The 72,089-nt window shown below is 35.4% G+C and overlaps 3 protein-coding genes and 1 long non-coding RNA gene across 5 annotated transcripts; 3 read left to right on the top strand and 1 right to left on the bottom strand.

The window, feature by feature from the left end:
• Positions 1-36,517: 36,517 nt before the first annotated feature.
• Positions 36,518-39,915, top strand: LOC146929288 (uncharacterized). Its single transcript, XR_015008253.1, has 3 exons — positions 36,518-36,724; positions 37,573-37,632; positions 39,172-39,915. It is a non-coding gene; the product is annotated as an uncharacterized LOC146929288 (long non-coding RNA).
• A 10,803-nt stretch (positions 39,916-50,718) lies between these two features.
• Positions 50,719-59,996, top strand: NOA1 (P-loop containing nucleoside triphosphate hydrolases superfamily protein). Its single transcript, XM_085701258.1, has 13 exons — positions 50,719-51,145; positions 51,495-51,680; positions 53,290-53,376; positions 53,465-53,544; positions 53,838-53,919; positions 54,508-54,528; positions 55,127-55,172; positions 56,615-56,733; positions 56,821-56,934; positions 57,022-57,129; positions 58,063-58,152; positions 58,752-58,861; positions 59,531-59,996. The coding sequence occupies exons 1-13, from the start codon at positions 50,792-50,794 to the stop codon at positions 59,778-59,780; spliced, it is 1,647 nt and encodes a 548-aa protein (XP_085557384.1). The 5' UTR covers positions 50,719-50,791; the 3' UTR covers positions 59,781-59,996.
• A 3,844-nt stretch (positions 59,997-63,840) lies between these two features.
• On the top strand, positions 63,841-65,889 carry TIP5;1 (tonoplast intrinsic protein 5;1). 2 transcript variants are annotated; one of them, XM_085701256.1, is made up of 3 exons: positions 63,841-64,023; positions 64,901-65,151; positions 65,281-65,889. In XM_085701256.1, the coding sequence occupies exons 1-3, from the start codon at positions 63,897-63,899 to the stop codon at positions 65,665-65,667; spliced, it is 765 nt and encodes a 254-aa protein (XP_085557382.1). In that variant the 5' UTR covers positions 63,841-63,896; the 3' UTR covers positions 65,668-65,889. The 2 variants fall into 2 exon arrangements, with proteins under 2 accessions (XP_085557382.1, XP_085557383.1); XM_085701257.1 differs by lacking the exon at positions 63,841-64,023 and having other exon boundaries at positions 64,894-65,151.
• A 675-nt stretch (positions 65,890-66,564) lies between these two features.
• Positions 66,565-69,935, bottom strand: LOC146929285 (polygalacturonase-like). Its single transcript, XM_085701251.1, has 8 exons — positions 69,586-69,935; positions 69,341-69,466; positions 68,836-69,006; positions 68,600-68,626; positions 68,303-68,510; positions 68,102-68,183; positions 67,546-67,654; positions 66,565-67,059 (listed from the first exon to the last, which is right to left on the bottom strand). The coding sequence occupies exons 1-8, from the start codon at positions 69,853-69,855 to the stop codon at positions 66,718-66,720; spliced, it is 1,335 nt and encodes a 444-aa protein (XP_085557377.1). The 5' UTR covers positions 69,856-69,935; the 3' UTR covers positions 66,565-66,717.
• Between the last annotated feature and the right edge of the window lie 2,154 nt (positions 69,936-72,089).

Below are 72,089 nucleotides of genomic sequence, written 5' to 3'. Positions count from 1 at the left end.
TATAAATAGAGTAGCTCTCCAATAAACATTCACCTTTGAATTGAGAATTTATTTAGTTACTATTATTTCAATAAAAGTCTTTATTTTCTTTACTTTCTTTCTCGCAATTTTACTTTACTGTTATTTTCTCTCTTCTTCCCCCATGTCTACGATGAACATGAGTGAGTAGACTTCTTCGTCTTAGGATTGTTGGGGAGTCTAATGACATAATCCTAAACAAACCAAGCTTAAACCCTGATTTCTATGTAACCCTAATTTCTAATCTAGATTCACCGTCTTAACGTGGATTAACAATTATCAAACTGTGGAAGCGAAAGCGGAGGGTTTGATAATCGTTAAACCATCATCCCAAACATCAATTCATAAAGCGAGAGCGAAGTCTTGATGTTGGAACAAGTGAATCTAGACAATAATTGCAAAACAGTGAAATAGTCTTTGCAATCATTGAGACAAAGAGTAGTTTCAATCCTCTATGCATCTTCTAGTAATCAAGTCAGCGAAATAGGCTTGGTTACTAGAAGTAAACTCTCATAGGACTTTCATCGGAAATGTGAGGGGCTAAGGGAAACCGGTCTTTAGAAATTAGTGTGTAAACCATGAAATTAGATGTTTAAGTCTTGTCTAGTGAAGGGTTTGTTATTATTACAAACCAATAATCCTAAGGCTCTTTATTAATATTGTTATTTACCTTCAGCAATCAAACTCCTTTTTACTAAACTTTCTCTCCTCTAATCATTCTTAAAAAGTTAATTAAGTTGAACAACTCCCTAGCAGAATGATACTCTTTCTTACTACTATTACTTCGATAGGCCGTGCACTTGCGGTTTGGCCCTGTCAGCCTCCTTCTCAAAAATCTCAACATTGGGTTTGACAACAGCAGCAACGACTGGACTTAATTGGTCAACCACACTCAAGGTAGTTTCAGGTGTTCCCACCATTGATTTAACAAGTTTCTTCTTCTTTGAACTAGATTTGGTGGATGATTCTCTTTTAACCTTTCTGGGCGGAACAGTGGTGATTGGTTCGACCATCTTAGGAACTGAAGTGCTGGTTACTCGGTGTTTAGAATCCATGGTTTGTTTGAGCACAGGACGCGTGTTTTTGCTGGTCTGACAAACCAAACAAGCATACACAAACTCTGCAATCTCCTTCTTCATTCCAGGCCACCAGAACAACCTCTTCAAATCCTGATACATCATAGTCGCTCCTGGATGAATACTCAAACTACTCCGATGACCTTCTTCCAAAATCCTTCTCTTAAGCTCAAGAACATCTGGTACACAAACACGATCGCAAAACATCAAAACATTGTTCTCACCCAATTTGAAGTCTCCATCCTTACCTTGATTAACCAACACCACACGATCTATAAGTTCCAAATCTTCCTTCTGACCATTCTTGATCTCTTCCAAAATATTACTCGTCAGCTTCAGCATTCCAAGTCTCACACCCTCCGGTGTCAACTCACTAACCAAACTCAAATCTCGGAACTGCTCAATCAACTCTAACTCTTTAACCATCAAAGCAGACATATGCAACGACTTCCTACTCAAAGCATCAGCAACAACATTCGCCTTCCCAGGGTGATAACTCAACTGAAAATCGAAATCTTTATGATACTCCAACCATCTTCTTTGCTTCAAATTTAACTCCTTCTGGTCAAACAAGTATTTCAAACTCTTGTGATCACTGAACACTTCAAACTTAGAACCATACAAATAATGCCTCCAAATCTTCAACACATACACAAAGGCCGCCAATTCCAAATCATGAGTCGGATAATTCTTCTCATGCACTTTCAACTGCCTTGAAGCATAAGCCACAACCTGACGATTCTGCATAAGCACACCACCAAGACCCATCTTAGAAGCATCACAATACACAACAAACGATTCCTTCGAATTCGGCAAAATCAACACTGGAGCTGAAGTCAACCTCTTCTTCAACTCTTGGAAACTCTTCTCACACTTAGCATCCCAAACATAAGCTTGCCCTTTCCGAGTCAACTGCGTCAATGGCAACGCCAACTTAGAGGATCCTTCAATGAACCTCCGATAATAACCTGCCAACCCAAGAAAGCTTCTAACTTCAAAAACAGACTTAGGTGATTCCCACTGCAACACTGCATCAACCTTAGACGGATCCACGACAATGCCACCTTTAGAAATCACATGACCAAGGAAACTCACTGCCCGCAACCAAAACTCACACTTCGACAACTTAGCAAACAACTTCTTCTCCTTCAAAACTCCTAACACAATCTTCAAATGCTCGGCATGCTCTTCTTCAGACTTCGAATACACCAAAATATCATCTATAAACACCACCACAAAACGGTCCAGAAAAGGATGAAATATTCTATTCATATATTCCATGAAGACACCTGGCGCATTAGATACTCCAAATGGCATCACAGAATACTCATAGTGTCCATACCTCATCCTGAACGCAGTTTTGGATATATCTTCCGCCTTTACTCTAATATTATGATATCCTAACCTCAAATCAATCTTGTTGAACACTTCCGCACCAACCAACTGATCCATCAAATCATCAATCCTCGGAAGCGGATACCGATTCTTAATCGTCACTTTATTCAACTGCCGATAATCCACACACAACCTCATGCTTCCATCCTTCTTCTTAACTAGCAACACAGGAGCACCCCACGGAGAAACACTCGGCCTGATAAACTGCTTCTCGAGCAACTCTTCCAACTGCTTCTTCAATTCACCCAACTCTGATGCAGACATCCGATACGGCGCAATCGAAATAGGACTTGTTCCCGGTACCAAATCAATTGCAAACTCAACTTCCCTCTCCGACGGTAACTCGGTAATGTCGTCCGGAAAAACTTCTGGAAACTCTTGCACTACCGGCAAATCACCAACTCCTTTCTCACTACTCTCCTTCAAGGAAGCAAACATCATGAGTATACTAGCTTCTCCATCCAAAGACTTCTTCACTTGCTCCGAAAACGTTACACTCTTGGTCAAACAATTAATGTTAACACCAAAAGTCAACATCCAATCCATAGCAAAAATCACATCCATATGCTTCAACGGAAGACACACAAGATCCAACTCAAAATCAATATTGCCAAAACTAACGGGACACTTAGCACACACTAAAGAAGTAGTCACCGAACCACTAGCTGGGGTATCGATAACCATCCCACGAGACAACAGAGTCACAACCAAACCCAAACGCTCAACACAACTAACCGCGATAAAAGAATGAGTAGCACCAGTATCAATAATTGCAATCAAAGGAGTACTATTGATAAAACACATACCTCGGATGAGATTATCCGGATGCTACACCTCTTCCGCATTCAATGCAAACACCTTTCCCGCTGCCTTCTTCGGCTTGGTACACTTAGTACTGATATGCCCCTTCTCACCACAATTGTAGCAAGTGCTCTCCTTCTTGCACTCAAACGTCTTATGACCTGCTTCCCCACACTTGTAGCATTTCTCACCACTCTTGCAATCATTAGCAAAATGACCCATCGTGCCACACTTGTAGCACCTCACCTCAGCAACATTCAACTTAGAGCCTCCACCAGATTCCTTCTTCTTTCCTTTGTCCTTGTTGTACGGCTTCCCAAATCCATGACTCTTTCCCTTCCTCTCATTCATCGCCTTGTAATGGTTCACCTTGACCTTCCCAGCTTCATCAAACATACGACACTTATGCACCAAAGTATCAAAATCACGGATCTCCTGAATACACATGTACTGGTAGATGTCGGGCCTCAAACCGCTTTCAAACTTCACACACTTGAAAACCATAGCATCCTCAGCATTGATGTACGGACAAAACCTTGAAAGCTCCTCAAACTTTGCCGCATACTCAGCCACCGAACGGTTCTCTTACTTCAAGTTCCAGAACTCCACTTCCTTCTTAGTCCTCAAATCCTCAGGAAAGTACTTCCCCAAAAACTCAGTCTTAAACCTAGCCCAAGTCACAGCTCCACCAGCCTCAAGCCTTCCCTTAACATTGGTCCACCAATACTCAGCCTCCTCAGCAAGCATGTGAGTAGCCAACCTTCTGATCCTCACTAGTCACCATAGCACGAAAGATCCTCTCCATGGCTTGCACCCATGTCTGAGCTCCATTCAGATCATACCTACCCTTGAACGTCGGCAGACTGTTTCTCAAGATACGATCAAGCCTCCGCTCTTCAGCCTCACCAGAATCACGATGACCAACCGCCGCCTGCTCGTTAGCCTGAACCAACACCTGAGCCATCGAAGCCAAAGCCTGCGCAATCGCCGCATCATCTCTACCACCAGCCATCTCAAGACTACACAAAACCAACCAACGGATAAGAACAACAGCACAACAACCAAGTATCGAAGGTAACTCATTACCATTCGCATACTAACAGGAAAAATCAACGAATGCTAGTCGACTAGTCCAATAGTCTGGACAATACTGACCACGGCTCTGATACCAACTTGTAACACCCTACTTCTATTAAGCGGTAAAACGCGCGAATATACAAATATATTCTAGAAATAGATGCTACGTCTTCCAAATTAAAACATACATGCATAAAGATCATGTTACATCACATAGCAGCGGAACATATATATACTCCATAACGACAACAAATCTCAGAATAAAGATACAAAAATAACATCCCCCAATCTCAGATACAATAATATCTCAAATCTCAACATAATAATGTCTCAACACAAAACTACACAATCAAATAGAAATCCAACATGCAAGAACTACCCTAGATCAGAGCCCTGATCTAGACACTGCACATAAAAAGAGGAACTCTGCTCCTCGGCAACATCAACACAAGTCTAAGCATCCTGCACTCCATCTACCCGTCCATACGGAAAGGTAGGTGGTAAACCACTGAGGGTTAGCATTACATCATCATAATCCAATTAAAATTAACAAGAAACTTTGAGAATGAAAGATATATTTAAGAACGATGAATAACAAACTATACACGTATTCACAAGTATTCTTAACATACACATCATTCAATATCATCATCTCAAGTTCATATCCACAAGTGTATCGTACACACATCACAAAATCAACCGTGTTAATCAACAATTAACAAATTCAATCATCATTCACAACTCAAATGCATTTCAATTCACCAACAAGGTCTGCAATGGCTCTAGACTCATCTAGATGCATGTGGTACCAAATCACCTCAAGGTCGTCACCTCCGATGCAACAAAAACATCGTAATCACCTCAATTGGATATAAAATCCACCACCATCAGTCATGAATGCATGAACATATGACTCAACTCCAAATGCATATGATCACACATACAATCACCTCAACATCACCAAGACTTAGTATATATGCAATCAACAACAATTCATCACCACATAACATATATACAATCACCAACAACATCCATATTCCAATTAACATGTAGTTGTCACATATATACACCATTAACCATCTTCACATAAGATATAACAACTATCCATAAAGGATTCACAATACAATTAGCTCTCAAAGTCATATTCAACAAGTTCGTCTCTCAAAGTCACAACATAAAATAATTAGAGGTTATGGACCAAAACCAATTCTACAAGCTCAATTGCCTATGCCATGTACCCTCACAAGTCACTTATACGTGCAGTAGAGGTTACATAAACATTTCATCGGCCACATATGGAGAATTATCAAAAATTTTGAACTTCGTCTCACTTGATCACTTTTCACAAAAATTCCCATTTTCATAGAAAAACAAGTAGGTTCACTACATCACAATTTAACTACCTTAGTTGAACTCATAAAAATAAAGTTTCAAAGATTAAAAACATTCCACGAGGATTGGGTCGACTTAGAACTAGTTATGCGGGATTTTTCGACAAAACTTTTCAAGAGTATTTTCCCCAAAACTTGAAAACCAAAAATCATATTCAAGTCAAACCAATGCCTTTGGAAAGCTAAAAATATTATCTACAATTTTCATGTTTGTACCAAAAACCAGTTCACGACAGAAACGAGGGAAAAAGGTGCAAGAATGCGAAACAGGGGGTTCTACCCTGTGCAACTCGCAACTGCGAGTAACTTCACTCGCCATTGCGAGTTGGCTCCAGGGAGCCCCTGTTGCTCGCATCCAACTCGCCATTGCGAGTATGGTTGCGAGTTATGACAGTAGTTTCGGGAAAAAGAGCCGTTTTCACCCCAAAACCCCAATTTTGACTCCCCAATGCCCAAATTTGATCCCAAAGTTTGTTTAAACATTTCCAAACATGAAAAGACACTCAAATCCATATAAAATTTGCCCCAAAACATTCTTTTAACAAAAATCATCACTTGACCCATTTCTCATCAAAACTTCTAAACCACACAAAGTCATAGCAAACTCCACAATTATGATTACCCAAGGTTTTAATCATCAACAACAACATCTCTCAACAACAACAGCAACTAACCATCATGAATTCATCAATAATTCATCACAACAACATCTCATATCATCATTTTTGGACAAAAATGCAAAGCATACATATAACCACAATTTAAGCATGTAATTTCATCATCAATAACTCAATTAACATTCAATTTACAGACCCAAACATTGCATCAAAACATGAGCACGAATTTACAATTAATTAGGTTCAATTCATCAATTTCACAAAATGGGTAGAAATGAAAAGTTAGGAATTATGGTTGAAACCTAACCCTCTTACCTCTAGCACCAAGAATCTCTAACTCAAGCTTCAATTTAGCTCCTAGATAATGAATCCCCTCTTGCCTCTAACCCTTGTTCTTGTTCTTCCCTCTAGCCTCTATCTCTTATCTTCTCAAATGAAAAATGTTTGTGAAAGAACCCTATTCCTCTACTAACATTAGTTTATATAGGCTCACTTAATTGGGCTTATCTCACAAACCTCAATGGGCCTAACCCATTTCTATTTTAACCTCAAAAATGTTACTACTCACTTAACGGTAAAACACAACACTAACGGTCACTTATCGGTAATAAAATAATTACTACACCCTCTAGTAACTTGGTAAAATAATAACTCTCTCACTAAGAACTAAAAATAACCTTCAGCAAATTACAAAATTACCACTACTCTCAAATGACCAAAATGCCCCTAAGTCCAAAATGACTAAAATACCCCTCTAATACCAAATTCTACGAATCCCAACCAAAAATACACACAAAGGCAATAATCACATAAGAGCACATATAACACACATAAATAAATAAATAAAATAAAACTAGCGAAAAATCGGGCTGTTATAACTCTCCCCCACTAAAAAGAATTTTCGCCCTCGAAAATTACCTGAAGGAAACAACTCCGGGTACGCAACCCTCATCCTACTCTCCGATTCCCAAGTGGCACTCTCACCAGTCGGTCCAACCCAAATCACTTTAACCAAAACGATCTCCTTGCCACGTAAACGCTTCACTTCACGATCCTCAATCCTAACTAGCCAAGTCTCAACGGTCAAATTATCCCTTACTTCCAAATCATCCATTTGGATCACATGAGACGCATCATACACATACTTTCGCAATTGAGACACATGAAACACGTCATGAAGATTCGACAAAGATGGCGGTAACGCAATCCGATACGCTACAACCCCAACCTTCTCCATAATCTCAAACAGTCCAACAAAATGAGGAGTCAACTTCCGACACTTCAAAGCACGACCCACACCGATTACAGGATTCACTCTCAAAAACACATGATCACCAACCTGAAACTCAATGTTCTTCCTCCTCTTATCATGATAACTCTTCTGCCTACTCTGAGACGCTCTCATCTTCTCTTAGATCATCTTAACCTTTTCCATAGTCTCTTGTACAACATCCGGTCCTAACAAAGCACTTTCACCTAACTCGTACCAACACAAAGGAGTCCTACACCTCCGAGCATACAAAGCTTTAAACGGTGTCATCCTGATACTAGAATGAAAACTGTTGTTGTAAGTGAACTCAATTGTAACAGCCCAATTTTTCGATTAGATTTATTTTTATTATTCTTAATTGTGTTATATGTGCTTCTATGTGATTATTTGCCTCTGTGTGTATTTTTGGTTAGGAATTGTAGAATTCGGTGTTAGAAGGGTATTTTAGTCATTTTGGACTTAGGGGCATTTTGGTCATTTTGAGAGCAGGGGTAATTTTGTAATTTTTGCTGAAGGTTATTTTTAGTGCTTAGTGAGGGTTATTATTTTACTAAGTGTTGGAGAGTGGGGTAATTATTTAGTTTACCGTTAACTGACCGTTAATGTTATATTTTTACCGTTAAGTGAGTAGTAACATTTTGGGGTTAGAATTGAAATGGGTTAGGCCCATTAAGAAATTGTGAGATGAGCACAATTGAGTAGAGTTTATATAAACACTAGATAGTAGTGAAATTGGGGCTTTACCAACATTTCATTTCATTTTCACATTGAGATAGAGATAGAGAGAAGATAAGGGTTCAAGAGGAAGAACAAGAGAAGGGTTGGAGGCTAGAGCTAGGAGAGGAATTCATCATCTAGGAGCTAAATTGAAGCTTGGGTTAGAGATTCTTGGTGCTAGAGGTAAGAGGGTTAGGCTTCACTCATAATTTCATAATTTTTCCTTTTTACCCATTTTGTGAAATTGATGAATTGAATCTAATTGTTGTAAATTCGTGCATGATTGTTGTTGTTATGTTTGAGAACATGAATTATATGATAATTGTATGTTAGTATGTGAATTAACATGTTGAAATGTATATTTGTGGGTACGTTGTGTTCTTGAGCAAATTTGATGGGTTTTGAGTGAATTTGTTAATGAATGAAGTTGTGGTTGTCAAATTGTGAATGATTTCATGATTAGATGTTGTTGTTGTTGTTGTTAGATGTGTTGTTGATGAATTGATGCATTGGGTATCATGAATTGGTGAATTATGATGAGATTTGTTGTTCAACTTTGTGAAGTTGTGTTAAGTTGTTCATGTGAAGGACCAAAATGAAGTTTTGATATATGAAGTTGTTGACTGAGTTTTTGATGTTGTTAGGTGAGTTAGACTTAGTAGAAATTCTGTTTTCATGTTGAGGTTGTATTGGTCGAGTCGTTTGGGAGAAATAGGGATTTTCATATGAAATTCGAGTGTTAACCGTTTTGAAAAATGAGTGTAATGTGAGGTTATGGAAAATGATTTTTGGGATGGTTGAAACTTGAATTTTTCTGTACATTATGATAGAGCTAAGTGTTAGGAGAATATAGGCGAAAACGGAATTGAATTTGGGTTAACGGTCGAGATTTTACGAACAAAACGGCGAACCGAAAAGCCAGGACTGCACTGAACTGCAGCACAGGCGTCAGGTTTCTGGCTGCTCACGCTTGAGCGCAGCACTCCTGCGCCTAGGCGCAAACAGGCAGACCCTTCAGGGCAACACTTTTGTTGTTCTTGAATGGGCGCTTCAGGACCACTTTCGGACTTCCAAAACCGATTCCTTTGATGTTTTTCGCTATTTTCTAGATCTTCTAAACCTTGGGAAACATCAAAAGAATTGGGTTGAACTTGACACCTTGGATTTAATCAAGCTTATTGTTGATTGTTCAAGAAATGTCCAAGAATGCTGATTTTTCCGAAACTGGTTTTCTCAAGAGAATGAAGTAGGGTTAAGTATGCATGATGTTTATATGACTTCTAAAAATGGTTGTGAATGGTTTCCCCAAGTTTTAACTTGTTTTGTTTCGAAAATGGAATTATTTTGTAAGAGTGATAAAGTGAGACGAACTTTGTGATTTTCATGAATTCATCGTATTTGGCCGATGAAATGCTTATGTAACCTCTACTGCACGTATATGTGACTTGTAAGAATACATGGCATAGGCAATTGAGCTTGTTTACTTGGTTTTGACTTAAATGCTCAATTATTTTAATGTTGTGATTTTGAGAGACGAACTTGATTGAAAATGAGTTTTTAAGAACCAACTGCTTATGAACCCTTTATGAATAGATTAATATGATTATGAGATGATGTATGAATGGTTGTTGAGTGATGAATATGATGTTTGTGATCATATGTTGTATTTGTTCCTTTATTTGGAATGTAAGAAATTATGTGGAAATGTGGCAACTATATGTTGATTTATGTGGAGATGATTGATGATGTATATATGTGACAACTATATGCTAATTAAATTGTGGATGTTATTGGTGATTGTATATATGTCAAGTGGTGGTGAATTGTTGTCGATGCATATATACTAATTGAATGGAGATGAACATGTTTATGTTATATTGTTTGTTAAACATGTTAAATGTTGATTGTTGGTGGTGAATTCATACATGCTAATATTGATGGTGATCTTGTTGGTGAATGCATGTATTCGAAATGATGGTGATGGTGAGGTGATTATTGTTTATGTGAACATATGCATTGAATCGAGTCATATGTTCATGCATTCATGACTGATGGTGGTGGATTTTATATCCAATTGAGGTGATTACGATGTTTTTGTTGCATCGAAGGTGACGACCTTGAGGTGATTTGGTACCACATGCATCCAGAAGAGTCTAGAGCATCATATGCATTTGATTAGTTGATGATTCGTGTCATAATTGAATATATGACTTGGTGAATTTGTGGATTGGTGAAATTTAGTGAATGTTGTGATTGTGTGGATTGGTGTATATGTACATTGGTGGATTTTGTTGATGGTTGTGAATAATTGAATTATGCTCTAATTGCATGTCTTATTTGTTTGTGCTTATACACTTGGTGAATCTATTTGATGATAATTAATTTGATAATAATGATGAAGTGAGAGTTGTATATGTATATGCATATGATGTGGTGATTTCCTTGATGATGATGATTACTTGCTTATAACTTTGAAATGTTGACTTGTACCTTTGAATTAAGTATGCTAAGTGGAGAATAAGGTGAGTAATCCTTTCTTTGATTGATAATTGATGAACTTATGTCGATGATTTGTTTAGAGATTGGATATACTTGTTATGCCATGTTAATAATGTGATAGCTTGAAATGTAAGTGATGGGGGATAATAATCATGTGATGCTAGTATTCTAGGAGGGATGTTTTTGTATATGTGATATGTATGATTCCTTGAATGCTAGGTTTTCATATGGATTATGATAATGTAATGCTAACCATCAGTGGTTTACCACCTAACTTTCCGTATGGACGGGTAGATGGAGTGTAGGATACTTAGATTGTGTGCTTGATGTTGCCAAGGAGCGGAGTTCCTCATTTTATGTACAAGTGTCTAGATTAGGGCTCTGATCTAGGATAGTGCTTGCATGTTGATTTTTGTTTTGACTATGTAGTTTGGAGTTGAGACATTGATTGTATATGAGAGATGTATTTATTGTCATGAGATTTGGAGATGTTATTCACATGGTTATCTATATGTTCCGCTGCTATGTTTATGATACTTGACAATTTATACATGTATGTTGTTTTTGTTTTGATGACGTAGCATCTATTTCTAGAATATATTTGTATATTCGCGCGTTTTACCGCTTATTAGAAGTAGGGTGTTACAAGTTGGTATCAGAGTCGTGGTCCGTCTTGTCCAGACCAAAACCCGTTGAATTTCCTGTTTGTATGTGACATGTACAGAAGTACTGTCGGTACTTGTGGTGTTGTTCCGTTCTTTTAGGTGGGTTTGAGCGTAGTGGGGGAGTAGCAGTTTGCTTCAGGTTTGTTGGATCTGGCAAGGGAAGGTATCTTTGGCACCAGAGGCTCAGTTGATTGTGGTTTGTGTTAAGGTTTCTGTTGATTTTGAGTTGGATCGTGTGTGTCTTCCTTTGAAGCATATGGACGTGATTTTTGGTATGGATTGGATGTTGACTTTTGGTGTTAACATTAATTGTTTAACCAAGAGTATAACGTTTTCTAAGCCGGTAGCTGAGGAAGGTGGGAAGTTCTTGACCGCGGAGCAAGTGAAGAAGTCTTTGGACGGTGAAACTAGTGTGTTCATGATGTTTGCTTCCTTGAAGGAAAGTGGAGAGAAAGGAGTTGGTGATTTGCTGGTAGTGCAAGAATTTCCAGAAGTTTTTTCGGACGACATTACCGAGTTACTGCCGGAGAGGGAAGTTGAGTTTGCAATTGATTTGGTACCAAGAACGAGTCCTATTTCGATTGCGCCATATCGGATGTCTGCATCAGAGTTGAGTGAGTTGAAGAAGCAGTTGGAAGAATTGCTTGAGAAGCAGTTTATCAGGCCGAGTGTTTCTCCGTGGGGTGCTCTTGTGTTGCTAGTTAAGAAGAAGGATGGAAGCATGAGATTGTGTATGGATTATCGGCAGTTGAACAAGGTGACGATTAAGAATCGGTATCCGCTCCCGAGAATTGATGATTCAATGGATCAGTTGGTTGGTGCGGAGGTGTTTAGCAAGATTGATTTGAGGTCAGGATACCATCAGATTAGAGTAAAGGCGGAAGATATATCCAAAACTGCGTTCAGAACGAGGTATGGACACTTTGAGTATTTTGTGATGCTTCTAAGATGGGTCTTGGTGGCGTGCTTATGCAGAATCATCAGGTTGTTGCTTATGCTTCGAGGCAGTTGAAAGTGCATGAGAAGAATTATCCGACTCATGATTTGGAATTAACGGCTGTTGTGTATGTGTTGAAGATTTGGAGGCACTATCTGTATGGTTCTAAGTTTGAGGTGTTCAGTGACCACAAGAGTTTGAAGTACTTGTTTGACCAGAAGGAGTTGAACATGAGGCAAAGAAGATGGTTAAGGAGTTGGAGTTGATTGAGCAGTTCCGAGATTTGAGTTTGGTTAGTGAGTTGACACCGGAGGGTGTGAGATTGGTGAGATTGGGCATGTTGAAGCTGACGAGTAATATTTTGGAAGAGATTAAGAATGGTTAGAAGGAAGATTTGGAACTTGTTGATCGAGTGGTTTTGGTTAACCAAGGTAAGGGTGGAGACTTCAAGTTGGGTGAGAACGATGTTTTGATGTTTCGTGATCGTGTTTGTGTACCAGATGTTCTTGAGCTTAAGAGAAGGATTTTGGATGAAGGTCACATAAGTAGTTTGAGTATTCATCCAGGAGCGACTAAGATGTATCAGGACTTGAAGAGGTTGTTTTGGTGGCCTGGAATGAAGAAAGAGATCGTAGAGTTTGTGTATGCTTGTTTGGTTTGTCAGAAGTCTAAGATTGAACATCAGAAGCCGTCAGGTTCGATGCAACCGTTGTTTGTGCCAGAGTGGAAGTGGGATAGTATCTCTATGGATTTTATTGGAGCTTTGTTGAAGACTGTGAAGGGCTTTGATTCGATTTGGGTAATTATTGATCGGTTGACGAAGTCGGCACATTTTGTTCCTATCAAGACCGGTATGTCTGTAGCGAAGTTGGCTGAGATCTACATTGAGCAGATTGTCAGGTTGCATGGTATTCCTTCTAGTATTGTGTCGAATCGGGATCCGAGGTTTACTTCTAAGTTTTGGGAAAGTTTGCAAATTGCTTTGGGAACTAAGTTGAGGTTGAGTTCTACTTATCATCCCTAGACTGATGGTTAGACGAAGAGGACTATTCAGAGTTTGGAAGATTTGTTGAGAGCTTGTGTGTTGGAGCAAGGTGTCAGTTGGGTCGAATGTTTACCGTTGATTGAGTTTACTTACAACAACAGTTTTCATTCTAGTATCGGAATGGCACCGTTTGAGGCTTTTTATGGTAGAAGGTGTAGAACTCCGTTGTGTTGGTATGAGTCAGGTGAAAGTGCTTTGTTAGGACCGGAGGTTGTACAAGAGACTACGGAAAAGATTAAGATGATTCAAGAGAAGATGAGAGCGTCTCAGAGTAGGCAGAAGAGTTATCATGATAAGAGGAGGAAGGACATTGAGTTTCAGGTTGGTGATCATGTGTTTTTAGGAGTGAATCCTGTAACCGGTGTTGGTCGTGCTTTGAAGTGTCGGAAGTTGACTCCTCGTTTTGTTAGACCATTTGAGATTGTTGAGAAGGTAGGGGTTGTAGCGTATCGGATTGCGTTACCACCATCTTTGTCGAATCTTCATGATGTGTTTCATGTGTCTCAGTTGCGGAAGTATGTGTATGATGAGTCTCATGTGATTCAAGTGGACGATTTGGAAGTAAGGGATAATTTGACCGTTGAGACTTGGCCAATTAGGATTGAGGATCGTGAAGTGAATCGATTGCGTGGCAAGGAGGTCGTTTTGGTTAAAGTGATTTGGGTTGGACCGACTGGTGAGAGTGCCACTTGCGAATCGGAGAGTAGGATGAGGGTTGTGTATCCAGAGTTGTTTCCTTCAGGTAATTTTCGAGGGCGAAAATTCTTTTTAGTGGGGGAGAGTTGTAACTGCCCGATTTTTCGATTAGATTTATTTTTATTATTCTTAATTGTGTTATATGTGCTTCTATGTGATTATTTGCCTCTGTGTGTATTTTTGGTTAGGAATTGTAGAATTCGGTGTTAGAATGGTATTTTAGTCATTTTGGACTTAGGGGCATTTTGGTCATTTTGAGAGCAGGGGTAATTTTGTAATTTTTGCTGAAGGTTATTTTTAGTGCTTTGTGAGGGTTATTATTTTACTAAGTGTTGGAGAGTGGGGTAATTATTTAGTTTACCGTTAAGTGACCGTTAATGTTATATTTTTACCGTTAAGTGAGTAGTAACATTTTGGGGTTAGAATAGAAATGGGTTAGGCCCATTAAGAAATTGTGAGATGAGCCCAATTGAGTAGAGTTTATATAAACACTAGATAGTAGTGAAATTGGGGCTTTACCAACATTTCATTTCATTTTCACATTGAGATAGAGATAGAGAGAAGATAAAGGTTCAAGAGGAAGAACAAGAGAAGGGTTGGAGGCTAGAGCTAGGAGAGGAATTCATCATCTAGGAGCTAAATTGAAGCTTGGGTTAGAGATTCTTGGTGCTAGAGGTAAGAGGGTTAGGCTTCACTCATAGTTTCATAATTTTTCCTTTTTACCCATTTTGTGAAATTGATGAATTGAATCTAATTGTTGTAAATTAGTGCATGATTGTTGTTGTTATGTTTGAGAACATGAATTATATGATAATTGTATGTTAGTATGTGAATTAACATGTTGAAATGTATATTTGTGGGTACTTTGTGTTCTTGAGCAAATTTGATGGGTTTTGAGTGAATTTGTTAATGAATGAAGTTGTGGTTGTCAAATTGTGAATGATTTCATGATTAGATGTTGTTGTTGTTGTTGTTAGATGTGTTGTTGATGAATTGATGCATTGGGTATGATGAATTGGTGAATTATGATGAGATTTGTTGTTGTTCAACTTTGTGAAGTTGTGTTAAGTTGTTCATGTGAAGGACCAAAATGAAGTTTTGATATATGAAGTTGTTGACTGAGTTTTTGATGTTGTTAGGTGAGTTAGACTTAGTAGAAATTCTGTTTTCATGTTGAGGTTGTATTGGTCGAGTCGTTTGGGAGAAATCGGGATATTCATATGAAATTCGAGTGTTAACCGTTTTGAAAAATGAGTGTGATGTGAGGTTATGGAAAATGATTTTTGGGATGGTTGAAACTTGAATTTTTCTGTACATTATGATAGAGCTAAGTGTTAGGAGAATATAGGCGAAAACGGAATTGAATTTGGGTTAACGGTCGAGATTTTACGAACAAAACGGCGAACCGAAAAGCCGGGACTGCACTGAACTGCAGCACAGGCGTCAGGTTTCTGGCTGCTCACGCTTGAGCGCATCACTCCTGCGCCTAGGCGCAAACAGGCAGCCCCTTCAAGGCAACAATTTTGTTGTTCTTGAATGGGCGCTTCAGGACCACTTTCGGACTTCCAAAACCGATTCCTTTGATGTTTTTCGCTATTTTCTAGGTCTTCTAAACCTTAGGAAACATCAAAAGAATTGGGTTGAAATTGACTCCTTGGATTTAATCAAGCTTATTGTTGGTTGTTCAAGAAATATCCAAGAATGCTGATTTTTCCGAAACTTGTTTTCTCAAGAGAATGAAGTAGGGTTAAGTATGCATGATGTTTATATGACTTCTAAAAATGGTTGTGAATGGTTTCCCCAAGTTTTAACTTGTTTTGTTTTGAAAATGGAATTCTTTTGTAAGAGTGATAAAGTGAGACGAACTTTGTGATTTTCATGAATTCATCGTATTTGGCCGATGAAATGCTTATGTAACCTCTATTGCACGTATATGTGACTTGTAAGAATACATGGCATAGGCAATTGAGCTTCTTTACTTGGTTTTGACTTAAATGCTCAATTATTTTAATGTTGTGATTTTGAGAGACGAACTTGATTGAAAATGAGTTTTTAAGAACCAATTGCTTATGAACCCTTTATGAATAGATTAATATGATTATGAGATGATGTATGAATGGTTGTTGAGTGATGAATATGATGTTTGTGATCATATGTTGTATTTGTTCCTTTATTTGGATTGTAAGGAATTATGTGGAAATGTGTCAACTATATGTTGATTTATGTGGAGATGATTGATGATGTATATATGTGACAACTATATGCTAATTGAATTGTGGATGTTGTTGGTGATTGTATATATGTCAAGTGGTGGTGAATTGTTGTAGATGCATATATACTAATTGAATGGAGATGAACATGTTTATGTTATGTTGTTTGTTAAACATGTCAAATGTTGATTGTTGGTGGTGAATTCATACATGCTAATATTGATGGTGATCTTGTTGGTGAATGCATGTATTCAAAATGATGGTGATGGTGAGGTGATTATTGTTTGTGTGAACATATGCATTGAGTCGAGTCATATGTTCATGCATTCATGACTGATGGTGGTGGATTTTATATCCAATTAAGGTGATTACGATGTTTTTGTTGCATCAAAGGTGACGACCTTGAGGTGATTTGGTACCACATGCATCTCGAAGAGTCTAGAGCATCATATGCATTTGATTAGTTGATGAGTCATGTTATATTTGAATATATGACTTGGTGAATTTGTGGATTGGTGAAATTTAGTGAATGTTGTGATTGTGTGGATTGGTGTATATGTACATTGGTGGATTTTGTTGATGGTTGTGAATAATTGAATTATGCTCTAATTGCATGTCTTATTTGTTTGTGCTTATACACTTGGTGAATCTATTTGATGATAATTAATTTGATAATAATGATGAAGTGAGAGTTGTATATGTATATGCATATGATGTGGTGATTTCCTTGATGATGATGATTACTTGCTTATAATTTTGAAATGTTGAATTGTACCTTTGAATTAAGTATGCTAAGTGGAGAATAAGGTGAGTAATCCTTTCTTTGATTGATAATTGATGAACTTATGTCGATGATTTGTTTAGAGATTGGATATGCTTGTTATGCCATGTGAATAATGTGATAGCTTGAAATGTAAGTGATGGGGGATAATAATCATGTGATGTTAGTATTCTAGGAGGGATGTTTTTGTATATGTGATATGTATGATTCCTTGAATGCTATGTTTTCATATGGATTATGATAATGTAATGCTAACCATCAGTGGTTTACCACCTACCTTTCCGTATGGACGGGTAGATGGAGTGTAGGATGCTTAGATTGTGTGCTTGATGTTGCCGAGGAGCGGAGTTCCTCTTTTTATGTACAAGTGTCTAGATTAGGGCTCTGATCTAGGATAGTGCTTGCATGTTGATTTTTGTTTTGACTATGTAGTTTGGAGTTGAGACATTGATTGTATATGAGAGATGTATTTATTGTCATGAGATTTGGAGATGTTATTCACATGGTTATCTATATGTTCCGCTGCTATGTTTATGATACTTGACAATTTATACATGTATGTTGTTTTTGTTTTGATGACGTAGCATCTATTTCTAGAATATATTTGTATATTCGCGCGTTTTACCGCTTATTAGAAGTAGGGTGTTACAAGTTGGTATCAGAGTCGTGGTCCGTCTTGTCCAGACCAAAACCCGTTGAATTTCCTGTTTGTATGCGACATGTATGGAAGTACTGTCGGTACTTGTGGTGTTGTTCCGTTCTTTTAGGTGGGTTTGAGCGTAGTGGGGGAGTAGCAGTTTGCTTCAGGTTTGTTGGATCTGGCAAGGGAAGGTATCTTTGGCACCAGAGGCTCAGTTGATTGTGGTTTGTGTTAAGGTTTCTGTTGATTTTGAGTTGGATCGTGTGTGTCTTCCGTTGAAGCATATAGACGTGATTTTTGGTATGGATTGGATGTTGACTTTTGGTGTTAACATTAATTGTTTAACCAAGAGTATAACGTTTTCTAAGCCGGTAGCTGAGGAAGGTGGGAAGTTCTTGACCGCGGAGCAAGTGAAGAAGTCTTAGGACGGTGTTTTGATGTTTCGTGATCGTGTTTGTGTACCAGATGTTCTTGAGCTTAAGAGAAGGATTTTGGATGAAGGTCACATAAGTAGTTTGAGTATTCATCCAGGAGCGACTAAGATGTATCAGGACTTGAAGAGGTTGTTTTGGTGGCCTGGAATGAAGAAAGAGATCGCAGAGTTTGTGTATGCTTGTTTGGTTTGTCAGAAGTCTAAGATTGAACATCAGAAGCCGTCAGGTTTGATGCAACCGTTGTTGGGTAATTATTGATCGGTTGACGAAGTCGGCACATTTTGTTCCTATCAAGACCGGTATGTCTGTAGCGAAGTTGGCTGAGATCTACATTGAGCAGATTGTCAGGTTGCATGGTATTCCTTCTAGTATTGTGTCGGATCGGGATCCGAGGTTTACTTCTAAGTTTTGGGAAAGTTTGCAAATTGCTTTGGGAACTAAGTTGAGGTTGAGTTCTGCTTATCATCCCTAGACTGATGGTTAGACGGAGAGGACTATTCAGAGTTTGGAAGATTTGTTGAGAGCTTGTGTGTTGGAGCAAGGTATCAGTTGGGTCGAATGTTTACCGTTGATTGAGTTTACTTACAACAACAGTTTTCATTCTAGTATCGGAATGGCACCGTTTCAGGCTTTGTATGGTAGAAGGTGTAGAACTCCGTTGTGTTGGTATGAGTCAGGTGAAAGTGTTTTGTTAGGACCGGAGGTTGTACAAGAGACTACGGAAAAGATTAAGATGATTCAAGAGAAGATGAGAGCGTCTCAGAGTAGGCAGAAGAGTTATCATGATAAGAGGAGGAAGGACATTGAGTTTCAGGTTGGTGATCATGAGTTTTTAAGAGTGAATCCTGTAACCGATGTTGGTCGTGCTTTGAAGTGTCGGAAGTTGACTCCTCGTTTTGTTGGACTGTTTGAGATTGTTGAGAAGGTAGGGGTTGTAGCGTATCAGATTGCGTTACCACCATCTTTGTCGAATCTTCATGATGTGTTTCATGTGTCTCAGTTGCGGAAGTATGTGTATGATGAGTCTCATGTGATTCAAGTGGACGATTTGGAAGTAAGGGATAATTTGACCGTTGAGACTTGGCCAGTTAGGATTGAGGATCGTGAAGTGAATCGATTGCGTGGCAAGGAGGTCGTTTTGGTTAAAGTGATTTGGGTTGGACCGACTGGTGAGAGTGCCACTTGCGAATCGGAGAGTAGGATGAGGGTTGCGTATCCAGAGTTGTTTCCTTCAGGTAATTTTCGAGGGCGAAAATTCTTTTTAGTGGGGGAGAGTTGTAACAACCTGATTTTTCGATTAGATTTATTTTTATTATTCTTAATTGTGTTATATGTGCTTCTATGTGATTATTTGACTCTGAGGTATTTTTGGTTAGGAATTGTAGAATTCGGTGTTAGAAGGGTATTTTAGTCATTTTGGACTTAGGGGCATTTTGGTCATTTTGAGAGCAGGGGTAATTTTGTAATTTTTGCTGAAGGTTATTTTTAGTGCTTAGTGAGGGTTATTATTTTACTAAGTGTTGGAGAGTGGGGTAATTATTTAGTTTACCGTTAAGTGACCGTTAATGTTATATTTTTACCGTTAAGTGAGTAGTAACATTTTGGCGTTAGAATAGAAATAGGTTAGGCTCATTAAGACATTGTGAGATGAGCCCAATTGAGTAGAGTTTATATAAACACTAGATAGTAGTGAAATTGGGGCTTTACCAACATTTCATTTCATTTTCACATTGAGATAGAGATAGAGAGAAGATAAGGGTTCAAGAGGAAGAACAAGAGAAGGGTTGGAGGCTAGAGCTAGGAGAGGAATTCATCATCTAGGAGCTAAATTGAAGCTTGGGTTAGAGATTCTTGGTGCTAGAGGTAAGAGGGTTAGGCTTCACTCATAATTTCATAATTTTTCCTTTTTACCCATTTTGTGAAATTGATGAATTGAATCTAATTGTTGTAAATTCGTGCATGATTGTTGTTTTTATGTTTGAGAACATGAATTATATGATAATTGTATGTTAGTATGTGAATTAACATGTTGAAATGTATATTTGTGGGTACTTTGTGTTCTTGAGCAAATTTGATGGGTTTTGAGTGAATTTGTTAATGAATGAAGTTGTGGTTGTCAAATTGTGAATGATTTCATGATTAGATGTTGTTGTTGTTGTTAGATGTGTTGTTGATGAATTGATGCATTGGGTATGATGAATTGGTGAATTATGATGAGATTTGTTGTTGTTGTTCAACTTTGTGAAGTTGTGTTAAGTTGTTCATGTGAAGGACCAAAATGAAGTTTTGATATATGAAGTTATTGACTGAGTTTTTGATGTTGTTAGGTGAGTTAGACTTAGTAGAAATTATGTTTTCATGTTGAGGTTGTATTGGTCGAGTCGTTTGGGAGAAATCGGGATTTTCATATGAAATCCGAGTGTTAACCGTTTTGAAAAATGAGTGTGATGTGAGGTTATGGAAAATAATTTTTGGGATGGTTGAAACTTGAATTTTTCTGTACATTATGATAGAGCTAAGTGTTAGGAGAATATAGGCGAAAACGGAATTGAATTTGGGTTAACGGTCGAGATTTTGCGAACAAAACGGCGAACCGAAAAGCCGAGACTGCACTGAACTGCAGCACAGGCGTCAGGTTTCTGGCAGCTCACGCTTGAGCGCAGCACTCCTGCGCCTAGGCGCAAACAGGCAGCCCCTTCAGGGCAAGAGTTTTGTTGTTCTTGAATGGGCGCTTCAGGACCACTTTCGGACTTCCAAAACCGATTCCTTTGATGTTTTTCGCTATTTTCTAGGTCTTCTAAACCTTGGGAAACATCAAAAAAATTGGGTTGAACTTGACTCCTTGGATTTAATCAAGCTTATTGTTGATTGTTCAAGAAATGTCCAAGAATGCTGATTTTTCCGAAACTTGTTTTCTCAAGAGAATGAAGTAGGGTTAAGTATGCATGATGTTTATATGACTTCTAAAAATGGTTGTGAATGGTTTCCCCAAGTTTTAACTTGTTTTGTTTTGAAAATGGAATTCTTTTGTAAGAGTGATAAAGTGAGACGAACTTTGTGATTTTCATGAATTGATCGTATTTGGCCGATGAAATGCTTATGTAACCTCTACTGCACGTATATGTGACTTGTAAGAATACATGGCATAGGCAATTGAGCTTGTTTACTTGGTTTTGACTTAAATGCTCAATTATTTTAATGTTGTGATTTTGAGAGACGAACTTGATTGAAAATGAGTTTTTAAGAACCAATTGCTTATGAACCCTTTATGAATAGATTAATATGATTATGAGATGATGTATGAATGGTTGTTGAGTGATAAATATGATGTTTGTGATCATATGTTGTATTTGTTCCTTTATTTGGATTGTAAGGAATTATGTGGAAATGTGGCAACTATATGTTGATTTATGTGGAGATGATTGATGATATATATATATGTGACAACTATATGCTAATTGAATCGTGGATGTTGTTGGTGATTGTATGTATGTCAAGTGGTGGTGAATTGTTGTCGATGCATATATACTAATTGAATGGAGATGAACATGTTTATGTTATGTTGTTTGTTAAACATGTTAAATGTTGATTGTTGGTGGTGAATTCATACATGCTAATATTGATGGTGATCTTGTTGGTGAATGCATGTATTCGAAATGATGGTGATGGTGAGGTGATTATTGTTTGTGTGAACATATGCATTGAGTCGAGTCATATGTTCATGCATTCATGACTGATGGTGGTGGATTTTATATCCAATTAAGGTGATTACGATGTTTTTGTTGCATCAAAGGTGACGACCTTGAGGTGATTTGGTACCACATGCATCTAGAAGAGTCTAGAGCATCATATGCATTTGATTAGTTGATGAGTCGTGTCATAATTGAATATATGACTTGCTGAATTTGTGGATTGGTGAAATTTAGTGAATGTTGTGATTGTGTGGATTGGTGTATATTTACATTGGTGGATTTTGTTGATGGTTGTGAATAATTGAATTATGCTCTAATTGCATGTCTTATTTGTTTGTGCTTATACACTTGGTGAATCTATTTGATGATAATTAATTTGATAATAATGATGAAGTGAGAGTTGTATATGTATATGCATATGATGTGGTGATTTCCTTGATGATGATGATTACTTGCTTATAACTTTGAAATGTTGAATTGTACCTTTGAATTAAGTATGCTAAGTGGAGAATAAGGTGAGTAATCCTTTCTTTGATTGATAATTGATGAACTTATGTCGATGATTTGTTTAGAGATTGGATATGCTTGCTATGCCATGTTAATAATGTGATAGCTTGAAATGTAAGTGATGGGGATAATAATCATGTGATGCTACTATTCTAGGAGGGATGGTTTTGTATATGTGATATGTATGATTCCTTGAATGTTATGTTTTCATATGGATTATGATAATGTAATGCTAACCCTCAGTGGTTTACCACCTACCTTTCCGTATGGACGGGTAGATGGAGTGCAGGATGCTTAGATTGTGTGCTTGATGTTGCCGAGGAGCGGGGTTCCTCTTTTTATGTACAAGTGTCTAGATTAGGGCTCTGATCTAGGATAGTGCTTGCATGTTGATTTTTGTTTTGACTATGTAGTTTGGAGTTGAGACATTGATTGTATCTGAGAGATGTATTTATTGTCATGAGATTTGGAGATGTTATTCACATGGTTATATATATGTTCCGCTGCTATGTTTATGAGACTTGACAATTTATACATGTATGTTGTTTTTGTTTTGATGACGTAGCATCTATTTCTAGAATATATTTGTATATTCGCGCGTTTTACCGCTTATTAGAAGTAGGGTGTTACATCAATCAACGGTAAACATTCAACCCAACTGACACCTTGCTCCAACACACAAGCTCTCAACAAATCTTCCAAACTCTGAATAGTCCTCTTGATGAGATCAAAAGTTCATTAAGTACGTGGAAGGAAACATATAAAAAAAATTCACTAAAAAATAGAGTTCATGGAATAGTCTTTTGGTAAGCATGTGGTTATTTATTATTGGTCCAAGAAAATATGTCTCATAGCATTCATTTTTTATTCACGTGTGGAGGGTCTTTTGGAAGCATATTAGATATCTCATGAATAATTTGGTCAATGATTTGTCATTAAAATATCATTATTTACAAGGCATATGGAAATGATATGGTTATGAAAAGAATTGGAACAATCAGGTCTCATTTTGCCACTAGTAGCATATGGACATTCTAGTTGATGGTTATGAATCATGGCAGCAGACTCTCTCTCCCCATTGGACCGTTATTAAAGAAAAGAAAGGACCAAGTCACATTTTGGCAAGTTGTTCACACCTTTTGGACTCCTGATTGTTACGTAGTAGTTTCTTATTATTAGGAAAATAATGGTTGCTTTAATACGCCATTTATTTGCTTTATTTGAATTATTAAGTGTCATTTTAATTTATTAGAGTCCATTAGGTTACATTGTAAGAACTCTATAAATTGTAACTTTCTCTATGAAATAAGAAAAGTTGAATTTTGTAGAATTTTATACTTATGTGTATTGAGAGCTTTGTCTCTTGTGGTTCTGGATTGAACCATCCTTGATCTTATCAAGAATTTCTTTTCTTGTGGCGATCCTCGCATCCATAGACTTATCACTTTCTTGGATTAGAAAGTGTGGCGTCCCTGTCTATCCATTCCATTTCTTCATTTTTGAGTCTTTTCCACCAAAATATTCTTATTTGCTTCCGACGGCTCCGTGGTACTCATCATTTGGTAATCAGAGCTTAGGTTCAAATCAGGTATTATCCATCGTTTGATTTTTATTTTTCAATTTCAAAATCTTTTTCATTTGCATATTATCCTTGAAATTTCTTCATCTCTGTTTCTTTTTGAAGTATTAAACAAAAAAATATGGCTCATGAAATTCAAGCTACAATTCAATATTTTGATGAAGTATGGAGAGAAAAAATGCTTGAGGATATCAAGAGAAGATCAAGTCCTACTTCTGCTCTTAGAGAGTTACAAAGAAAAAGGAGAGAGAAAATGATGGCAATAATTGATAGTGGAATGGCTGATATCTCCAAAATGTTAGAGGAAAATCTCCTTCAAGTCCAAAATCATTATATAGAACCTAAAATAAATGTTGAAGAAAAAGAGAGTCTTATTGTAAAGGAAACTCATGAGGAAGAATGTGAAAAGAAAAGAGAAGAAACAAAAGAAAGTGGTGAAAAAGAAGTAGAGGAAAAAGATGAAGAAAAGGAGAATGAGAAGGAAAAGGAAGAGAAAAATGTTGGGAAGTTTTGGCCTACTATTACACTAGTACCTTCATCAAAGTTGGTATGTGTAGTTAAATGTTGGAATTCTTCTGATATTCTTAAATCTCCTAACCTTTCTTCTTTGAGTCATGAAGGGAACCAAGCGAACGAAGAAGAAGTTCCTCATCAAGTTAAAAAAAATTATGAGCAATGGAAACATGAGTTTGTCCAAGAATCGCAAGAAGAAAAATTTCTACATAACTCACTTCCATTATATGCAGGTTTGGATTTGAGGGCAAATCCTTTTGAAGAGGGGAAGAATGATGAGATCAAAAGTTCATTAAGTACGTGGAAGGAAACATATAAAAAAAATTCACTAAAAAATAGAGTTCATGGAATAGTCTTTTGGTAAGCATGTGGTTATTTATTATTGGTCCAAGAAAATATGTCTCATAGCATTCATTTTTTATTCACGTGTGGAGGGTCTTTTGGAAGCATATTAGATATCTCATGAATAATTTGGTCAATGATTTGTCATTAAAATATCATTATTTACAAGGCATATGGAAATGATACGGTTATGAAAAGAATTGGAACAATCAGGTCTCATTTTGCCACTAGTAGCATATGGACATTCTAGTTGATGGTTATGAATCATGGCAGCAGACTCTCTCTCCCCATTGGACCGTTATTAAAGAAAAGAAAGGACCAAGTCACATTTTGGCAAGTTGTTCACACCTTTTGGACTCCTGAATGTTACGTAGTAGTTTCTTATTATTAGGAAAATAATGGTTGCTTTAATATGCCATTTATTTGCTTTATTTGAATTATTAAGTGTCATTTTAATTTATTAGAGTCCATTAGGTTACATTGTAAGAACTCTATAAATTGTAACTTTCTCTATGAAATAAGAAAAGTTGAATTTTGTAGAATTTTACACTTATGTGTATTGAGAGCTTTGTCTCTTGTGGTTCTGGATTGAACCATCCTTGATCTTATCAAGAATTTCTTTTCTTGCGGCGATCCTCGCATCCATAGACTTATCACTTTCTTGGATTAGAAAGTGTGGCGTCCCTGTCTATCCATTCCATTTCTTCATTTTTGAGTCTTTTCCACCAAAATATTCTTATTTGCTTCCGACGGCTCCGTGGTACTCATCACCTCTCCGTCTGACCATCAGTATGGGGGTGATAAGCAAAACTCAACCTCAACTTAGTCCCCAAAGCAGCTTGCAAACTCTCCCAAAACTTAGAAGTAAACCTCGGATCCCGATCCGACACAATACTAGAAGGAACACCATGCAATCTAACAATCTGCTCAATGTAGATTTCAGCCAACTTCGCCACAGACATACCGGTCTTGATAGGAACAAAATGTGTCGACTTCGTCAACCGATCAACAATCACCCAAATAGAATCAAAACCCTTAATAGTCTTCGGCAAAGCTCCAACAAAATCCATAGAGATACTATCCCACTTCCACTCTGACACAAACAACGGTTGCATCAAACCTGACGGCTTCTGATGTTCAATCTTAGACTTCTGACAAACCAAACAAGCATACACAAACTCTGCAATCTCCTTCTTCATTCCAGGCCACCAGAACAACCTCTTTAAATCTTGATACATCTTAGTCGCTCCTGGATGAATACTCAAACTACTCCGATGACCTTCTTCCAAAATCCATCTCTTAAGCTCAAGAACATCTGGTACACAAACACGATCGCGAAACATCAAAACACCGTTCTCACCCAACCTGAAGTCTCCACCCTTACCTTGATTAACCAACACCACACGATCTACAAGTTCCAAATCTTCCTTCTGACCATTCTTGATCTCTTCCAAAATATTACTCATCAGCTTCAGCATTCCAAGTCTCACACCCTCCGGTGTCAACTCACTAACCAAACTCAAATCTCGGAACTGCTCAATCAACTCTAACTCTTTAACCATCAAAGCAGACATATGCAACGACTTCCTACTCAAAGCATTAGCAACAACATTCGCCTTCCCTGGGTGAGAACTCAACTGAAAATCGAAATCTTTAAGATACTCCAACCATCTTCTTTGCCTCATATTTAACTCCTTTTGGTCAAACAAGTACTTCAAACTCTTGTGATCACTGAAAACTTCAAACTTAGAACCATACAAATAATGCCTCCAAATCTTCAACACATACACAATGGCCGCCAATTCCAAATCATGAGTCGGATAATTCTTCTCATGCACTTTCAACTGCCTCGAAGCATAAGCCACAACCTGACGATTCTGCATAAGCACACCACCAAGACCCATCTTAGAAGCATCACAATACATAACAAACGATTCCTTCGAATTCGGAAAAATCAACACTGGAGCTGAAGTCAACCTCTTCTTCAACTCTTGGAAACTCTTCTCACACTTAGCATCCCAAACATAAGCTTGCCCTTTCCGAGTCAACTGCGTCAATGGCAACGCCAACTTAGAGGATCCTTCAATGAACCTCCGATAATAACCTGCCAACCCAAGAAAGCTTCTAACTTCAAAAACAGACTTAGGTGATTCCCACTGCAACACTGCATCAACCTTAGACGGATCAACGACAATGTCACCTTTAGAAATCACATGACCAAGGAAACTCACTGCCCGCAACCAAAACTCACACTTCGACAACTTAGCAAACAACTTATTTTCCTTCAAAACTCCTAACACAATCTTCAAATGCTCGGCATGCTCTTCTTAAACACCACCACAAAACGGTCCAAAAAAGGATGAAATATTCTATTCATATATTCCATGAAGACACCTGGCGCATTAGATACTCCAAATGGCATCACAGAATACTCATAGTGTCCATACCTCGTTCTGAACGCAGTTTTGGATATATCTTCCGCCTTTACTCTAATTTGATGATATCCTGACCTCAAATCAATCTTGCTGAACACTTCCGCACCAACCAACTGATCCATCAAATCAACAATCCTCGGAAGCGGATACCGATTCTTAATCGTCACTTTATTTAACTGCCGATAATCCACACACAACCTCATGCTTCCATCCTTCTTCTTAACTAGAAACACAGGAGCACCCCACAGAGAAACACTCGGCCTGATAAACTGCTTCTCGAGCAACTCTTCCAACTGCTTCTTCAATTCACCCAACTCTGATGCAGACATCCGATACGGCGCAATCGAAATAGGACTTGTTCCCGGTTCCAAATCAATTGCAAACTCAACTTCCCTCTCCGACGGTAACTCGGTAATGTCGTCCGGAAAAACTTCTGGAAACTCTTGCACTACCGGCAAATCACCAACTCCTTTCTCACTACTCTCATTCAAGGAAGCAAACATCATGAGTATACTAGCTTCTCCATCCAAAAACTTGTTCACTTGCTCCGCGGTCAAGAACTTCCCACCTTCCTCAGCTACCGGCTTAGAAAACGTTACACTCTTGGTCAAACAATTAATGTTAACACCAAAAGTCAACATCCAATCCATACCAAAAATCACATCCATATGCTTCGACGGAAGACACACAAGATATAACTCAAAATCAACATTGCCAAAACTAAAGGGACACTTAGCACACGCTAAAGAAGTAGTCACCGAACCACTAGCTGGGGTATCGATAACCATCCCACGAGACAACGGAGTCACAACCAAACTCAAACGCTCAACACAACTAACCGCATAAAAGAATGAGTAGCACCAGTATCAATAATTGCAATCAAAGGAGTACTATTGATAAAACACATACCTCGGATGAGATTATCCGGATGCTCCACCCCTTCCGCATTCAATGCAAACACCTTTCCCGCCGCCTTCTTCGGCTTGGTACACTTAGTACTGATATGCCCCTTCTTAGCAAGTGATCTCCTTCTTGCACTCAAACACCTTATGACCTGCTTCCCCACACTTGTAGCATTTCTCACCACTCTTGCAATCATTAGCAAAATGACCCATCGTGCTACACTTGTAGCACCTCACCTCAACAACATTCAGTTTAGAGCCTCCACCAGATTCCTTCTTCTTTCCTTTGTCCTTGTTGTACGGCTTCCCAAATCCATGACTCTTTCCCTTCCTCTCATTCATCGCCTTGTAATGGTTCACCTTGACCTTCCCAGCTTCATCAAACATATACTTCACGGATCTCCTGAATACACATGTACTGGTAGATGTCGAGCCTCAAACCGCTTTCAAACTTCACACACTTGGAAACCATATCATCCTTAGCATTGATGTACGGACAAAACCTTGAAAGCTCCTCAAACTTTGCCGCATACTCAGCCACCGAACGGTTCTCTTGCTTCAAGTTCAAGAACTCCACTTCCTTCTTAGTCCTCAAATCCTCAGGAAAGTACTTCCTCAAAAACTCAGTCTTGAACCTAGCCCAAGTCACAGCTCCACCAGCCTCAAGCCTTCCCTTAACATTGATCCACCAATACTCAGCCTCCTCAGCAAGCATGTGAGTAGCCAATCTGACCTTCTAATCCTCACTAGTCACCATAGCACGAAAGATCCTCTCCATGGCTTGCACCTATGCCTGAGCTCTATCCGGATCATACCTACCCTTGAACGTCGACGGACTGTTTCTCAAGAAACGATCAAGCCTCCGCTCTTCAGCCTCACCAGGATCACGATGACCAACCGCCGCCTGCTCGTTAGCCTGAGCCAACACCTGAGCCATCGAAGCCAAAGCCTGCGCAATCGCCGCACCATCTCTACCACCAGCCATCTCAAGACTACACAAAACCAACCAACAGATAAGAACAACAGCACAACAACCAAGTATCAAAGGTAACTCATTACCATTCGCATACTAACAGGAAAAATCAACGAATGCTAGTCTACTAGTCCAATAGTCCGGACAAGACTGACCACGGCTCTAATACCAACTTGTAACACCCTACTTCTATTAAGCGGTAAAACGCGCGAATATACAAATATATTCTAGAAATAGATGCTACGTCTTCCAAATCAAAACATACATGCATAAAGATCATGTTACATCACATAGCAGCGGAACACATATATACTCCATAACGACAACAAATCTCAGAATAAAGATACAAAAATAACATCCTCCAATCTCAGATACAATAATATCTCAAATCTGAACATAATAATGTCTCAACACAAAATTACACAATCAAATAGAAATCCAACGTGCAAGAACTACCCTAGATCAGAGCCCTAATTTAGACACTGCACATAAAAAGAGGAACTCCGCTCCTCGGCAACATCAACACAAGTTTAAGCATCCTGCACTCCATCTACCCGTCCATACGGAAAGGTAGGTGGTAAACAACTGAGGGTTAGCATTACATCATCATAATCCAATTAAAATTAACAAGAAACTTTGAGAATGAAAGATATATTTAAGAACGATGAATAACAAACTATACACGTACTCACAAGTATTCTTAACATACACATCATTCAATATCATCATCTCAAGTTCATATCCACAAGTGTATCATACACACATCACAAAATCAACCGTGTTAATCAACAATTAACAAATTCAATCATCATTCACAACTCAAATGCATTTCAATTCACCAACAAGGTATGCAATGGCTCTAGACTCATCTAGATGCATGTGGTACCAAATCACCTCAAGGTCGTCACCTCCGATGCAACAAAACATCGTAATCACCTCAATTGGATATAAAATCCACCACCATCAGTCATGAATGCATGAACATATGACTCAACTCCAAATGCATATGTTCACACATACAATCACCTCAACATCACCAAGACTTAGTATATATGCAATCAACAATTCACCACCACATAACATATATACAATCACCAACAACATCCATATTACAATTAACATGTAGTTGTCACATATATACACCATTAACCATCTTCACATAAGATATAACAACTATCCATAAAGGATTCACAATACAATTAGCTCTCAAAGTCATATTCAACAAGTTCATCTCTCAAAGTCACAACATAAAATAATTAGAGGTTATGGACCAAAACCAATTCTACAAGCTCAATTGTCTATGCCATGTACCCTCACAAGTCACTTATACGTGCAGTAGAGGTTACATAAACATTTCATCGGCCACATATGGAGAATTATCAAAAATTCCAAACTTCGTCTCACTTGATCACTTTTCACAAAAATTCCCATTTTCAAAGAAAAACAAGTAGGTTCACTACATCACAGTTTAACTACCTTAGTTGAACTCATAAAAATCAAGTTTCAAATATTAAAAACATTCCACGAGGATTGGGTCGACTTAGAACTAGTTATGCGGGATTTTTCGACAAAACTTTTCAAGAGTATTTTCCCCATAACTTGAAAACCAAAAATCATATTCAAGTCAAACCAACGCCTTTGGAAAGCTAAAAATATTATCTACAATTTTCATGTTTGTACCAAAAACCAGTTCACGACAAAAACGAGGGAAAAAGATGCAAGAATGCAAAACAGGGGGTTCTCCCCTATGCAACTCGCAACTGCGAGTAACTTTACTCGCCATTGCGAGTTGGCTCCAAGGAGCCCCTGTTGCTCGCATCCAACTCGCCATTGCGAGTACGGTTGCGAGTTATGACAGTAGTTTCGGGAAAAAGAGCCATTTTCACCCCAAAACCCCAATTTTGACTCCCCAATGCCCAAATTTGATCCCAAAGTTTGTTTAAACATTTCCAAACATGAAAAGACACTCAAATCCATATAAAATTTGCCCCAAAACATTCTCTTAACAAAAATCATCATTTGACCCATTTCTCATCAAAACTTCTAAACCACACAAAGTCATAGCAAACACCACAATTATGATTACCCAAGGTTTTAATCATCAACAACAACATCTCTCAACAACAACAGCAACTAACCATGATTAATTCATCAATAATTCATCACAACAACATCTCATATCATCATTTTTGGACAAAAATGCAAAGCATACATATAACCACAATTTAAGCATGTAATTTCATCATCAATAACTCAATTAACATTCAATTTACATACCCAAACATTGCATCAAAACATGAGCACGAATTTACAATTAATTAGGTTCAATTCATCAATTTCACAAAATGGGTAGAAATGAAAAGTTAGGAATTATGGTTGAAACCTAACCCTCTTACCTCTAGCACCAAGAATCTCTAACCCAAGCTTCAATTTAGCTCCTAGATGATGAATCCCGTCTTGCCTCTAACCCTTGTTCTTGTTCTTCCCTCTAGCCTTTATCTCTTCTCTTCTCAAATGAAAAATGTTTGTGAAAGAACCTTATTCCTCTACTAACATTAGTTTATATAGGCTCACTTAATTGGGCTTATCTCACAAACCTCAATGGGCCTAACCCATTTCTATTTTAACCTCAAAAATGTTACTACTCACTTAACGGTAAAACACAACATTAACGGTCAATTATCGGTAATAAAATAATAACTACACCCTTTAGTAACTTGGTAAAATAATAACTCTCACTAAGCACTAAAAACAACCTTCAGCAAATTACAAAATTACCCCTACTCTCAAACAGACACGAAGTCGCAAACCCAACACCAAACCGCAAACCCAATACAAACTCACAAACCGCTTCCAAATCACAACCAAACACCACTACAAAAACCACCCCAAAATCCAAAAACACAGAATCAAAGGTATAACATTTTCTTTCTTAGATCTAGGTTTCCTCCAATTTTTCTTTCGATATATATATATATATATATATATATATATATATATATATATAACGAAAAAAAAGAGGTGAGTAGGAGAAGGAGGGAACCGGAAAAAAAAGGGTTCCAGCGACAGCGCTGCCACCTAGGGTGGCCGGCCACCGTGTCGGAACCCACCAGAATTCTCTTTCGACGAGGGGAAGAAGAGAGAATTTGAGTGAAGAGAGAGAGAGAGAGAGAGAGAGAGAGAGAGAGAGAGAGAGAGAGAGAGAGAGGATGGGGAAAACGAGAGAAACAACATATGATGCCTATTTATAGGCCTTCCCAAGGTGTGCGAAGGTGCATGCTTTAGCATGCACCCCCGCCTTTCTTGGTCTTCAGATCTAATCTGACAGCCTGTAGGCTTTAACACCAAGTCCAATCTGAGGCGTTGATCAAATCAACGACCCAGATCCACCCACCCTGGCCTATTTGCGTTTTTCGGCTTTCCTTGACCCAATCTGTCTTTTTCTTACTTCCTGCACCCCCCTTTTACTTCTTGCACCCCCTGCCCCTTTTATTTTTTTTCATTTTCTTTTCATGCATTTTATTTTATTTTGCATCTTATTTTATTGTTCATTATCGTTTGCATATTTATTTTCCGCCATTTTATCAATTATGGATTTAGAATGTACTTAGGATTATTGTTCATTTTATTTTTATTTATTTATTTTGCTTTTATGGATAAATTTTTTTTAAAAAAATAGGTTAGTTTTAATCCAAGGAAAAGGAGTTTCGTTTTGATCCAACGTCATTACAAAAATCCCTCGCACTTTTATTTTATTGTCATGCTTTAATTTTTTAGGCTTTAAATGAATAAAAAAACAAAAACATTCAAATAATCAGAAATGCCACAAAATCTTCTTTTTTTAAAAAAAAAAAAAAACCTTGATCTTCAATAAAGTGATTTTCCTTTTATTTTCTTAAACAAAACTTCAATCCATTTTAATTATATTTGAATCTTTTTCTTTTAAAATAAAAAACACTAAACAAATTTATTTTGCCACTTGGCTTTTTATTTTTAAACCTTTTCAAAACTAATAAAAAATACCCAACAAATCACTCGCTTTTTACCCCGAACTACGTGGTTTTGATCCCTCCCGGGTAAGTAGGCAAAAGACACTTGTCTTTCCAAATCAAAAAATAATAAAAAACATTTTCTTCCTTTCTACTCATCACTTTAATCTTTTTTTTAAGCAAATTAATTATGGCCAATAAATAAATAAAATCAAGAGGTTCCTATAGGATATTATAGACGTTTAGGGTGCTAACACATTCCCTTCACGTAACCAACCCCTGAACCTAAAATCTTTAAAATGTGGGTTATTTCAAACTTTTCCCCCTTTCCCTTGGAAAAATCAAAGCTCGGTGGTGAAATATAAATTTGTGAGTCAACGCTAATCAATAGCTTGATCTCCGAAAATCACCGCGTTATTACTTTGTTAAAATTTCCCCTATACCTCTCTCAAAATCGAATATCCTCAACAATCCTCAAATTTCATCCTCAAACCTTTATCTCGTGACCCAATTTCTTCCATTAACCACATCTAACCTTCAACCATCATTAAATTCCCATATATTTTCAACTAATACTTAAACAGTAATCCAACAAAATCCATACCCATTACACTAAACCTCTTTAATTTCACCAAACTCACAAAAACTTACCCATTCTACTCAATCACTACCAAATGGCACCAACCAAATGCGCCAGAGGAAGTCAAATAAACATTCACCACCTCCACCATCACCACCACCACCACCTGCTACCTACGACAAATTTCAAAACCCCGAACACTTTGACAAGTCTGAGAAGATTAAGGGTTATGCTTTCACTCGAGAACATCGTTTTGATGTTCATAACCTCACAAAGTACCAAAATTTTGACACTATTCTCCATCAATTGAATTGAGTAAGGTTCAACAACCTTTTCACCAAGGAGAACAATCACACAATCACTCTTGAATTCTTCACAAATGTCCATAATCAAGGCCACCACTACATGTCTTTTGTTCTTCTTAAACAAATTGACTATAGTCCACATAAAATCAATTAGTTACTTGGTTTGACTCCATCGGCTGAATGTGATGTTCAAAGAAGACGAAATATGAGAAATCTTCCAAATGAGAGCAATGTGAAGAAATTCTAAGGGAAGTGGGAAGAGAGGGAGCTAATTATGTATGCTCTCATGGTGCCATAAATCCAACTAGGCTAAATATGGTTAACATGAAACCCATTCCTAAAGAACGTGCATCATTCATACATGCTAGCATTGATTGTGTCGTCTACTTCTGAGTTACCAATCATTAGGTTGTTCATCCAGTTGTCTATTTTGTTGAGACCGAGAATAATTTAGGCAGATTGAAAGTTGGGAGTATTAAGCAGATGGTCAATTCAAAGGTGATTACATTAGGGCATAATAATGTCATTAATGCCTTGTGTTTGGGGGAGCAAGTCCCAACTAAACATGGAGACCTTATGGTGAAATCTAAGGGAGCCATAGATGATACTTTTATGGCAAAGTTTTAAAAGGAATCCCTAAAAAAGTTGGAGGAGCATCAGGTCCAATCACTTCATAAGCAGCATCACCTAGGTGAACCATCTCAGCTCAAATTTTTTACCTTTTAGATTTTCTAAGATACATCTCTGCGAAATATTCTAAATACATGTGTCTTTGAAAAATATCCTATAAGTATTTGATAAAATTGTTTTTTGTAAATTAAAAAAAGTAATGGCGATACTTTTTAGTAACTGTGAGCAAAGAGTCAAAATAGCAAGCCAAATTGCCGCAATTTAAGCTGATTGCCAAAATTAGACCTTGATAGAGTGTCGTAAGTTCAGCGAACAAGATATCTTGAGAGTTGTTGATGAAGCCTTAAAAACTAGATATATAGTTGCCTATATTGTTTCGGAGAACTCCTCCAAATCCTGTGCGGATAGGATCACCATTGCAGCTTCCATCCACATTCAAAATTGTACACATGTGGTTGTTACTGTTCCAGCGAATAACTCTTGCAGGAGCTAGGGCGTTTGTAGCATTGCGAAGACTGGTGTTGATGGTTTCAGCAAAACTGAAAATATTGCAACCGAGGCGAGTAATAGACATGGTTTCTGACACGAATCTGTAAGCGTACGATTCTTATCGAGTAGTAAAAAGATTATCGTCCACAGGGAGTTATATATGTAATTACTGATTTCTTTTTCAAATAAAATTAGCTGAAATAATTAGAGTTTAGAAGTTCAATAGTTTCTGGTTTAAATTCAGATTTTAAAAGCGTCTAGGGATTATTGGTTTGTCGTAATGACAAATCACTAACAATTCAAGCCTATGTTTTTATCTTATGTTAAATTCTTTTTCTAAAGGCAAGAATCTCTTAGGTATTTTATGTTTCCTTTCAGAATACATAAATATATCTCAATAACAATCAAACATATTCTCATGGTTGATTATTATTGAGACCCTATAAGTGCGACTCTTATAGCCTCAATACTTCATAAAACTATTCATTTGGGGTGTTCCCATCAAGTTATGCGTCGTCTTGCCTAATTTCATTTGTTCCAATATCAAACTTCATCTTTCGATCCTTCGTTTGATATTTGAGATGATTAAATAACAACTATTAAACTTCACCTTTCAGTCCTTCGTTTAACACTTGTTATTGAGTTTGAAAACAATGAAATTAGATTAGAAAATAGAAGTTAAACAAAATAGGTATTTAGACTTGGTTTGAATAAGTTTAAGTCATTAGACTATTCCAACAATCCCAAGACTAAAAATTCTACTCACTCATGTTCATTGTAGAAAAAAAGAAATAATTAAAAGACATAGAATGATAATGCATAAAGATAAAAATTGAGTTGTAAAGTGCAGAATTGTAAAGGCAAGGAAATAAAGAACAAGGAAATAAAAGTGCAGAGAATAAGAACAAGAACTTAGAACACAAATTAACTTTGATTGCAAATTGTATAGTAAGTTCTCAATGATCCAAAATGATTACAAGTCTGATGGAGGACCTTTTTATAGCCAAAAACCCCAAGACAAGGCATTAAACACGAAATTACAAGGCTTTAAATCAAGGAAAACCAAAGAGTTTGTAACAGCAAAAACGCACAGTCTGTGTAACATCCTAAAATTTTACTTATATTCAAAAGTTTTTTTTTAAATAAATAAATAATAGAAAAATAATAATAGAAAGGTTGGAAAAGTAAAAGAGGGGGTGGAGATAGTATTTTTGTTGTTAAAAGAAAAAAAATATAGAAAAGGAAATATACAACTTCCTCTCCACGTTTCATGGGAGAGAGAAAATTTTTTTTTACAAAAAAAAATAAATAAATAAATAAAAGAAATTGATGTCTTTCTCCCCACGTTCCAAAATACACATTTAAAAAAAAAATAATAACAATAATTAAGGAAAGAGAAACCAGTACAGATATTTATCACAATTCAAGTGTACACATATACCTTCTATCTTCCCATAAATAGACCTCTTATCATTGGCAGAAAACACACCCACACCACAAATCCTCTCTTCCAGATCAGGTTAGTGGTCTCTCTCTCTTCCTTTCCTTCTCTAAAGCTTTCTCTATTCAACCTCTATTCATTCTTTATTCTTCAAAAGAGACAAGATTAAGTACTATAATAAGACCAGATTTTTGTCCCCACAACCTTTCTTTTTGAAAGAAAACAACAACAACATAGTATTAGAATGTTCTTTTATCAGATGAGAAAGGGATTTAGGTCTAGTTCTTTTCAATCTGATTTAACAAACTGATCAAGATAGTTCATCCCTTTTCAACAATTCTTTTTTTTAAAAAAACAACATTTAATTAAAAATAAATCAAGATCTGTGTCAGTAGAAAAAGAAAATAAATAAAAAGGACCATGAAGCTATGATTCCCTGGAAATATAATTAGAAGTCCTTGTCTTAGATCTTCTTTATTCTTGTACTGTAAAGCTTTCTTTTTAATTAGTTTATGAAAGAAACTTAAAATAAATATAGTAACGTAATAGAATAATCTGTATGAATATAGATATACTAAGTACCTAGACTAATAATAAGAATTGTTAATAGCATAAATGGCATTAAGGTTATTAAAAAGCATTTAAACATTTTGACTATATAAGGTAGTGATATAAATTTCAAATTGGAAAGAAATCAAATCAAATTTATATTGGAACGTGATACATGGAAACTGAAGTGATACACATAAATGGCATAAAGGTCTATAATTCATTTTGGGACTATAGGCATAGAAAACGTGATAAACAAAGATAAAAGAAAACAAGAGATTTGGAACTTTAACTAGTTATTTATATTCAAGTACAAGTCTGACCTTAAATAATGAATATAGTCTAATGGGTAGTTTTACTTTGGGTGAGTGTTTTAGGTGATACCGAAGCTGCTTTCGACGAAGACGATATCCCAACCACGTTTGAAGAAACTGAAGGTAAGGGGAATTACTACTAATAAGTTTTAAAGATTTTGCATAAGTTATGTGCTTAAGTGATTATGTGTGAGTAAATAACTCTACTTGTGAGAGTTAATTTCTCGATGATGTGATAATTTCTAGCGATCAAGTATATGTCAAAGGACATCGACTTATATGTGTTTTAGTTAATATAATTAGGAGTATTATTTTAAAAATGTAATATACAAGTAGAAAAAAAAAGTTTTGTTAATATAATTAGGAGTATTATTTGGTATCACTCTTGTGTAAGTAAATGAATATGCTAATTTTTGATAAGTACTATGTGAATTCGATGTATGAATTTGGTTTGAAACATATGACTTATAACAAAAGTGTCGATTATGATTCGACGCGATAACTTATAACGTTGATAGTGAGTAAAAACTTCTCTTAAGAAGAAATAATCTAAGAGAGATAGTGTATTTCACTTTATTGATTTTGATGATATCTATTTAATAAAACCTTGACTTATACGTATCTTGTAAAAGAAAATGTTTAAGAATGCAAAAGCCATGATATAATTTAGAAGTACTATAACAGTAGGATAACTTTTCTTGGAAATATAGGTATATATAGCTTATGGCAACATCATATAAATCATATATGTACTTGTTAAAATTGGAAGTTACTTACTAGTTAAGAATTAATGCTATGAATGATTACTTACTATAATATGATACACGTATACTTAAATGAAATAGAAACAGGTTTGAATATTCTGGTTGTAAAGGTAGCTAATTGTAAGCAGTATATTATCTAAATTAACATAATTCTGAAGGGCTGATCCAGTATAATGCACAAATGATAATTATGATTGATAGTTGTTGACATTGTTTAGTTGAGTATGAGTGTTTTGTCTTGTCTAGAAAGTAGGGACAATTAAGGAGCTAGAACAGGTCCCTATACACTTAGGTGTAGATGGGAATGAGGATAGTTATGGTTTGGTTACTTTGAGGACCTATCGAGGGCACTTGTGTTTCGAACGCCTATCAATAGTTGGGGATTGCTTCCCGACTGAAGGTACTCGTACAACCCGACACGGTGAGCCTGACAAAACTAGACTATCTATAATAAGGTAGTGCGATCGGACTAGAATGATTAGAGTTTAAGTATATCTTGCTCAGAATACTAATAATCATGTTATAGTCGCCGAAACGGCCTTATGCTCATTAGAGAGGAACCTCCATGGAGTAGTAAATTGTGAAAAGAAAAATAAACTAGAGTCGAGAGAAAAGTCAAAAGAGTTCATGCATGTGTCAAGTTGAATATCAAACTATTAATTCTAATTTGACCTTTTAAAAGATAGTTTTTTTTATATATAATATGCTTTGTAATTGTTGGACAGTGAATGAAAAGAAAAAATATTTATGTAATTATCATATTCTCTTGTTATATATAGATTATTTTCTTTTTCCTTATGTAATAAATCACGTGGAAAACTTGTGTACGAGTAATTCACCCTTCTTTGTTTGTTTTTGTATCTTGTTTTTTTTTTGGGTATGTTCGGACGTTTTGTAGATGATGCCAGGGAGATATTTAGCTCACTCAGGAACACGCAGGATCGAGTTCCTTGAGAATCTGAGGGACGATGTTTGGGAAATAAATTTGGCCACCCAAACATTGATTTTTACCGGACTTGTTCGCACTACCACAGGGTTCGGTGGCCAACCTACTACTACTATTGTTACTCATGAGACCACATAGATAATTCTACCATTGCAGAGGTTGTACCTAGCTCTCCATGACATGGGTGTTGTCCCTCCTATAGGACCAGACCCACAGGAGCCTATAGTTCCCCCGGTTGTTGATCCTGTTGATGTTGCTGAGCAGGGAGGAGGAGGATTCCATGCACCTGAGGAGGAGGATCCAGAGGAGGAACCAGAGGAGGACCCAGAGGAGTACCTTGAGGAGGGAGAGTTCATTGGGGGAGACCCAAATGGCCATGTTTAGATGTGACTTCTAGTATGTGGAAAGAGTTTAAGAGTGCTAATTAGTTTGTTATGTACTTAATGTCTCTTAAAACTCTTTTATTTTGGATAGTAGTCAGCCTTGGTAACATAGTAGGACTGATGTAGTTTGACTAATGCATTTTGGCTCTAGCTAGATGGTAATTATGCTTTGTTTATATTAAGTCTCATGAAGACTTATGGATCATTGTAAAATATTCACTATGATGACTTTAGCATTATGAGCCGCAGGCTTAGACCGAATGATATGTATATATATTATGATGTAAATATTTGTTATTTATGTTTCAAATTTATTTTGTTGTGTAAACCTACAGAAGAAACATTCAGTAGAAAAAAGAAAGAATGTTATTAAAGAAATATACTGAAGCATGCTATTATTTTGTTTCTTTGTTTTAAAAAGAAACATACGAAAAAAAATGGTGAGAAAAGAAAAAAAATCATAATAGTTAAGACGAGAAAAAATGAATATTATTATTTTGACGCGGCCGGATTATATTTATTTACATTTTGCGATTTTTATTGTATGTAACGCACCCTATAATGTGAGAAAAAAATAGGGGTGTTACATTAGTGGTATCAGAGCACGGTTGATTCTTTCGGGAACGTTAGAGGATGTCTGTACTAATTACGTTTGTTTGTACTAACTTTGTATAGATTATTATATTATTTAATAATTAGGTTCTAACCAATTATGACTTTTAGGAACCCAATGACTCGTAGAAATAATCATATAGAAGCAGATAATGGAGAAGCAAGCAATACCGAAGGAGGTATGGAAAGAGCTATTTAAGCTATGGCAGAAATGGCAGCAACCATTGCAGAACAAACTGCTGCGAAGACTGAAAGGGATATTCGAAAGCAACAAAGGGAAGAACGAAACGCTGAAAATAAAGGATTGGTAGATTTCAGACGGCACGATCCTCCATAATTTCTTGGAGAAACCGAACCAGAGAAAGCTGACTTATGGCTCAAAGAGATAGAGAAGATATTCGTTGTGTTGAGGTGTCCTGACGAAGTAAAGGTAACATATGCATCTTACTTACTATTGGGAGATGCCGAATACTGGTGGAAAGGAACTCGCAAGATGATTGAAGCTAACAATCAAGATATTACTTGGGAAATATTTCGCACGAAATTTCTTGACAAGTATTTTCCTAGAAGTGCTAGAACTAACAAAGAACAAGAGTTCCTTCTCTTGAAACAAGGTGGAATGACAGTTGATGAATATGCGGCTAAGTTTGAATCATTGTCCAAACATTTTCGTTTCTTCCAGGACCAAATTGACGAAGATTGGCTGTGTGAAAGATTTGAAGGTGGACTTAGATTTAGTATCAAGGAGTCTGTATTGCCATTGGAAATTCGTCAGTTTCAACCTTTGGTTGAAAAATGCAGAAAGATAGAAAGGATGAAAGAAGGTGGAATTAATCGAAACAATGTAGGAGGACCATCTAGGGGGAAATATCCTTCACAAGGATCAAACCAGAAGGGAAAGGCACCACAAAAGAAACCCTACTTACGACCTTCAGGTAACAACCGCGATCAACAACCTTATCGTCCAGTTGCATATGCTTTTGGAGGAGGACAATCGAGGAACCAACCTCCAAACAATATCCAAAAGTGTTTCAAATGTCAGAAAACAGACCATTTGGCGAACACTTGTCCACTTAAGGGATTGATATGTTATCAATGTGGAGATTCAGGACATTTTGCTAGAGACTGCCCAAATCCAAAAGCTGAACCAAAGGTGAACAATGTAAGAGCTGTCAAACCAACTGTTAGAGGAAGAGTTTACACTCTGAATGGTGCTGAAGCTTCTCAATCAGAAGATCTCATACAGGGAAATTGTGATATGTCAGGTAATCTTCTAACTGTACTATATGATTCAGGCGCAACTCATTCATTTATTTCCATGGATCGTGTGAACCAGTTAAATTTACCAATTACGACATTGCCTTTTAACTTAATTGTTTCTACTCCAACCTCTGAACCTATTTCTGCACATTTTGTATGTCAAAACTGTCCTATTGTTATTCATGATAGAAAATTCCTTATTGATTTGATATGTTTGCCTTTAAAACAATTAGATGTGATTTTAGGCATGGACTGGTTATCTTTCAACCAGATCCTTTTAGATTGTGCACATAAGAACATAATTTTTCCTAACCCTGAGGTTTCTGGATTTATATCTTCCAATCAAGTAAAAGCTTCCTTAAAAGAAGGAGCTCAAGGATACATGTTATTATCTTCTTTAGAGATCGAGAGTGAATTAGTATTGAGCCAAATACAGGTCACAAAAGATTTTCCGGATGTATTTCCGGAAGATGTTCCAGGTTTACCCCCAGTTAGAGACGTCGAATTTTCGATTGATCTAGTACCTGGATCAAGTCCAATTTCAATTGCACCGTATAGGATGTCACCCAATGAGTTAGCAGAACTAAAAACTCAGATTGAGGACTTATCATCGAAACAATTCATTAGACCAAGTGTTTCACCTTGGGGAGCACCAGTGTTGTTGGTGAAAAAGAAAGATGGAAGCTCGAGACTTTGTGTGGATTATCGACAACTCAACAAAGTGACGATCAAGAACAAGTATCCATTACCTCGCATAGACGACTTGATGGATCAACTCCAAGGAGCTTCTATTTTTTCAAAGATTGACTTAAGGACAGGTTATCACCAAATTAGGGTAAAGACAGAGGATGTGTCCAAAACTGCGTTTAGAACTCGATATGGACATTATGAGTATCTCGTAATGCCGTTTGGAGTGACGAATGCTCCTGCAATTTTCATGGATTACATGAATCGGATCTTTAACCCTTTTCTCGATAAGTTCGTAGTTGTATTTATTGACGATATTCTTATCTATTATAAAAACAAGGAAGAGCATGAAGAACACTTGCGTGAAGTTTTGAAGATTCTCCGTGAAAAGAAGTTATACGCAAAGTTGTCAAAGTGTGAGTTCTGGCTTGAAGAAGTAAAATTCTTAGGTCACGTCATCACAAAAGATGGTATTGTCGTAGACCCAGCGAAGGTAGAGACGGTACTCTCATGGGAACAACCAAAGTCGGTGACGGAGATCAGAAGTTTTGTTGGATTGGTGGGATACTATCGAAGATTCATTGAAGGATTTGCAAAGATAGTAGCTCCATTAACACAACTTATGAGGAAGGACCAAGCATTCATCTGGACTAAAAAGTGTGAAGAAAGTTTCCAAACATTGAAGGAGAAATTAACAACGTCACCAGTATTGGTCCTACCGTAACCAGACGAGCCTTATGAAGTCTATTGTGATGCTTCACATCAAGGATTAGGTTGCGTTCTCATGCAACATAGAAAGGCAGTAGCATATGCATCAAGGCAGCTTAAAAACCACGAAAAGAATTACCCTACGCATGATCTGGAGTTAGCTGCAGTTGTGTTTGCGTTGAAAATCTGGAGGCATCATTTGTATGGAGCGAAGTTTGCAGTTTTTAGCGACCACAAAAGTTTAAAGTACTTGTTTGATCAAAAGGAACTCAACATGAGGCAAAGACGATGGATTGAATTTCTCAAAGATTACGACTTTACCCTGCTATACCATCCTGGAAAGGCAAATGTTGTAGCTGATGCGCTGAGTCGTAAGACAATTCATATGTCTGCAATGATGGTCAAAGAGTTAGAGCTGATAGAAAAATATCGAGACCTAATAATTCATTTGGGAATGGTAAAGATATCAAATGGATTGATGGATACAATAAAAGAGCAACAAGCAACAGATGACCAATTTCAGGAGAAGATAAGATTGATTGAACAAGGAACAACTTCGGAATTTGGTTTAGGAGCAGACGGAATTTTACGCTGTAATGGGAGGGTTTGCATCCCAAATAATCCGGAGACAAGAAAAATGATTTTGGACAAAGCACATAAAAGCAATCTAAGTATTCATCCAGGAACAACCAAAATGTATCAAGATTTAAAACAAAAGTTTTGGTGGCCAGGAATGAAGAAGCAAGTTGCTGAGTATGTTGCCTCGTGCCTGACATGTCAAAAAGCAAAGGTAGAACATCAAAGACCTGCTGGAATGCTCCAATATTTAGACATACCTGAATGGAAGTGGGAAAGCATTTCAATGGATTTCGTCGTAGGATTGCCAAAAACCAAGAATAATTTTGATTCAATATGGGTCATTGTCGATCGATTGACAAAGTCAGCTCATTTCTTACCTGTTAACACTAACTACAATGTAGAAAAGCTGACTCAGATTTATATTAAGGAAATCATTAGACTGCACGGCGTACCCTCAAGTATCATCTCAGATAGGGATCCGAAATTCACATCTCATTTTTGGAGGAGTTTACAAAAATCTTTAGGAACCAGATTAAGATTAAGTTCTGCATATCATCCACAAACCGATGGACAAACCGAGAGGACGATTCAATCCCTAGAAGATTTACTGAGAGCTTGTGTCTTAGATAACCGGGGAAGTTGGGATAAATTGTTACCATTAATTGAGTTTACCTACAAAAACAGTTTTCATTCAAGCATAGGAATGACACCCTATGAAGCTCTGTATGGAAGGAAATGTCAAACACTGTTGTGCTGGTATCAAGATGGGGAAAGCAGCATTTTAGGACCAGAGATTGTACAACAAACGACCGATAAAGTCAAACAGATCCGTGAAAAGATGCGTACCGCGCAAAGCAGACAAAAGAGTTACTCAGACAAACGAAGAAGACCTCTTGAATTTGAGGAAGGTGATCACGTATTTTTGAGAGTCGCTTCAACGACTGGGGTAGGTAGAGCTATTAAGTCCAGAAAACTCACTCCTAAATTTATTGGACCATATCAAATTCTTCGTCGTATTGGCCCAGTGGCATATCAAATTGCTTTACCCCTTTTCTTTCAAACATCCATGATGTGTTTCATGTTTCACAATTAAGGAAATATATTTCCGATCCATCTCATATAATTGAGCCTGATATAGTACCGTTAAAAGAAAATTTGTCATATGAGACATCACCTGTAAGAATTGATGACAAGAGAATTAAACAACTTAGAGGTAAACAAATTTCTCTGGTAAAAGTTGTGTGGGATCAATCGACGGGAGACACTACGTGGGAACTAGAAGAGAAGATGAGATTACGATATCCAGAATTATTTGAAGGTATACGAATTTCGAGGACGAAATTTTATTTAGTGGGGTAGTAATGTAACATCCTAAAATTTTACTTATATTCAAAAGCTTTTTTTTTAAATAAATAAATAATAGAAAAATAATAATAGAAAGGTTGGAAAAGTAAAAGAGGGGGTGGAGATAGTATTTTTGTTGTTAAAAGAAAAAAAAATATAGAAAAGGAAATATACAACTTCCTCTCCACGTTTCATGGGAGAGAGAAATTTTTTTTTTACAAAAAAAAAAAAAAAAGAAATTGATGTCTTTCTCCCCACGTTCCAAAATACACATTTAAAAAAAAATAATAATAACAATAATTAAGGAAAGAGAAACCAGTACAGATATTTATCACAATTCAAGTGTACACCTATACCTTCTATCTTCCCATAAATAGACCTCTTATCATTGGCAGAAAACACACCCACACCACAAATCATCTCTTCCAGATCAGGTTAGTGGTCTCTCTCTCTTCCTTTCCTTTTCTAAAGCTTTCTCTATTCAACCTCTATTCATTCTTTATTCTTCAAAAGAGACAAGATTAAGTACTATAATAAGACCATATTTTTGTCCCCACAACCTTTCTTTTTGAAAGAAAACAACAACAACAACAACATAGTATTAGAAGGTTCTTTTATCAGATGAGAAAGGGATTTAAGTCTAGTTCTTTTCAATCTGATTTAACAAACTGGTCAAGATAGTTCATCCCTTTTCAACAATTCTTTTTTTTTTAAAAAACAACATTTAATTAAAAATAAATCAAGATCTGTTTCAGTAGAAAAAGAAAATAAATAAAAAGGACCATGAAGCTATGATTCCCTGGAAATATAATTAGAAGTCCTTGTCTTAGATCTTCTTTATTCTTGTACTGTAAAGCTTTCTTTTTAATTAGTTTATGAAAGAAACTTAAAATAAATATAGTAATGTAATAGAATAATCTGTATGAATATAGATATACTAAGTACCTAGACTAATAATAAGAATTGTTAATAGCATAAATAACATTAAGGTTATTAAAAAGCATTTAAACATTTTGACTATATAAGGTAGTGACATAAATTTCAAATTGGAAAGAAATCAAATCAAATTTATATTGGAACGTGATACATGGAAACTGAAGTGATACACATAAATGGCATAAAGGTCTATAATTCATTTTGGGACTATAGGCATAGAAAACGTGATAAACAAAGATAAAAGAAAACAAGAGATTTGGAACTTTAACTAGTTATTTATATTCAAGTACAAGTCTGACCTTAAATAATGAATATAGTCTAATGGGTAGTTTTACTTTGGGTGAGTGTTTTAGGTGATACCGAAGCTGCTTTCGACGAAGATGATATCCTAACCACGTTTGAAGAAACTGAAGGTAAGGGGAATTACTACTAATAAGTTTTAAAGATTTTGCATAAGTTATGTGCTTAAGTGATTATGTGTGAGTAAATAACTCTACTTGTGAGAGTTAATTTCTCGATGATGTGATAATTTCTAGCGATCAAGTATATGTCAAAGGACATCGACTTATATGTGTTTTAGTTAATATAATTAGGAGTATTATTTTAAAAATGTAATATACAAGTAGAAAAAAAAAAAGTTTTGTAAATGATTACTTGATTAGATAGTTCTATTATGTTTATTTGGTATCACTCTTGTGTAAGTAAATGAATATGCTAATTTTTGATAAGTACTATGTGAATTCGATGTATGAATTTGGTTTGAAACATATGACTTATAACAAAAGTGTCGATTATGATTCGACGCGATAACTTATAACGTTGATAGTGAGTAAAAACTTCTCTTAAGAATAAATAATCTAAGAGAGATAGTGTATCTCACTTTATTGATTTTGATGATATCTATTTAATAAAACCTTGACTTATACGTATCTTGTAAAAGAAAATGTTTAAGAATACAAAAACCATGATATAATTTAGAAGTACTATAACAGTAGGATAACTTTTCTTGGAAATATAGGTATATATAGCTTATGGCAACATCATATAAATCATATATGTACTTGTTAAAATTGGAAGTTACTTACTAGTTAAGAATGAATGCTATGAATGATTACTTACTATAATATGATACACGTATACTTAAATGAACTAGAAACAGGTTTGAATATTCTGGTTGTAAAGGTAGTTAATTGTAAGCACTATATTATCTAAATTAACATAATTCTGAAGGGCTGATCCAATATAATGCACAAATGATAATTATGATGGATAGTTGTTGACATTGTTGAGTTGAGTATGAGTGTTTTGTCTTGTCTAGAAAGTAGGGACAATTAAGGAGCTAGAACAGGTCCCTATACACTTAGGTGTAGATGGGAATGAGGATAGTTATGGTTTGGTTACTTTGAGGACCTATTGAGGGCACTTGTGTTTCGAACGCCTATCAATAGTTGGGGATTGCTTCCCGACTGAAGGTACTTGTACTACCCGACACAGTGAGCCTGACAAAACTAGACTATCTATAATAAGGTAGTGCGATCGGACTAAAATGATTAGAGTTTAAGTATATCTTGCTCAGAATACTAATAATCATGTTATAGTCGCCGAAACGGCCTTATGCTCATTAGAGTGGAACCTCCATGGAGTAGTAAATTGTGAAAAGAAAAATAAACTAGAGTCGAGAGAAAAGTCAAAAGAGTTCATGCATGTGTCAAGTTGAATGTAAAACTATTAATTCTAATTTGACCTTTTAAAAGATAGTTTTTTTATATATAATATGCTTTGTAATTGTTGGACAGTGAATGAAAAGAAAAATTATTTATGTAATTATCATATTCTCTTGTTATATATAGATTATTTTCTTTTTTCTTATGTAATAAATCACGTGGAAAACTTGTGTACGAGTAATTCACCCTTCTTTGTTTGTTTTTGTATCTTGTTGTTTTTTTTTGGGTATGTTCGGACGTTTTGTAGATGATGCCAGGGAGATATTTAGCTCACTCACGAACATGCAGGATCGAGTTCCTTGAGAATCCGAGGGACGATGTTTGGGAAATAAATTTGGCCACCCAAACATTGATTTTTACCGGACTTGTTCGCACTACCACACGGTTCGGTGGCCAGCCTACTACTACTATTGTTACTCATGAGACCACATAGATGATTCTACCATTGCAGAGGTTGTACCTAGCTCTCCATGACATGGGTGTTGTCCCACCTGTAGGACCAGACCCACAGGAGCCTATAGTTCCCCCGGTTGTTGATCCTGTTGATGTTGCTGAGGAGGGAGGAGGAGGAGTCCATGCACCTGAGGAGGAGGATCCAGAGGAGGAACCAGAGGAGGACCCAGAGGAGTACCTTGAGGAGGGAGAGTTCATTGGGGGAGACCCAAATGACCATGTTTAGATGTGACTTCTAGTATGTGGAAAGAGTTTAAGAGTGCTAATTAGTTTGTTATGTATTTAATGTCTCTTAAAACTCTTTTATTTTGGATAGTAGTCAGCCTTGGTAACATAGTAGGACTGATGTAGTTTGACTAATGCATTTTGGCTCTAGCTAGATGGTAATTATGCTTTGTTTATATTAAGTCTCATGAAGACTTATGGATCATTGTAAAATATTCACTATGATGACTTTAGCATTATGAGCCGCAGGCTTAGACCGAATGATATGTATATATATTATGATGTAAATATTTGTTATTTATGTTTCAAATTTATTTTGTTGTGTGAACCTACAGAAGAAACATTCAGTAGAAAAAAGAAAGAATGTTATTAAAGAAATATACTGAAGCATGCTATTATTTTGTTTCTTTGTTTTAAAAAGAAACATACGAAAAAAAAATGGTGAGAAAGAAAAAAAAATCATAATAGTTAAGACGAGAAAAAAATGAATATTATTATTTTGACGCGGCCGGATTATATTTATTTACATTTTGCGATTTTTATTGTATGTAACGCACCCTATAATGTGAGAAAAAAATAGGGGTGTTACAGTCTGGGCTTAAAACGCACGGCCTTAGTGCATAAAACGCACGGTCTGGCTCAGACCGCGCTTTTTTCAACTTCCAGCAACACAGAAAACGCGCAGTCTGGGACATAAACACTCCAAAACGCACGGACTTAGTGCATAAAATGCACGGACCGTGTGTTTTTCCCTAGAGAAACCCTTTTCTTCATGCATTTTTTTATCTTTTCTTGTCCAAACCATCTTGCTTCTTTGTTATTCAAGAAATACGACCAAAACTAACAAGACTTTATGGAATTAAAATGCCTTAAGCATATAAAACTACGACTTATCAGTTTCATTGCTTAGGCACATCCGGTTACAGTGTTTCCAAAGCCACCACAAAGCCACAAAGAAAACAGTTGAGCGAGCACATTTAGCATCGTCTTGAATCCAGACAGAAACTGAATTGGAGAAGAAGAAAGGCTGGGAAGAAAAGCCGATTCTCTGCCATATATTAATTGAAAATCTACAATCCCGCACACAATGAAAGAAAGATACATCTTGGTCACCGCATATTGAACAAATAGCCGAGTTTACCATGTTCCTGTGATTAAGCAATGCTAAAGTGAGGGCAGCATTATGGCAAGCCAGCCAAATAAAAAACTTAATTTTTTCAGGGACTTTTAATCTCCAAATCCAATTCCAAGAAACCCTAGCTTGATTGTAAGCTTCATGAAGGGAGAGCAACCAATTATAACCACTTTTTGTATTCAAAGTTCGAGTTAAGATATTTCCATTTATCAAATTAAATAAAGGATATTAATTATTTTATAATTTTTGTATCTTCCTTGAAAGATATAAAAGTAAAAATGCGTCATGTGAGTTTAACTCAGTTGGTATAAATATTACATATTATATGAAGGGACCGGGGTTCGAACCTCGGACATCCCACTACTCTACATTTAAAATGTGTGAACTCTATCCATTAGACTACTTGATAAAAAAAAATGCTATCAAATAGAGGTGTTCCCAGTAAACCTGAACTCGTTGCGGTTAACCGAGGCTAATTTTTTCAAGGGTTAATTATGTTTTTGGTCCTCATAAATATACCAAATTTTCTTTTTAGTCCCTCTAAAATTTTCCTTCAACTTTTAGTTCCTATAAAATTTTCAGTCACTACTTTTGGCCCCTAATTTTAAGTAAATTTTCGTATTTTTTTAATAAAATTGTGGAGAAATGTGTAGAATATTGTAAAAAAAAATCCTAAAGAAATTATGATTTTTTTAATAAAACATGAATTAAATATGAATTTTTAACTGTCAAATATATAAAAATTCATATTAAATTCATGTTTTGTTAAAAAAATCTAGTTTTTTTTGGAGAGATTCTTATAATATTAAGAATTTTTTCGTAAAATTTTGAATTTTTTCGTAAAATTTTATTTAAAAATATGAATTTTACATATGAGTTTACTTTTTTTTTTTTGTGGTGGCCGGGGTTTGAACCCCAGACTTTGCATATATTATGCATTGTCCCTGCCAACTGAGCTAAGCTCACGAGGACACATATTAAAGGAGGGACCAATATTATGAATTTTTCTACAAAATTTTATTCAAAAATATGAATTTTACATATGAGTTTACTTTAAAGTAGTGACCAAAAGTGAAGATGAAAATTTTGTAAGGATTAAAAGTTGAAGAAAAGTTTTAGAGGGGCTAAAAGTTGACATATTTATAGGGACCAAAAATATACTCCCTCCGTCGCTATATATAATCCCCTTTTGCTTTTTTCACATTTCTTAAAGAAAGTTGTTAATGCAATTAATGTGTCTATTTTATGTGTTAATATTACCAAATTATCTTTTGTTTGTATGTGTGTTAAATTTGACTTTTCATATTTCAAGATAAGTTGGCAGTATTAATTAGAGGTATATTTAAGAATAAATTAATAAATGCATCTAGTAATTTAAAAAGAAGTTTATATTTAAGGACAATTTTTTAGTCAAATGGGTGGTTATATATAGATTAGGAGGGAGTACTTAACCATTTTTTCAATGATAATTTCCCGTTAGAGATTGGAACTGAAATTAGTGCGCAAGCAAAAGCTCGTCATCATCAATGGCGCTTAAAACCCTATCCACTTTCTTAACACCTCTTTCTCTCCCAAACCCCAAATTCCCTCAAATTCACACCAAACCTTGTCTCATTCTCTGCGAATTATCTCGTCCTTCCAAATCTCGCTTACCAGAAGGCACGGGAGCCGCTGCTCCGTCACCAGGCGAGAAGTTCCTCGAACGCCAGCAGTCATTTGAAGCAACCAAACTCATCCTCAAACAGAACAACAACAGTAAAAAGAAAGCGAAGCCTCTTAAATCTTCCATTGCTGTCGCTTCTTGCTATGGCTGTGGCGCTCCTTTACAAACTTCTGATAACGATGCTCCTGGATTTGTCCACTCCGAAACCTATGAATTGGTTTGTATCTCTTTTATCCGTTATAACATCATTGAATTATGTCATTTTCTCAAATTATTATGTGTCCGTGCCTGGTGTCTGTGTCTGCGTATGTGCTTCATTGATGGTGTCTATCATATCTAGCACCGACACTTCTAATGGAAGGTGTGTCCGTGTTCAACAACGATACACATGCACTTACATTCAATTGTTTTTTTCCTTCAATTAATTTTTTTTTCCTTCAATTTTTGAACAGTGTCGACCTGTTTGTGTCGGTGCTTCATAGCTTCTATCTTATCGGAACATTAAAATTTTCCACTGGTTGTTTCTGAATTACAAAATTGCTTATGTGTTTGTTATTCTGTTGCAGAAGAAGAAACATCGTCAGCTTAAAACTGTTCTATGTGGGCGGTGCCAGCTTTTGTCTCATGGTGAAATGATAACTGCTGTTGGAGGACATGGAGGATACTCTGGCGGAAAACAGTTCATTACCGCAGAAGATCTTCGACAAAAATTGTCTCATTTGCGTGATGCCAAAGCTCTAATTGTCAAATTGGTAAACTTATCGCTCTCATGTTTTCTTTATGCTGTTAGATTGGATAAGAATTGACTTATCTCATGGTATTCTAGGAAAATCCAGATACTTTGTAGGCATTTTTGTTCTTATAAAATTGGAATTTTTTTGTAGGCATTTTTGTTCTTATAAAATTGGAATTTTTTTGTTTTAGTTGAGTCGTTGCCATCAACAAGTTTTTATAAACTTTGGTTTTTATAAAATTTTTACTCCTTTGTTTTAGGTACTGTAATTGCATTTAAAACGAGTCTCCGGTTTTAGTTTTCTTATACACTGGGGTTTAGCGCAAGTGGTTGGGGTGCACAGTGTGTGTGACTGATGTAAATTCCGGAATGATGAGTTTGATTCCTACTCAAAAAAAAAAAAAAAATCTACTAAAATCATGTATTTTTCGTACGTCATGAATAGACATTGATATATCTGATAAATTCATAACCTTATCCATAAATCATGACTACAATTTATTGTAAGATACTTGTGATCTTAATAGAAAACAGAGGCTTATGTCTTTCTCTTATCCATACAAAATACTTTCTCATATAAAATTGTCGGAAATATTACATGTTTTTCCGAACCAGTGGCAGTGTGTCACAAAAAATATTAATAGCCCTTTTCAAAAGAAGTCTTGAGTTTATACAGTTGGCTGCTATGCATTTATTCTCTAGTTATCGTTCTGATCTTACCTATTCTTATCATAAAAAAAAGACAGAAAGGTTTTATAAGAAGATTTAAGACAAGTTTTTGGAGTTGCACCCTGAAAGTATGAAATGTGCGTCTAAAATGGATTGGCTTATAATTTCTTTAAAAAATCTGATAAAATTCAAGATACCTTCCTGATCCGATTTAGGGTTATAGTAACCTGCCAATAATTTGTTTCGAAAAAAATTTAACCTTACTTCCTCGACACGAATCTAGGCATTTAGTATGCTCGCTGATATTTGGTATGGTATGACACTGATACTTCAACAATTTTCAATTGTCTAGGTTTCGTAGGTGAAATATTAACTAAGGTGAAATATTTTTTATGTAATATTTAGGTCATATATTTTAGTACTTTAGTTTAAGAACTTATGTTTGATTGCTCAGCGACGTAGAACCTCCTAGCTCATTAAACACTAATATTACTAGAAAACTTTTAAAATTTGGGTCAGATCCAAATCAACCTCACAAAAACTTTTTCAAATGTGCGGATTGATATCACTTGAATGCTAGTTTTCAGCAATTGGATGACCGGTGGTTGATAAAACTGGATTTATACATGTATGTTTAATGAATATTTATGTTGAATCTTTTGTACCTATGTTACAAATTGTACTTGGAGGCTTTTGGTTGAATAATCTGACTTGACTTTGGAATTTGGATTCGAACTATTTGACAAATAATTCAGGCTATGCAAACAAATTAATGGAAAGACTACGCTCTAATTTTTTTCGATGGAAAGTCCGTTAGCTAAGAGTCCAATATTTTCATATTATCACAACATTTTGTAGATTTTGCAATACTTACTACCTTTTCTTTATTACCAATTAGCAATAATGAAACTAAAAGGAAAAAAGCTTCTTTGTCTAATTGTTGAGATAACCACTTCTAGGTTGATATTGTTGACTTCAATGGCAGTTTTTTGTCCCGAGTGAGAGATCTTGCTGGTGCTAATCCAATAATAATGGTTGTGACTAAGGTAATAGGACGTTTTTGGTAAATATGTGCTGAGATTTTTAATATACAAATATATGATTATCGTGTATAAAAGAATGTTCTCTTTGTAGGTTGATCTCCTTCCAAGAGATACTGATCTTAATTGTGTTGGGGATTGGGTTGTAGAGGCTATCACAAGAAAGAAACTAAAGTACGTATCTCCTTTGTATTAATCATTACCTTTGAAGTTACTAATTTGTGGCATATTACCATGTTGTTCAGTTATCTGGTGTTAGAATTTAAGAGTGAGAAGGCAAATTTCTCATACATTTTGGGGTTAAGCTTGCATTGCTTGAGATTAGATGAATCCAATTCTTTAGTTAATTTTTTGTGACACTTTATAACAACTGCTGAAGAGATTTTAGCCTCTTCAAAAAAAAAAAAAAAAAAAACAACTGCTGAAGATTTAACTTATCAAACTTCCATTGCTTGTATTCATTGCAGTGTTCTCAGTGTCCATCTCACAAGTTCAAAATCATTGGTAGGAATAACTGGAGTGATATCAGAAATCCAGAAAGAGAAGAAGGTTTGTTTATCCTTTAAGGGTCACCTTTTTTCCTTTTAACTGATTTCAGTTCTTAATTGTTGAAATCATCAAGAGATTTTCTGGGAAACACGAATATACACTAGCTTTTAGTATTACATTTAAGATGACAAACTTTCTGTCGGTTACTGTCATCCATATTTATAAAGGTGTTGATTTTGTACAAAAAACTTTGTAAGTAGTGTTGATAATAATTAGGAAACTTTTTTGCATTTCAGGTAAATGAACTTGTCAAATGTCAAGGGTTGTTAAGTTATAGCCTTTTGAGATACTCAGCGTAGGAAATTTAATTGCATGTTCTCTTTTCTAATTTGTTTTTCCTTGTCAAAAGCATTGGAAATCATAGAACTAAAATAATGCTGATATATAGTGATCAAACCAAATTGTCTTTGCATCTGCATTCTGCACGGGATGTACATATGAAAATATAGACAAAATACCATGATGATTTAGGGCCGAGGAGTCTTAACTTGAGCTTCAAAATAAACTATGCAGCATTCAATTCACATGTTTTTTAACATTTTTCAGATTTTTCTCCTACTGAAATTCGATTTATTTTCCTTTGTGTAGGGAAGAGATGTTTACATTCTGGTAAGTCTCTGAACTTGAAGATTCATATGCTTAAGCAGGTTGAGTTTAACAGCAGTGTTATCGAATGGTGGTTATGGCAGAGACATGGCAGGTTTTGACCTCGTCAATATGGCAAAATGGTAGCTGATATGGTGGGTTTTTCCGCCATACCCAGCCATAACCGTGCCATAAGGCGGCCGAAATTGAGGAATTTTGGGCCTCTGTTACAAACCGCCATAGACAACACTGTTTAGAAGAGGAGCTAATGTTCTTGCATAGATGTTTTTACTACGTTGTTCTGGAATGTTTTCACAAACTATAGATGAACCAATATATTAAATTGTATTCATTTCTTGTTTTTCTCTTCCTACAGTAAAAGTGCTAGTCTAAAACATTTACGGAAGATTCATTTGTTGCCTTCTGTATCTCATCTCATTTATATAGTACAAAGCTTAAAAATTCGCTGTGTCACTTTGTGTATAGAACCCTTTGTATTTTAAGCTTCCATTTATATAATACAAATCTATTTCACTGTGTGTGCATAGAACCCTTTGTATTTTAAGCTTCTACTTTAACAGTTTAGCCAAGAACCATATTGACTAATTATTTTATTTTATAGGGTTCAGCTAATGTTGGTAAATCTGCTTTCATCAACGCCTTATTAAGTGAGTTATATCTACATTCTTTTGCAAACTTTTGGATTAAGCTTTTATGCATTTTCTAAATTGAGAAGTTGTGGATGCTAATGATTTTTACCTTTATGCGTTTTCTACAATTGAAAAATTGGTTTTTTCCGTTGTAGTCATGTTTGCATTGTTTTTGAATACTTCATTCCTCTGATGCTAAACTATGCGCTTTAATTTTGATGTGGTGGCTAACAGGTTAATCAACTTTATTTTATATAATAAAATCGTATACATCTGACATAGAGCACGCGCGCGCGCACACACACACAGGGCGTATCAAGTGAGAGGAGTGTCTTATTGTGAGAGATGTGAGGATTGATGAATAACCATTATAAAGGGAAGCCAAGTGCACTAAAGCTCCCGCATACGCAGGGTCCGGGAAGGGGTCCCACCAATTGGTGTATTGTACGCAGCCTTACCTTGTTTTTTTTAGACAAGAGGCTGTTTCCAGGACTTGAACCCGTGACCTTTCAGTTACGTGACAACAACTTTACCGTTGCGCCATATCTCCCTCTTTGATTAATAACCATTAGATTAAATTACTCATTAAAAACTCGTGTGCTATACATTCTCGTTTGTTACCCTTCCTTGCAGTTCTGCCCTATCTCGTGCAATGATGTTCCGCCTCTTCTGTCCTGCACACAAAGCTTCATTGTTTATTTTTTTTTGAATAATTAATGGTTTATCTTACGTTATCCCTCCCAAAAACCTTCTGCAACTTCTCCTTCTTTTGTCTCTCTCTAATTGTTAATTGCCGCAGATGGTACAGAGTACCTGCAAGTTGTAAATATGATTTAAATTCAACAAAACATCAAGCATATCAAATCTTTATGCTTCAACTTAATTTTTGATTTTATACCCAAATTATGCATTATTCCAAATTCTAGTCCATCAAATTGCTTCAATATACTTTTACCCCTTTTATCCTTGGACCACAATTGCAAAAATCCATGATTATGTTCAAAATAATGTTTTGAACTGAATATATCAAAATTCAATTTTACTTAGCATGTGAAAATGGGAGCAATCTGAAAACAGGTGGCAGAATTGGACGATTCATGGAGAGGGGAGAACAATAGGAAGAGAATCTGCGACCTTTCTACAAAGAGAACACATGACATTTTAATAAGTAAATCTAATCACGGCCATTTAATTTAATCTAATGTTTATTAACCAATCTTCTCATCTCTCACCATAAGACACATATATATTTGTTTCATTTGGCATTCTGCTTTCACATCAATGTGTATATAACTCTACTTCTCAAAAATAAAAAAAACTGTTGAAATAGGTAATGGTAGTTGTCGTCTTCAATTTTCATAATTTTTCTCTAAATTATTCTGTATATAGTTTATCATTTTGACAATTCAGGTATTCATGTACATTTTATTCCATCTTGACCTTTTAATATTTGATACCAGAGACAATGGCATATAATGATCCAGTGGCTGCAGCTGCACAAAGATACAAACCAGTACAGTCTGCTGTTCCTGGAACTACCTTAGGGCCAATTCAAATTAACGCTTTCTTTGGAGGAGGGGTATGTTTTACTGATTTATATATTTAGTGTAAATACCTGTTTTACTCTTTTTTTTTTTTTTAAATTTTTTTTCCCTAACCAATGCAGAAACTGTATGACACTCCAGGAGTTCATCTCCACCACAGGCAAACTGCAGTTGTTCCTTCCGAAGATCTATCCTCCCTTGCTCCTAAAAGCCGACTGAGGGGCCTATCTTTCCCGGTATGTTCTTTCAAAAACCGTTTATAACATTATTATGCAATAATAAGTGTTTAGTGAATTTAACTTCATACTCATTGCTGTTGTTAGAGTTCACAAGTACTTTCCGACAATACAAACAAAGGTGCTTCGACAGTAAATGGCTTGAATGGATTTTCAATATTTTGGGGAGGTCTTGTTAGAATTGATGTCTTGAAGGTTTTGATTATATACTTTCTTAGTCGGTTTATATATATATATATATATATATATATATATATATGGGTAATGCTAATACACACCCACCTTAATTTTAGAAGGTGTGCATTAGCATTCTACACCTTTTTACTTTTGACAAAAAATACCCCTTTTCACTTTTTTAATTGTTATTTAATGCATGTCCTCTTAAGTAATTTCTCACCACACAGTTTCTCTCTCTCAAAATAATCCCAAATCTCCAGCTACGCGCCGCCGTATTGCGATGTCAAACTCCAACTACGTGCCGCTGTATTGTGTGGTCAAAGGAAGTCTACGCTGTCGTATTTTATCTGAGAGTGTGAACCGAAGGATGGAAGGTCAGAACTGCATGCCGGCGCGGAAAGACAATGTTCCAACGCTTGTTGAGGGTGTGGTGAGAGTTTTGGACGACACTGCCACGACCGACCATGTTGTTTTGATTGGAGAATATGAAGATTTTTCATTTGTTGATGGCTGGATTACCAGTTTCCATGGCTTACGGTCGGTTCCATGGATGAATATCCACCTTCTGGTTCTAAAAAACAAGTATTTTTTTTTTTTTTACTTGAAAGATTTATTGAGAAAAAGAGAAAGAAATTATGTGTGGTGAGAAATTTCTTAAAAGGACATGCATTAAATAACAATTAAAAAAGTGAAAAGAGGTATTTTTTGTCAAAAGTAAAAAGGTGTAGAATGCTAATGCACACCTTCTAAAATTAAGGTGGGTGTGTATTAGCATTACCCATATATATATATACATACATATATATATATATATATATATATATATATATATATATATATATATATATATATATATATATATATATATATATATATCATGTCATAGGACTAGTTTATTTATAATTCATTTCATCCCATTTCCCTTGAAGTTATCCGTCTTGATGATTTTAGGCTCTACCGGAAACATGTTTAACATTTTACGGGCCTAAGAGGATGCCAATTCATATGGTGCCCACGGAGAAAGCAGATGAATTTTATCAGGTATTGTGAATCAATCTGTTTTGAGAAACAATACGTTACTTGCTGTTTTGCTTAAAGTTGATATTGTGAATCAATCTGTTTAGAGAAACAATAAGTTACTTGGTGTTTTGCTTAAAGCTGGCCTAAATGGCTCTAGTTTGCTTAACATTTAATTTGTTATAAGGTATTTCATGTTTTCCAATTCAGGGTCTATCGTTATGGATAAAAAAAAGTGATTTTGATATTCAATAATTATGACTGGACATATTACCCATTTTTTAGCGTGATACCTCCATCCATAATTATTGAATGGTAAGAGTATGATATTTCAAGAACTCATTGTTTGAAAGAGATTTTGTATTTCTCTCTTCTATTAAAAATGATTTTCTTCAAAAGATAAATCCAAATAGCTATTTTAATTAGCATAAAATCATTTTTGAAAAAAAAGCTTACACAACAGGCAAAGTAAAAATGCTTCTATTTGATCTATTAATTTGGTCGTTCGTACATAAGTTTCTAACCCTTTGCACTCTCTAGTGTCAACGAAAATAGGGATTTGTACCACATGTAAGGATATTTCCTTGTGAAACCTGAATGACGGCTTCTGTTTATTGTTACAGAAAGAACTTGGAGTTCTGCTAACCCCACCAAGTGGAAGGGAGAAGGCTGAGAACTGGAGAGGACTTGACTCGGAACGTAAATTGCAAATACAATTTGAAGATGCTGAAAGGTATAACTCCAAATTAGGTCTCTATTAAGAAAGTAAAATGAAAGCTCTATCTAGGGACTAGGGAGAGAAATGGAGAGCATTGTGAATGTGATTCTATTATTTCTCAATGAGTGAATGTTACAATTGAGATGATTCGTATTTATAGACTAGCTCTATACTAGGATAACTAGTGCGATCATCTTATTATGATTCTAGCTATCTCACTTTATTACAACCAATTCGAACTACTAATTGTTATGACAGTTGGCAGTGAGCCAGACGGATCAGATGGATATCCATCCATTAATAATCTAAGGGTCTTGTTAACCTGGGGCACTGGTTAAGAAACTAGTAGAAACAAAAAATATAATTTGTATTGAAAAGAGCAATTTTTTAACTTTTAAAAAATAAAATACACAATTTCTAAGGAAATATTTCCTTTTATAATTCTTTAACCAATAATGGATGGATTGGATGGATTTTATCTTTAACGAATCGGATTGAATTATTTTTAAGAAATTTAGGGGATTGTAATGGATTAATGGAGTTTTTTGATACATCCATTTCCGTCCAAATCCATATCCATCTAAACCATCCATTTTGCCACCCCTAATTCTCAAGTCATTTATGCGAATGCCAATATCATGATTAGTAGATAAATATGAAATCTGTTGCTTTCTTTTTGTGCAGGCCAGCTTGTGATATTGCGATATCAGGTCTAGGATGGCTTTCTGTTGAGCCGGTTGGTAGGTCACACAGATTCTCACAAAAAAATGCAATAGACACTACGGGGGAATTGCTTTTAGCCGTACATGTCCCCAAACCTGTTGAGATTTTTACGAGGCCACCATTACCAGTAGGCAAGGCTGGGGCAGAATGGTACGAGTATGCAGAATTAACAGATAAAGAGCAGGAAATGAGACCAAAATGGTACTTTTGAATTCTGTGTATTCTTTGTTTTTCCTTTTACTTATTTTTGGGGGGAGGGTACATGGAATGCCATTTCTATGATTTGAAATTTTGACCTCTACCCAAGTTCTCTACAACCAATGTTAAATGTATTATTAATGTGACTAATACAACCGTGGCATCAGTTTGTTCAAAAGGAAGGAAATTTACAGAAATTTAGAATGTAGAACATAAAGATTCTTCTTAATTTTTCTTGTGTAAATTTCACCCTTGCTACCGAGGATTAACACTACTTTTACTCACCAACTTATTCTTGCTTTGAGCTTCCAAACATGTAGGTTGCATGTGTACTACGAGGTTAATTCCTGTGTTGACTATAATATATAAACTAATGTGTTTACCTGTGTAGGGGGGAAAATGATTTTTATTTCAAGGGTTAATTATGTTTTTGGTCCCTACAAAATTGCGACCTTGTAAGTTTAGTCCTTACTTAATTTTAATAGCATTTTTAATCCCTACAAAAAAAAATTTACTTATAATTTTAGTCCCTGCTAAAATAAATTTTGTTTAATTATCCTTAAACTCTTAAATTTTTTAACGATTCTTTTTATACAAGTTTAGAACACTATGAAAGGTTCATTTACTAAAATCTATAATTTTTTAACATGAAATAAATTAAATATGAATTTTTTAAAACGACAAAAGTTTAAGATATAAGTAACAAAAATATGGACGTAGAAATCAAATTTTTGCGATATTTTTTTCGGAGGACCTTTTAATAACGTTCTTAACACGCCTGTAAAAAATTGTTGAAAAACTTAAGAGTTTAAGCATAAATTAAACAAATTTGGATTGAGTAAGGACTAATATTGAGTGCAGAAATTTTTTGTAGGGATTAAAAATGCTATTAAAATTAAGTAAGGACTAAACTTACAAGGTCGCAATTTTGTAGGGACCAAAAACATAATTAACCCTTATTTCAATTAAATATAAACCATTTTATATACCTCTTATCTCAAACTATAATTCATTGCATCAGGAAAACTTGTTCTTGAATTAAAATTAGTAAACAAATTTTGAGTGTACATCACAAACGCAAAAAAAAAAAAATTACATTAAAATCAAAAGATTTTTATGCTTCCCACTATATTTAAAATATATTTCAATAATCATAGATTGATAGATATGATGTCATGTCCCTTCGAATAATGCCAATAAGTCTCACGAATTTTGTTTGGATTATCATCAATTTTGATAAAGGAGTGTTGAAAGTTTGAGAAATAGAGACATGAAATTCAATTTTATTATTCAACAAAGTTTTAGAACACATTTACATCAAATTTCCATGAAAACACTAATGAATTGTCCTTCCGAGCAGTCCAAACTTGTTTCTATATTTTTCATCTTGAAGTTGGCTCCTACGTAAACATTCAATCTAAAAATCAAAAAATAAAATATGAATGATAGATTGATAGATACGACAGTGAATCATAAAGAATAGAGACATGGATTGATACATACTTCAACTGCACCAAAATGAATATTTACATATACCTGAACTGCACCAAAATTTATATTTACATAATCTGTAAGTATGAAACTAACTGTAAATGAATATGGCATGTGAATGGATAAGCCATTGACAATCAAACAGTAAACCAAAATACAAACCATGGCATATCCATTACACATCAAAATTTAAACACTGAGTACATTTATAAAGTCCCAACAGAAATTACAAAAAGATAATATCAAGTGGTGCTAATACAAACCAATTCAAAATAGTGCAAATTCATTCCTAACACATGCCCATAAAGTTCTTACCATTTTTATCACGGTGTTCCATGAGATAACATTATTAGCCAAATGAGATGAATTGGTTAAGAAGAGAATATAAGAGGTGTCGAAAAGCTCTTATGTTCGTTCTTTCTTGTTTTAACAAAGAGAAAATTGAAGATTGAAACAAAATGTAACAGGGAGAAAATATATTGAGGGTGGACATAACATAATATTAAACTGTAATATAGACTCACCTAGATAATATAAGTCTTTGAATATATGACAAAGGCAAAAAAAAAAAAAAAAACGGTCTAATAGTATGAATATGCAAAAACTACAACCAGAAAAAGAAAAACAAAAAGTGAAGAATTAGCAAATAACGAACCCAAAACAAGAATATCAATTTATGCACTCTAATCAAAGGCAATTAGTATGATAGGGATTTATCGTACTTACAAAATTTTAATAAAAATATTATTTTGAATTGAATTAAAAATTAATTGACACTCACAAAAAAAAAACTCAAATATTTAAGTTATTTGACAAATAAGTTAGCATAAATTTAAAGTTTTTTTTTGACGAAAAGTATAAATTATAAATTTAAAAGTAGTTTTTGTAAAAAAAAAAATTATATAGTTTTTTATTGTTTTTGGTGGTAGTCGGAGTTCGAATCCTTTTTATTGTTTTTTGTGGTAGTCGGAGTTTGAATCCCGAACCTTGCATATATTATGCAGTGTCCTTACCAATTGAGCTAAGCTCACAAGGACAAAAAATATTACAAAGTTCTATTAACATATTTTAGTTTTACAAATATATGTAGTTTTGTTTCGGGGAATAAGGGTTTATGTAGCTTAGTTGATTTGAGTTTAGGGATAAGAAGTTGAAGGTCAGGGGTTCAAACTCTGATGAATGCATAAATATTAATCTAACAACTAATTACTAACATTCGTCATTAATATATATATATATATATATATATATATAGGGTTATGATAGAAGACACCTTTTGTGAAGGTGTCTTTTATCAAGTTACTCTATGAGCATTTGTTAAAAGACACCAACTACTTTTTATGAAGGTGTCTTTTATCAAAGTTATAACTAAAAAAGTGAAAATCACACCTTGAGGTGTGACTTGATAAAAGACACCACACTACTTTTTATGAAGGTGTCTTGTAACATAACCCATATATATATATATATATATATATATATATATATATATATATATATATATATATATATATCAATGGTACGAGAGATTTGGGAAGAGAACGTACACACTGATGTGCACGTCTTCTTGAAATGGTTTTCGTTGCATAAGGGATCATAACTACTATCCAAATAGGCATACTTTGTTAATTACCGAAAAGGATATGAATTTAAGTTTCAAACAATGTGATTACATTTGGAAAAGGGTGGATTAGTAACTTTGCTGGAATATTATATTAATTAGTAGTTATTATTATATTATATTATTAGTAGATTTTAATATTTGAGCCGAACTTCTAATTTCTTTTGGATGGCTCTGCCGTTCACTCAAACTTGTACTACGTAGCACCGAACTTCTAATTTCTTTTGGACGACTCTGCCGTGCACTCAAACTTGTACTACGTAGCAAAACGAATTGTGAACCAAGCAAAGAAGATTATTACACCAAAACTTGATATCTTTTATATTAAGGGAACTTCTACGGTACAAAAGTACGGTAGAATTTGCCTTATATTTATCATTAACTTATTTTATATATTTTTTTTTTGAATTTTTCATTTATATATTATAATAATTATTAATGAAGTCCAAAAGGGTGCACCCTAGTCTATGATCCTAGATCCGCCACCATTGTGAATTGTGATCAATTGACACCGGATAAGTTCTTTAAGGTTAGAATATATAATTAGTTTTTTGCCAATACTTAAAAAGATAATAAAAGATGGGTAACACAACTTATGCTGAGTTGGTACCAATCAAAATTATTCATTTATTTCCTATTATTTTTAATGTTATATAAATATATGATTTTGATTTGGCCAACTAGCATAGATAGTGTTACCCACCTTTTATTGACAGGTAAACAAGAATTTCTAAATTGTTTTGTTAAATCATTTTAATAACAAAAAAAAAAAAAATCATTTTAATAACATGGCAGTTTTGTTAACTGCTCGAACAAAGCAAAACAGGTTCCCACTAATAGGTAGCGGTTATAGGTAGTTTTTGTTTTAAATTTTTTTGCATTACCTCGTTTGGAAACGGTGTGTCTGTCCTTAAGAAACATCTCCAACTGCTTATATTTATTTATGAACGATACAAGACCCTTTCATTTGTTTTGTTTTATTTACTGCTACTTCTTCATTTTGTAACAAAATAATTAATGGCTTCCACAGTGACTTCACGTTTTCATGAATCCTTTACAAGAAATGCACTTCGCTCTTATCTCGCTGAATTTATCTCCACTTTCTTCTATGTCCTAATTGTTATTGGTTCTGGAATGTCCTCAAGTAAGTTTCTACCCATTGCGTCCTTATAATGCAATCGCATTCTTCGGTCCAGTTGCTGTTTTTGTTTCTGTATTCTTGATTTATCAATTAGTTGGTCGGTGGTTAACTGATTGGTCGTAGGTTAAATATTTTGCTTTCTCAATTTAGAAGTTACATTTTTGCTTTCATGACTCCTTTCTTCTTGTTTTTAATGTAGAGTACAATCGTAATAAACATCTTTTTTTTAAGAAAAAAGTAGTTAAATAAATTTATAAATCGATTGTTCCTAGTTTTTTTTTTTTTTTTTTGCATATGCATGTAATAATGAATTTAAGTAACTCTTTAAATTACAATCGTTACATAATATATACGCGTTTATATTTGAGTATATCCTGTGAAATTGCAACATTTACTATAGTAACTTCCAGAAAAAATAAATCATATAATTTCAACTTATTCCAAATTGAAATGTTCATGTTGTTACCAATTTTAATTTCTCAGACAATGTTAAGTTTTTCGAAGGGTTTTAGTTTTCAACTAGAACTAGAAGTTCATTCGTGACTTCATGTAATTGGAAAAAAAAAAAACTATGTAAATCCTTGTATCGATGAAGCAGGGGTACTTTATTTACTTATTGTTTGATAAAACATGTATTAAATTAATAGAGTGCATCATATTGGTTATCAAAGAGATTTTTGTTTATTTTACCGATTTCATCGAATATATGATTAGACTTTCCGCTCACACTCGTTATAAATATATATCTTTTCCAAACAAATCATTTGACATGGTTCTTACTTTCAACAAGAAATCCATAATGGAACAACTTCATGAATTAAAGTACATAAATCTCTACATGATATTGTGGTTTGATAAATTGGAAATTGAAAAATGACAGGGAAATTGATGCCGGATGCTTCATTGAACCCAACAAGTTTGGTTGTGGGTGCCATTGCAAGTGCTTTTGCTCTGTCTTCTGTTTTGTACATTGCATGGGACATATCTGGTGGACATGTCAATCCTGCTGTTACCTTTGCAATGGCTGTGGGAGGACATATTAGTGTCCCAACTGCTCTCTTTTATTGGGTTGCTCAACTTATTGCCTCTGTTATTGCTTGCCTTTTCCTCAAAGTCATCGTTGTCGGCATGGTATTTTCCTTACCTTACCCCTTTTATATGCTCAACATCAAAATTTCAATTTTATCAAAATTTTGTAGTTGATTGTATCTATAGTACTTATGCAATAGTGGCTCATACACTCGTGTATATTTTTTGCAGCATGTGCCAACATATTCAATTGCAGAGGAGATGACAGGATTTGGAGCATCAATATTAGAGGGTATACTAACATTTGTGTTAGTGTACACAATTTACGCTGCAAGGGACACTAGGCGTGGTCAAGTAAATTCAACAGGAACACTTGTAATTGGTTTAATAGCAGGAGCAAGTGTGTTAGCAGCAGGTCCATTCTCTGGTGGGTCAATCAACCCTGCATGTGCTTTTGGATCTGCTTCCATTGCCGGAACATTCAGAAATCAAGCTGTCTATTGGGTTGGTCCTTTGGTTGGTGCTGCTGTTGCTGGTCTTCTTTATGACAATGTTTTGTTTCCTTCTCAGAATTCTGATTCTATTAGAGGGGTTTCAGATGGAACAGTTAGGGTTTAATGTTATTATTTGCTTAACTTGTGTTTTAATGTAGTAGTAGTAGTAATGATTGAACACTAATTGTAAGTTACTTGTGTTGTATTACAATTTCAAGTGTATGAATGTTCCATATTTGGCTTCTTGTTTTTTAACTTAGTGGTAACAATATTACTTGCGTGCCAAATATTTTGTAGTATTGTGTTAAATTGGTTAGATTTAATATACATACATGATTAGTGTAAAGATATTTTGTACTTTCAATATGATAATACATTATGGGGCATTGCTATCAATTTCTCTCATATGGTCAATCTCCCCTCCATTCATTGCAAAACTATCGTTAAAATTTAAGTACCAAAAATAGATGTGAATTAGTAGTTGTCAATCGCCGACCACCTATATACGTATAGTGTTGTGGACTAGTGGTATATACTAAACTAGTTGAAAAAGAAGAAAAAATAGATTATAGATCACATTTAAACTTGTATAGTTGAATCTTTTTTTTTTTTAAGAAGCTAAACTAACCCCCTCAAATTTGGCACCGGAGAGAATTGAACCTGGTACCTTAAGGAGGAGCACACTCCCAAGTTCCAAGCCAATACCACTAGGCTAACCCAAGTGGGTTTTGTATAGTTGAATCCTTATTCACCGTTAATCTCTCATTTGGGTTGATTTAGTGGTGTTGGTTTGAGACCTTGGAGGGTGATTCTCTCAAGTTCTCAAATTTGATTCTCGTGTCAATTTTGGTGGGCTAAGTCTATACAGGAATATGCTCTGACTTTAAACGGGGCCATAAGTGGACGATGAGATTGAACATCTTGAATTAGTCAATCTTTGGACTGAATACCAAGATTTAAAAAAAATACCATTAGTGCGAGGATTGGCAATGTTTACAAATAAGTTATAGATTATGTAAAATGACATGTAAAGAGATTATTTTTAACTTCAACAACTTGGTTATACAACTTGGTTATAGTTTTAAAAATCTGTATACATAGCAAGATTCTTTGTAACATTTCATTTTTGATAAATACTTGTAGTTAAATATTCCAAATTGACAATATCCATTGCCTATTGTGGAGAGCATTGAGGATAAAACTTTCCTCTATTTACATATCTAACATTCTCACATGTTGCAGTAGTTCCTCCACCACCTTCTGGTTCTAGAATCACATCCTGCAAGTATATTTCTCTGCAAGGAACGCTTCGGCTGCAATTAAATTTGATCGCTACTTCTGAAGCACTCGTTCCTCTGATGTTTTTGTACAAAACTTGGCTTAATTGCACGGCTTTGTTCCGCTCTTGGCATGGCTCTGTTTGGTCGCAGTAGTATTGATCTATGATTATGGGATTTGCCACATTTTGCATTTCTATGTTCATAAATTTGATGTTTCTTGCATATCCTGAACCACCCTGTGATCATATGGAATCATAATATAAGATATATATTGTAATAAAACTCACGTGGAGTATTTTGGTCAATTTGTATGGGAGTGAGCGTTTTTTGTTAGGAGAAGAGCAATTTTCTATGGTTATTAATTAAAGGTCGTCATTGAGACATTTAGAAGAAATTAATAAGTGGATAAAACTTGTCACAGGAGTTGTTAGTTAGTTTGAACTAGACGGTTGGTCAATGAAAAAAGGACCAACAAAGTGGAGATTTGTCAAAGTTGTTTGCACTAATTTCATCAACTTTCCAATGTTTGTTTTATCGGTTATGCACCTAAAATTTGGCAAATAGCTTATAGAAAGTCAACAAGATTTACATGATTAGATGAAATTCTACTTAATGAAAGTTTATTTTTTGACTTCTATTAATTAGTTCATTCTTTCATCTCACAAAGTTAGTTGTAGAGTGCCTAACAGACTAATTTTCAAAATCTTAAGACCAACTTTTACCTGCCAAGTTTTTATTCTCACTCCATTAGTTGTTCCTGTTAAGGCTGCCCTGTTCACTACTACATTGGAAACTTCAGCTTCTGAGTTATCAGCTCCTAAGCTTCCAATACTGCAGAATATATATTAATGAGTACTTCTCTATAAGTAGTCCAGAAAAGGAAATATAAAAAAATGTCTTAACCGGTGCCTCTGGGCACTGGTTAAAAAGTCAAATATAATAATATTTGCATCTAAAGTTATGTAATTAATACTTCAAATATATCATTTTTTATTTTAAATTTCCTCTTTGGACTTCCTTGACGCCCGGAGCATTGGTTAGCATTGCCCTTTTTCATATATGTTGAAATTATTTCCCTAAAATAATATATGTTGAAATTATCTATTGCATCTTAATTTTTGAGATCTATAGTGACTAGAATCTTCTCCTAATCTCAACTTTTAAGTTTTAATCAATCTTCCCTCCAAAGAAAAAGTTTTAATCAATCTCTTAAAAATTGATCAAAACAAAACTCTATCTAAGAATTAAATGAGGATTAATATAATATAACAATGAAACCTGATTCCATGTCCGGGTCCGCAGGTGATATCTATAGCTCGAACATTTTTGGATCCACTAACTATCGAAATACAATCATCACCTTCAACAAAAAAGAAAGTAAAATAAAAATTAAAATCCAATTGAATGTTTTTTATTTAGCAACCAAAATTTTTTTTGAATGTTTTTTATTTGAAATATTTTCTCTTTTTTTATACATACCTGTCCCAATATCACAGTTTATTATGTCAATATTTTGTGTTTCAGCCACATGAATTCCATCGGTGTTGGGACTATCCTCTGGCGCTCTCACAACCAAATTCGAAACAAACACATTGAAGCATCTCTCAAATGCTACATGCATTTGTTGTGCATCTTTGAACCTTAGATTCTTTACTTTCAAATTTTTGCAATCATAGAATGTCACCGCCTACATAAATTTATTTTCCATTAAAGTATGAATCGATTAGAAAATAAATATACTTGTAAAAATTTATGGTTTGAAGAATATTATCTTACAGTTGGTCTTGGTTCATCATTGCATGGCTGTGATCAACAAGAAGAGGGAAAATAAATTAAGGTCAAAATTCATCTAATAGAAAAAAGTTGATGACAAATATAACTCCTCTCTAATTTCGTATGATGCCAAAATTTGAAATCATTCATTTCCTCTCTCAAGTATTTTTCATAATTTAGTTTAAAAGAAAATATAACAAATGAAAATTGGAAGAAAAAAAAAAGGTACAAAAACTTACAAGGTTATTGTTGGAATATTTGCATGAGTTTTGCCACCATTTTTTCCCATTGCCATTGAAAGTGCCACCACCATCAACTTTGAAATTCGAGACACTATCAAACACAATCCAGTGTTGCCTATCTTCTTCATATGCTGACATTTGAGACCATGCCTCAATTGTTCCATAGAGCTAACATGAATTCGAAAAATAAAACAATTATAGTGAATTGATTTTGAACATGGTATAAGGAGGAAAAAAAAACTATCTAATTGAGTGTCCCACTAAGCTTTACTTTTTGAACTAATCTAAGGCAGATTTGTCAATTGCAGTACTGACAGATTTATCCATCAGTAACGTAATTAACTGAATTATTAAAGATTTATTCCATCAGTAATGTTATTGAGAGTTTTTGTTGCATTACCGAGGGTTTAGACTGCCGGTAATTACAGAGGGTCTAAATAATTCAGTAATGCAATTTTAAATTGGTCAATAATAAAGAGAATTCTTTTAGTGTAAGACTCACCATAAAGGCAGTATTTGGTTGACATGGACCTGAAAAAGTTATTGGCTTGAGATGGTATATCCTATTCTTGGGCACCACAAGGATAGACCCTTTAGAACATGCTTCATTCCATGCCTTCTTAAATGCCTTAAAGGAGAAATTAAATGAAATGAAAAAGTGAGAAAGTTTGAGAATATTGTTGTTAGTGAATTAACATAATAAATTTTCCTGTTTTTGTTGCCATATATGTTATTGTTATTTTTTACCTCTCTATCATCTCTTCCATCTGCTCTTGCTCCAAAGTCATCAACACTAACCATTCCTTGAGACTTTGAAGAGAAAAGTGTATCTCTATTTGTCCTAGTTATGTGACCAAAATGATGATGTTTTGTTTTGATCAATCTACCATCATGTACATGGTAGTAACGTTCAACATTGGCTTGATGAAGTGGTTCCACTATGTAAGAGCCATTGCATATGAGTAATGAAGCTAGGAATATCATGAGAAGTGTGATAATTGGCTTTTGTTGATACATTTTGTTGTTGTTTTTTTTTTTTTGTGAGATAGATGGAGAGAATTGTGGTGGTTGTGCCAAATGATGGGATAGTGTTATGTAGTTATAGAAAAATTAGAGCTGCTTTTATAGCGTAGGGTTAGAAGCAATGTGCACTTAGAGTTAGAATCATAGAATGTCTTTTGACTCTTATAATGCATGGATTCTAATTAGTTGTTGTACTCATTTGGTACAATTATTTTACGGCTAATACAGGTGCATAATAGTCAAAACTTTTGATTCATTATTATTAACCGTTTCAAGATTTGGCTATCAACTACTTTTATGAATATTTTATTCAGTTATGGTACCATTTTTCCCCCCACAAGACACGGAGTAACAATTGCCATTGAATAGGTTTACAAACCAATTTCCCCTTGTATTGTCATTGAGTCCTCTATTTTTGCATCTAAATTCTAATCAAACAAAGTGTTACTTTCTTTTGACAAAGAAAAGTGTTATTTTATCTAGGCAATTTTTTGATTTATTTAGATTTTTTTTTTTACTTTGATATATGCTGCAGACTATAGAGAGAGCATCCGGAGAGATCTTGACCCCAAAACTTTGTCCAATTTTTCTTTGAAGATATAATTAATCTCTCTTGTATATTCTTCATTTAATATGGTTGTATTAAATGTGACTCTAACCACTCACACTGTCATTGTAACAATATAATTTATCGACAAATGTTGGTAATGAAAGTTAAGGTTAAAAAAGGATATTCATTATATCTTTTTCATAAGAGAATGAGTGTTGAAAAATGAGTGTCCTTAACATTCCTCTACCTTGAGATACCACCAAGTTCTACTCCCTCACCAACTAAATGCGCATGACACATGTTGATGCCTTTTCTTTTCCTATCAAACTAATGTGCATTTATTTATTTTATTTTCAAGTAGTGGTTAGGAGTTCACATTTTTAAGGTGAACAAGTGTAGTGTATTTTTATTTTTGGTAGAACACAAAGTCAAAAGAACGGTGAGCGGTGAATTACGATTGCGGTGATTGGAATTCCACCAAAAATCACATACTATTGTGATGTGATTCCAACAAAAAAGGATGATTTGCGATTTGTAATAGTGCTTTGCGGCGACACCAAATTCCTTTACGTTTAACAGCAAGCTGCGATACTAACATCTTTTACGATTCCGTTACACGATCGTTCTGGTAAACAAAACTCGATCAATTTGCTAGGGCTTTCTGATTATTGAAGATTTTCTCTCCATCTTTGTGAGAGTTATTGTGTTTCTCTTCCTGTAAGAGTTTGTGGTGCTGATTTTCTTTCTAGTGTGGGTACGATGACATATGTGAATTTGGAAGACTTATCACTGAGTGATGACGAGGGACTGAGTTTCGATATCGAGGAGGAAGATAGTACTGAACATGATCCTCGCCTATGTTTGGTCGGCCATTTTCTTGTCAATCGCCCTATTCGGCTTAAGGAGATGAAAATACGGATGTCTGAGGTGTCAAGATCTTAGACACCAGTGAAGACAGGGAAAAAGATAAAGGCGAATGGGGGAGAATGGTGTGTGGTGAATTTTAAGTATGAAAAGTTAGGAACCTTATGTTTTGTGTGTGGGGTGCTAGGGCATAGTGAGAACAAGTGTGAGGTTAGGTTCTCTCAGCCAGATGCCGCGATTCCAAAACGGTGGTCAAATGGATTATGGCAAATCCATGGAAGCCGAGTGGGAGGGCATCATCACAGTGGTTGCGAGAGGATAATGGTTATAAGGATGATGTGGAGAAGGAGGGAGGAAGGAGGGCCGAAACAGATGGACCGTCAGAGTCCAGTAGGCAGCATGCATCTTCAACTTCTGTGGAGAGGGTGACCACGTGTCAGTTACTGGTGGACAAGCAGATTGGGTCTACGATTGTGCCAGGTGGGGCCAACAATGGTGTGAGGGAATTAAGGCATACAAATGCTCCTTTATTGACTTTTGCTAAAGATATGAGGTCAAGTACATCATGTTCAACCATTTCCTCGACTATTGATAACCACAACCAGATGCACAGTACCAATGAGAAGGAAGATCATGTAGATATGGAATATCAGTTTAAGAGAAAACGTATGCGAGAGAACAAACAACAAAATGTCGACGATTCCACAAATCAGACTAACAAGCATTTTTTATCGGCACGTCCTGGCAGCCAGGACTGCTGGGACCAATGATTATTTTGAGTTGGAACTGCTGGGGATTGGGCAGCCCGAGTGCA

Source organism: Medicago sativa, chromosome 4 (assembly GCF_051527215.1).
Source record: "Medicago sativa cultivar Bolivia chromosome 4, Bolivia_mono, whole genome shotgun sequence".
In the NCBI taxonomy this organism is placed as follows: domain Eukaryota; kingdom Viridiplantae; phylum Streptophyta; class Magnoliopsida; order Fabales; family Fabaceae; genus Medicago; species Medicago sativa.
This window is presented reverse-complemented; position numbering and strand designations above follow the sequence as displayed.

Bases quoted from the DNA above. Each gene is read 5' to 3' on its own strand.
- NOA1 (XM_085701258.1), top strand. From the start codon at position 50,792: ATGGCGCTTAAAACCCTATCCACTTTCTTAACACCTCTTTCTCTCCCA. The intron at 53,920-54,507 runs GTTTGTTTATCC...TCCTTTGTGTAG, and splicing joins AAATCCAGAAAGAGAAGAAG to GGAAGAGATGTTTACATTCT. The intron at 55,173-56,614 runs GTGAGTTATATC...ATTTGATACCAG, and splicing joins TTTCATCAACGCCTTATTAA to AGACAATGGCATATAATGAT.
- LOC146929285 (XM_085701251.1), bottom strand. From the start codon at position 69,855: ATGTATCAACAAAAGCCAATTATCACACTTCTCATGATATTCCTAGCT. The intron at 69,467-69,585 runs GTAAAAAATAAC...TTCTCCTTTAAG, and splicing joins ATGGAAGAGATGATAGAGAG to GCATTTAAGAAGGCATGGAA. The intron at 68,184-68,302 runs GTATGTATAAAA...TTTTTGTTGAAG, and splicing joins AAACTGTGATATTGGGACAG to GTGATGATTGTATTTCGATA.